The sequence below is a fragment of the Centroberyx gerrardi genome, chromosome 1 (genome assembly GCF_048128805.1).
Source record: "Centroberyx gerrardi isolate f3 chromosome 1, fCenGer3.hap1.cur.20231027, whole genome shotgun sequence".
NCBI classification, from domain to species: domain Eukaryota; kingdom Metazoa; phylum Chordata; class Actinopteri; order Beryciformes; family Berycidae; genus Centroberyx; species Centroberyx gerrardi.
This window is the reverse complement of record NC_135997.1, coordinates 1337847-1409935: the sequence shown is the minus strand read 5'-3', so window position 1 is coordinate 1409935 and position 72089 is coordinate 1337847. Positions and strand designations below refer to the sequence as shown.

General features: G+C 40.7%; 2 protein-coding genes and 2 long non-coding RNA genes across 6 annotated transcripts; 1 reads left to right on the top strand and 3 right to left on the bottom strand.

Moving 5' to 3' along the window:
* Window positions 1–29999: 29999 nt before the first annotated feature.
* On the bottom strand, window positions 30000–56800 carry LOC139930087 (uncharacterized). 2 transcript variants are annotated; one of them, XR_013504880.1, is made up of 3 exons: window positions 56736–56800; window positions 30470–30678; window positions 30000–30081 (listed from the first exon to the last, which is right to left on the bottom strand). It is a non-coding gene; the product is annotated as an uncharacterized LOC139930087 (long non-coding RNA). The 2 variants fall into 2 exon arrangements; XR_013504881.1 differs by lacking the exon at window positions 56736–56800 and adding an exon at window positions 56542–56592.
* Window positions 31517–42442, bottom strand: LOC139930089 (interferon-induced very large GTPase 1-like). Its single transcript, XM_078289707.1, has 3 exons — window positions 42415–42442; window positions 42123–42207; window positions 31517–35807 (listed from the first exon to the last, which is right to left on the bottom strand). Exons 1-3 carry the CDS (start codon window positions 42440–42442, stop codon window positions 31706–31708), a joined length of 4215 nt encoding a protein of 1404 aa, XP_078145833.1. The 3' UTR covers window positions 31517–31705.
* On the top strand, window positions 48257–49547 carry LOC144539659 (uncharacterized). Of its 2 annotated transcripts, none has more exons than XR_013505081.1 (3): window positions 48257–48403; window positions 48492–48568; window positions 49235–49547. It is a non-coding gene; the product is annotated as an uncharacterized LOC144539659 (long non-coding RNA). The 2 variants fall into 2 exon arrangements; XR_013505080.1 differs by having other exon boundaries at window positions 48489–48568.
* Window positions 56801–56962: 162 nt separating the features above from the next.
* On the bottom strand, window positions 56963–61716 carry LOC139930082 (interferon-induced very large GTPase 1-like). The gene has a single exon (XM_071923164.2). The coding sequence runs from the start codon at window positions 61570–61572 to the stop codon at window positions 57226–57228; it is 4347 nt and encodes a 1448-aa protein (XP_071779265.1). The 5' UTR covers window positions 61573–61716; the 3' UTR covers window positions 56963–57225.
* Between the last annotated feature and the right edge of the window lie 10373 nt (window positions 61717–72089).

Genomic DNA, 72089 nt, shown 5'->3' with positions numbered 1-72089 from the left:
GTCAACAGAACAGTGATGTCACCGCAAGTCATGCAGAGGCAGTAGCGGTAACAAGCCGGGGATGAACACGCAGTCAAAATCATTTGATGAGTACCTCTACTGGAGGTAATTGCAGAGGAATGCGAGGCGAAGAATAAAGCAGCCAAAGCAAGCAGAGCAGCAGCCTGTCCTTCACCTCTCTGCTCCGCTCAGGCTTCAACACCTCCAGCCGCCGCTCGCTCGCCTGGACCGGCTCCAACTGCTGCCAAGGTCAGGGGAGCACTGTCATTCACCACCAGTGTGTGTGTGTGTGTGTGTGTGTGTGTGTGTATGCACTTACATATGTACTGTAAGGTATGTATGTCTGTGTCTGACATATGTGCAGATACAGGCATGTGCCCAGGCATGTCTGTATTTGTGTTTTAGTTGCTGTGGTAACGATGTGCAACATACAGTACCCCAGCCCTGTTATAGTGTGTTGTGTGTGTGTGTGTGTGTGTGTGTAATTATCATGTCAGAGAATATCCACTGGCTCTGACAGTCCTGCTACAGATCTGGATCATCAACATGTCAAAACACCATACCAGGTGCAGCCTTTCATGAAATAAAATAAAATAAAATACTCAGAATCGTATCAGGAAAATAAAATAAAATAAATAATCATCAGTATTGCATCATCATAATGAAATAAAATAAAATGAATTAATAATCAGAATCACATCAGGCACCATGTGGTGGCAATATAAACTACTTCATATTTTCTTGTGCTACAATATTATTTCAATGCATTTTGCTTTCCGTTGCATGTGGCATCATATCCCTAAATCAGTGGTTCTCAATCCTGGTCCTCAAAACTCAGAATCCTGCTGGTTTTCTATTGGCCTTATTCACATGGCGGCCATTTTGAACACTCGGGGTGGGAAACTCTACCTGGAAGCACTAGTGCAGCCCAGATGTCCGACTGTTGTGTACCAAGATACACATCAGACAAACATTTAGCATTTCACAGATTCTCCACTGAAAAACATTCCACACTGAAGCAAATGTAACTCAAGAATCCAGAGGGAGATAAGTTCACATTAAAATATATTTGGCCCATTATTGCTATAGCAGAGTCTAGCCTAGGTAACTAGCTAGTAGCTTACGTACTAGTAAGCTAGCAAACTAACTTCCCTGCTAACTTCAGGCAGTCGTTGTTCTTCTTCCTGAGATTGCTAGCTAATTTCATAACTGTTAGGTCTACACTACCAGTCAACAGTCTGGACCCACCTGATTGAATGTTTTTCAGTCTCTTAAAGCCATTTTGATCTAAAGGCTTCTGCTTAAATGCTTGAATTGTGTTTCTTAGACAAATATAAATAATTAAGTTGACCCTATGTATGGATTTCTTTCCAAAGCCTTTGCCTTTCCATCAAGGCAAAGGGCGGCTACTTTAAAGAATCTAAAATATAAGATAGTTTTGATTTGTTTAACACTTTTTTGGTCACTGCATAATTCCATTTGTGTTATTTTATAATGTTGATGTCTTTACTGTTATTCTAAAATGTGAAAAATAGTAAAAATAAAGAACAATGTGACTGGTAGTGTATCTTCAGTCCTCCTTATGTGTTGAAGTAAATGTAGCGTATGCCAATCTTCCAGTTTACCACCTTGAGTGATCAAAATGGCCACTGTGTGAATAAGGTTAATCCTAGCTAGTTAATTGCATTCACCTTAGGCTACATCCCAGGTATAAATCAGCCCCCTGATTAGATGGTTCTAGTGTAAACCATCAGGGCTTTGGGTTTGGGACTGAGAACTGCTGCCCTAAATGTAGATTTGCAGTCTGCCAGTAGAGTCCCTCCAGTGCTGATGGTGAGCTTCCTACTGAGGAGAAGGCTGCCAAGTCAACAGCAGCTCTCTGACAGTCTCTCACGGCGTCAGCGCTCTCCTCACCGTCGCCACCGGCAGCCGTAACAACCCGCACTCCGCGTCTGAAGTGAGTGTGTGAGGAGACAGTGGTTTGGCAGTGAAGAATCATTTCTCTAGTGTCCGCCGCCCCACTCTCCCTCTCTCTAGTGATGATGCTCGAGGGTCTCCGGGTGAGGTTTAAGGAGCAGCCACCCCCCTCCTCCTCCTCCTCCTCCTCCTCCCCCCTCTTCCCTCCTCCTCTCTCCTCCTCTGATACTTCTTTTTCTGTTTTCTTCTGACTCCCTCCTCTCTCTTTAATTGCCACTCATCCATTTCCACTCCGCCGCACTGAGTGCCACTAGTCGATCGCTCCGCTGAATAGAAGGGAGTTGGTTTAGATGGAGTGTGTGTGTGTGTTTGTTTATTTGCGTGTGTGTGTGTGTGTGTGTGTGTGTGTGTGTGTGTGTGTGTGTGTGTGTGTGTGTGCCTTGCTTATTTAGTGTCCTCACATCTCCAGAGCTCCTGGTTTGCAGTGAGTAATGAAGTGTATCTAGGTTGTCCAGCCCTCCATCACTTTGCCCTTTATCCCTGTCTCAGATTTCCCCTCCAATCTGCCTGAGAAGTCTTCCTATGACCTCTCTCTCTCTCTCTCTCTCTCTCTCTCTCTCTCTCTCTCTCCTGCAGGACACATGCCCACCCCCCCTGCTGTGTTTTTTATAATCTGATTGGATAATGAGAGGAAATTAGAGTTTATCTGCTTTAGAGACAGACAGGGATAGGAAAAGAATCAGATGTCTCCAACCCGAACCGGGGAACGGAGCTTAGTTTAACCATTTCTATAGGATGCACAGGGATTACCGCTAATGAAAGAAGCTCACTTTGTGGTGAAACTCTGCTGTTTCCTTACAACTATCAAACTAAACCTTTGAAATGCTGCAAGAAACTAAATGCAAAGCAGCAATTATATTTTAAATCAGCTACTTTTTTTACTTTTAAGTAGATTTTTACACCTGTGATTTACTGCCTCTGGTAAAATTTCAGCAGAGTAACAGCACTTGTACTTGAGGAGGATATTTCGGTGCTCTTTTCACCACTGCAGAAAACACATCCACGAGAAAAATGGAAAAAAGACCTCCAAGAATCGATTAGTATTGGGAAACTTTGGTGTCAGCTATGCAATGTTGACTGTACTCCATGCTGTCTAAAAACAAAACAAGAAATGCACTTGGCAATATTCAAATGCACAAACTAATAGCAATAAAACCGGTGACTTATAAATGGGAGAAACAGAACTATTTCTGGGAGGTTGTGATGAACAGATATTTTACAGACAACCTTTTGGCTGCAAAAGTCACTACAGTACATCATCATTTATTCGATAAAATGCGTTTCCATTGCTCTTTATCACATCGTTTGTTTATGTGATAAAAAAATCATTTCCCCCTCAAGCAAATGTCAAAGCCTTTTTGTGATATTGGGGATTTTTTATTGAAATTCATGGCTTTTCATTCAGCCTCTCAAATCTGATCCATCATAACTCACACAATAGCACTTGGATGGAAACCCGGCTTGTGTTGCTTTGTTAAAGGGACCAGTAAGGGACAAATAGAATCAGAGTCACATCAGCATTGAGTGGGTGTTAAAATAATCCCTCTGCCCCTCTCATCCATCCCATAATGCCTGTAGGCGCATCATCTGTGTCCAGTTGACAGTAACCGATACCCATTAGACACCTACTTACTCTCAAAGCGGTTGGTGTTTAATAGGAAACTGGTGCTCACAGGCAGCACAGGGCCAACTTACACTAATATAATAAGTGACTGTGCTTGCATACATAACATAGGCCTAATCTAATTCTTGCCCTTACTTTGATTATTAGAATAATTCAATTTAGCTGTTTACTTTCATAGAGGAAGAATGTTCTTTTAATATTCCCAATTTCATGCAGTCTTGCATAATGCGATTATTGATTGAACGCATATGCCTCCTCCCCTATTGGCTTCAATCGACGGCCCTGCTGTCATGAAAACGCAGTTATATCGGTCCCATGGTATTTCTGTTGCTTCCATGTAACTCCCACACTATTAATCCATCGCTAAGACTTAAGGCATGGAGGCTGGATGTAAACAAAGGTAGCAGCTGAAAGAAATAACATCTGAAGGTGCGTTATAACTCCTGAAAACTGATGAGCAGGCATACTCATAGTATGATGTTCAGGTGTCCAAACAATCAGCAGATGCAGTCAATTTCGCGGTAAATTACATCTGAATTGTGAATTAATACAGTGAATGTAACAGAATTAGATGAAGGTGCTTGCATAACCCATGTCTAACCCATAACCCATGTCTTATTCACTGTATATCACATTGTATATATCTGAATTGCACATGTAAATGTAGTGTCTCAGTGATATTTGGTGTATATATGCAGGGATTTCTCCTGGGGAAGGGGTTATGAAATCAATATATGCAGTATGTAATGCCAGGGAACAGGAACATGGAGCTTCAATATTGTCAATATTTCCAGGATGATGACACCTCAGGACTGAATCTGAGGCCCACACAGTCGCACTATTCTTAACCATGCAGTGTCTCATTTCTATTTCTACTGTGTAATGCACCGAATCACAGTTGGAGACTTTTGGTTTCAACAGAGAAAAATACATTCCAATGAGTTACAATATCTAATATCAATATACTTACATATATCTACTTATATACAACATATGTTTCATATTTAGTGTTTTATATTTTCTTTAAGTAAGCAACTGAGACTGTGAGTGACATGTAACTGTACGTAACAACTGTAATTAAATCCATAAATGTTAGTAATCCATTTGTTTCCCGTACTTCCCCATCTTCCCGATCATCCCGGAAGTATATGTTTACAATTTATTCATATTCTACCTTATTGCTTTTATTGTTCAATTATTTTAGATTTTCTACTATTTTTTATTGCTTCTGTTTATATTCTAGTTATGTGCTTATATCCTATTTCCTTTTCCCCGCTGAATCCTATTAGTTTTGTTGCTGCAACAATATAACTTTCCCCACAGAGATTACAGAGGTTCCTCATAATATCTCGTTGTATCTTATCGTACCATATCGTATCATATCATATCATATCATATCATATCATATTGTATCATATCATATCGTATCATATTGTTTTGTATATCGTATTGTATCATATTGTTTTGTATCATATTGTATTGTATCGTATTGTATTACATTGTGTCATATCGTGTTGTATCGTATCATATCGAATTGAATTGTATCGTATTGAATTGTATAATATCGTATTGTATCGTATCGTATCATATCGTATTGTATCATATTGTATTGTTTTGTATCATATTGTATTATATAGTATTGTATCATATATTGTATTGTATTGTATCATATCGAATTGTATCATATTGTATCATATTGTATTGTATCATATTGTATTGTTTTGTATCATATTGTATTATATAGTATTGTATCATATATTATATTGTATTGTATCATACTGTATTGTATTGTATCATATTGAATTGTATTGTATCGTATTGCATCGTACCATATCGTATCACATCTTATCATCTATGTTTGACACAAATATACATACAAAGGAAATGTACAATAATGTATAGCAGCAAAAGTAGATAATCTTCCTGGTCTCTAATTTATTACTGATCACAGAGGAGAAACAAGGCTTCCACAGCCTGAGGCGGATTCCAGCTCACTGTCCTGTGTTGACATGACACCTGTCCAATTTGGCAGTCTGTTTCTGCATTGTTCAGAGCTCTGTTTGTATTAGCGTGCGTGTGTGTGTGTGTGTGTGTGTGTGTGTGTGTGTGTGTGTGGCTGTCCCTCCCCCTTCCTCCTCTGCTCTCCTTAATGTCATTCATTGCCTAATTTACAGTGTGAAGGGTAAACCCAACGGACTGCAGAGCGGCGCAGCACTGAATCAGCCTTAAACAATGATATCCTGTTCATCACGTCTCTGCAGCCCGGGTTGTCAACACATCACCCAGAGTGAATGGATAAATAACTCATGGGGGGGTGTGTGTGTGTGGGGGGGGGGTGTTTGCGCCGTGGGCTGAGATGTTTGGTGGTTTGGCCCTGACAAAGCCTTGGGGCACAGGAGCAAACCTAACCTGCTCTGGACTTCCCCTAATCAGCCGCTGTCCATCACAGCTCCCCCCGCGCTGCTGAGTCGGCCCATCCGGAGAACAGGTACAGTTGCCTCCCTCCTCCTCCACCAGCACCAGCAGCAAGCCGCTATCTCTAAATATACACAAATTAGCTGCGTTAGCGAGGCATGCTCCAGGGCATCATTTAATTGGCAGATACTGAATGACATCCTCCACTCCGTTCCGCCTCATCTGACAGTGTGAGAACGACATATAGATGCAGGCAGAGGCAGAGATTTTGGAAGTCACCTTTGCTCGAACCAGCGTGCTTCACCCTCCCGGTTTCCTGTGCAATACTATATATTGCTGTATGCTATTGTTCTATATTTATCATTCATGCACGTCTGTAAGATCTTCCCGGTGTCAGTCCCAAGACCGGCACAGTGCCGCCTACAGCCTCGGCCCTGTGCCGCTCCATCCCACCACGCTCCATTCAGCCTTTCTACTGGCTGTAACTACCCATAACACTGCTACACTGGATTCTTGCACTGCAGATTCTCTCCCCAATTATCTAGAGTTGCTTCATGCCACTGCCATGCTGCTAACTCTGACTTTTAATTGAATATTCTGTGCCTTGTATTGTTTAGCATGGTATGTCCTACACTGTCCAGCAATGCTTGTGAGCTCGTGTCTGTTCTGGTAACATTTGTGTTAGTTGTGTGAGCATGTAATGTAATGTAATGTCAGCTTTGTAACTTTTTGGACATGCATCCGAGCAAATTCTCTTTGTTCAACATTGTTTGTTTATGGAGACCTATTGTGTATTTTATCAATTTCTTCATTTCAATTTGCCCAAATGTATGGAAAACGTAATCTTGATATTGTGCTTTACTCTAGCAAGGTAGCTAGCTAAGTGGCTAGAGATGTGATTGGACAGTTGGATAGCAAGCTAACATTACTTGTTTAGCCTACCAGAGCTACAGTTAGCAGCTAAGTTATTTTGGTCAGTTCAGTAACAGGCAGGAAGTAACATACACTTCAGTAGGAAAACAACAATCTCCAGCTTTTTAATGTCATTGGTTCTTGCAGCAACCATTGTGCTCATTTGCATAATATTACATGTTTTCAGCTTTTCTCATCACATAGCGGGTCTGGTTTGTGTCGCCACCCGTCCTGTCATGCCGTGCGAACATGGTTATTCACTTCTCATAGACAATGAATGGAGGCAAACTGTTTGCCACGTGAAATCGGGTCTGGTCTACAACTACCGTGATTCTGATTCTGTAGTTAATACACAAACACACCAACACAACCTGTAATTTTGTATGGCTAGAGTGTAACCAACTGTCACGCCTTGATGAGCTAATTAAGAGGTAGTTAGTTGATTGTGGGAGCTACAGAGTTGAAGGGGAGCCAGATTGGGGATTGTGTGTCTCTACTATTAGCCATTAAGAGTTCACGCTGTGCTGACTCAACACAATGAGGATGGGAAGAAGCTGTCCTTTATATAGGGAGAGGAAAAGCGACATTAATGGAGGTGGAGGATTCTCATTCTCTCCCTCCTTCCATCCCTCCATCCCTCTCTCATTACCCATCCCTGGATTCCCTCATTTGTTTGACATGCTCTTCATAAGAAACAATAAACTGACCCCCTTCCCCTCACCCCGAGGTGCTTTCTTTGGGGAGACAGAGGGGCCTCTGAAAGACTGCGAGTGCAAGTGTGTGTGTGTGTGTGTGGCGCATTGTGTGTGAGTGTATTAGTGTGAGCGTCCGAGTAATTAAGTGTGTGATATTGTGTGTGTGTGTGTGTGTGTGTGTGTCTGTCTGTGTGTGTGTAATTGCCTGTACACGGGTTCACTCGCCTGTGTGCGTGCGTGCGTGCATGCGTGTGTGATCACACGTGTAAATGTGATCACAAGTGTGAGTGTGTGTGATCTGTTTCCAATTAGCCTTCTTGTGTCCCTGGTAGCCCGGAGGCATGACTAATGTCTTGGTGGGCTGGTGGGCTTAGCCCCAGCTGATGTCGCTGAAAGGCCTCCCATCTGCTGTGAGCAGACACAATGAGGAGCCGGACGGCCGCAGACAGAAGAGCGCGACGGGGACTAAAGCATCATGGGAATGACGGCTAGGGGGAATAAGCTATTAGGGACAAATTGTGCTGGGGGGCCACCTTCACAGATACATGGTGAAGAATGCCATTACCACTCTCCAGCACGCAATCGCTAGCACACAATTACAAGGGGGCACTCACACACACATACACACACACACACACACACACACACACACACACACATTCAGCCAATGTTCCAAATAATCCATGTCTTGCCTTTCCTTTCTCTCCTAAACACAGCCTACCTTGGAGCGTACTACTGTCTCAGTTTGTCAAAGGATATTTTAAGTGTTTGTGTTTTTTAAGTTAGCACCAACAGTCCTGGTTCCTCTCTGGTTCTGCACACAGTCAGCATAGTTGGAGATATCAGGACTCGTTTTCCTCCTGCAGAAGAAGACATTTGCTGCCATTCATTCTTGTCCAGGATGAAAAACAACTTCCACAGAGCGAGAGGATGTGTTGAGTGTTGAGTGTTTTCATACTTTAAGCTCTGCATCCTGTCAACCACCAGTTTGGGTAAACAGGGAGAATCTTCAGTGTCTCAATTAGAGAGGGATGGGACACTCTCCTCTGTTGCAGCTGTGTTTTTACATAAAAATGTATAGTGCGGCTTTGATGTTCATATGACATACTCCTCATTGCTGTCCTGTATGTCCAAAAAAAAATCATCTTTCTCAGGAACAAAGGAAAACAGCCTTATTTTCATGTTGCTGCCCATGTATCTTTGAAATTCTACCATCGTTCTGAAAGGCTTTCATTAGTCCTCATGTAAAGTAAAGTAGTATCAAGTAAAATAGGGAAGAAAACACTAAAACGGGAGTTTCGAGGTTTCTTCACAATTGCAGCATTTGTCAGCTCTGTCACAGTTCGGGGCATTTTCTTGTGTTTTTCCACTGCTACAATCAAAAGCGAATAAATATAAATACCTGAGAGGGTGGACTGCGCATTTTTCTCTAGGCACAGCAAGCCACTATTAATCATTTCATCATCACTATTTTTCTATGTGTGACTAATTGGTCTTCAGAGAAACATTTGTGTTTGGATCATTTTGATTTACAGAAGAAAACTTAAGATAATTTCTTCTTTTTTAAGTCAGTGCAGCGTGTACTGTTTTCACAACACCTTGTTTCCAAGCAACTATGCTGTAACTGTAGGATCAAAGATTTCAACTCGATGCTTCATCTCTCTCTCTCTCTCTCTCTCTCTCTCTCTCTTTAACACTCCATCACTCCCTGTGATTTTGGAGGATCGTGTTTGATTGCACAGAAAAAACAAAGGTTTGGTTGGCAGAGCCTGCCTGTTCCACACTGTTCATTGAGATGTACCCACAGAGTCGTGACACACACACACACACACACACACACACACACACACACAGTATAATCTAATCAGTGATCTGCTATTGTGACTGTGTTGATAGCAGAGATGAATTACTCAGAGGCTCCGGAACAGCCTTGGGCACAAGCTGAATTTAACAACCGCACGCTGTCAGAGCCAATGGCAGAGGTTAGTCTGACTAGCCTGTGGTATCAAATCCTTTGTGTCCTCAGCACAGGGAGGGGGGGGGGGGGGGGGGGGGGGGGGGGGGGGTTGGTGGAGCGTGATGGGTGGGGGGGTGAACTGCATGATCCGGGATCTATAATGGAAATTGCCAATCCATTTTTTCTGGACATCAATTAAGAAAAAAAAATCTCTCCCTGATGATGGCCCATTAGCCGAAACATGTTGGATTTTTTTACTGTTCCAAAATGGACTAGCCAGTGAATTCAAAGAAACTTTATTGGCATAGTAACATTGCCAAATCATAGAAAAGACTATTTCTTGAGCACAACAATTGAAAATTGACAATAAACAGGTCTTCTTGCATTATGATTGTGATGCAGAAATGCTCAACACAAACAAAACTAACAAAGTGATTCAGTGTCCTGAGGTTGTTACAAGCTGTTATCAATTCAGCTGCTATTACATGACATTTTGACATTTCACCAAGATGGTTGGGTAATTTTGGCTAATCTTTGGGCTAATGTTTTGTCTCAGAGAAAAGTTCCCTTGGCTGGTACCTTTCTTGAATATACATTTTCTTCTGCTTTTTTTGAGCCCACCCACTGTAGGTGCCATATGAGCTGGTTTTGCCCTCTAGGATAATATAAACAAGTGCCAGAAAAGTCAATTCTGTAAACTTTTCTGTGACTGACAAGGCAATTTACCTGACACTCCCTGTCTGACTTATCCTCCGGTAAGCCCCGCCCCTCTGCCACTCCAGCCAGATTAAAACAAAACTGAGAATTATGTGAAAGTAATATTTGATGCAGGTCTGGTGAGGACAGTCCAATTCTGACAAACCAGTTGGTCAAAAGTGTGAAGCTGTGTCACCTCATCATGACTGAGGTGTTTCACATTTTACCTAGCGGAGAAAACATACTGGCAGTGTGTGTGTGTGTGTGCGTGTGTGTGTGTGTGCGTGTCTCTGTGTGTGTGTGTGTGTGTCAGTGAGGGGGCTGGCAGCTCATTGACAGTGATAGATGGATGCCCTCCAAAGCTGCTGATTGTTAGTGATAAGGAAATGGGATCTGGTGTTGTCCTGAAACATAAATAACACACACACGCGCCCACACACACACACACACACACACACACACACATATAGACATACACAGTCCTAGATGAGATAATGAACAGCAAGAAACACTGTTTTTTGCATATTTTGGGGTATAAGTGGCAAGGGAAAGAGAGTATACGTACGCATGCATGTGTTTTGCATTCATAGCTGTAGGGCATATATGCATAAAAACGTATCTGTTCATGTATCTGTTCATCTTACCCCCCACTAGTTCATGCTCCAAAACTGTTATGACATTAAATGATAATACCAATGTTTTGTACATTTCCAACGGTCCAGCTTCCTCTCTGTTCCTGCACACAGTCAGTTTCCTCCCTTCAGAAGAAGACGTTTCCTGCCATTCATTCTTGTTTGTATTTTAATATCGACGAAAAACTAGTAAATGTTAAAAACATCTAATTACATACATTGCAAAATGTTTGGGGGAAATGTAAACAAGACGTAGACGGAAGTAAATGGGCTGTAACTCTAAATGACACCGGTATTGTTCTTTAAGTCGAGACAGAGAGAGAGAGAGAGAGAGAGAGATGAGATAAAAGAGGAGAGAGGTGGAGGAGGAGCAGAGGAATGGTAATAGAACCGGTTGGACCATGGAGACACCTCTGGCCTTGAAACTCTGCAAAGAGAGAGAGAGAGAGGGAGAGAGAGAGAGGGAAAGAGAGGGAGAGAGAGAGAGAGAGAGAGAGAGGGAGAGAGAGAGAGGGAAAGAGAGGGAGAGAGAGAGAGAGAGAGGAGCTGAGAAAGGCTGACTTTGTCTTTGCAGAGTCTTTGTGTTTGTCCTGGTGACTGGGGGCGGCAGCGCGTTCGACCGTGTGTTTGAACTGACGGCAGCTTGAATCTGCCTCCCAGGTGCCGGGCTGCAGGACAACACTGCCCATCCTCATCCTCATCCTCATCCTCGAGCTGGACGCCACTGCAGCACACCGCCTGCTGAGGAGAGAGGGAGGGAGAGAGAGAGAGAGAGAGAGAGAGAGAGAGGGGGGAAAACACACCCACAAAGCAGAGGAGAAAAGTAAGCCAGAAACGGAGAGAGAGAGGCAACCAGGAGGGAGGCAGTCAAAACACCTTTAGTGATTTTTTTTTTTTCTCTCTCTGTTCGTTTGTCCTTGTGGTTCACATGGGGCGGCTGCTTTCATTTCAACTTTCCATTGTGTTTGTGTGTGTGTGTGTGTGTGCTTGTTGTCAAGAAAACATGCTGTGCTTTGCCTTAGAGTGTGTCCTTGGGACCAAAACCTTGCACAGTCCAATACATGTAGCTTTATAGTCCTGCTCGAGGTGCCACACAGCATGCAGCGCTTTCACTGATTTCTGATTTCTTTCATCACTCACATACCTGATCAGTTGTTGGTATCAGTTGTTCGCACAAGCACAGAAAGTTGGGAAACTTCAAAGGGCCTTGAGCTGGACCATACACCTCTGACTTTCATTTACACACACACACACACACAGACGCTGCTGATAAATTCTCTACGCTTATGCAACAAACGATGAATTGTTAAAGGCATGCAGAGGAATGAATGGAGATCCCAGCTGTAAAACCAAATTTATGGTGTGGAAAAGGCTTGTGGACGCGTCTCACAGACTCTACTAAACAAGATTATGGATGGTGGTGAAACGAGGGCTATTCACTCTCTTGAGGACACAAAATGAGCTCCGATAGATGCTTTCCCCATCATGTTAGTGTGTTCACATCCTGCTGACGCACTCCTGAGAGCCTTGAAAAACAGGCAAGAAATATGTTGTTAGGGCTTTGGAGGAGTCTATATTGACAGCAATGTACTGTGAAACACATTTACGTTAGTGTAGCGTTACATTTGACTCTATCCAGCAGTGTGTGTGTGTGTGTGTGTGTGTGTGTTGAATGGTTGAGAGTCCCAAATTGAGTGCATTACTGTCTCGCTTGTGGAGGTTTATTATGTTATTATGTGTGTATTATGTTTCTGTTTGTGTATCAGTCTTGTCCTTGTACACCAAGGCCTTGACCATCATCATTATCAGTGCTATCTAGTCAATAATCAATTCTTTTAGAAACAAAACCTCATTGTTCAGGTGTATCAAGGAAAAATCCGCTCTAAAACACTTTCACACCGTAAACAGCAATTGGTGAAGTACTTTGCGTTCCAGGGTTTAGTTGTTTGGTGTATTTTTCTTCTTTGTGGATAACTGGCCAATCGTAGACGAGGTGACATCACCTCCAGATATTTCCAGCAGCTACAATGGAGTTTGATATGAGAAAATGTTTCAGGATGTAAAACATCAGCGGTAAACGTCAGGTTTTGGTGTCAGTCCCTCAGAATCAAAGAGCGAGGGCTTCTTTCTAGAGCCGCCATTTTGCACCAAGAGACGTTCAACAATCATATAGGGAGAAATCCATCGTAGAAGAGGAGAGAGACCAATTTCTCCACCACAGGAGCAGGAGAGAGACCAGAATGCAATGCAATGCAGCAGAGAGACAGGTTGGGGTTTGAGTAAGGGGGAGCAACTCACTTTTTCTCGGCTGGAAAAATTCACTATCACTCCATCGACATGTAAAACCCACAGCTGAATGCAACAAGTTCCCATTGAACATCACAGATTGATTTATAACACTTTCATGAGTATCCAAGGTTTTCTTTTATACATAGCACCATAAAATCATACTTCCTGTCTGTAAAACTTTATAAAGAATATATTGTGCGCTAAAACCTAAAGGACTCTTCTATCTGTTCACATCAGGGCCGTCCGGCTTGCAAGAGCAGCTCTCAGTGTCGAAACAAAAGTTGTTGTGCAACCCATTCCACCATGTCGAAACCCAAAGAGACAGGAGGAGAGAATCAGAGGCTTGATGAAGATAAAAGCGACAGAGGAACAGAGCAGCGAGCGCCGCTTTAAACCACAGCTTGTAGAATGTGAATATGCTTGTCAGAGATTTTCCAACGATGAAGCAATCTGCGTAAACGAGGACGGCAACAACACACACTCTCCCTTCATCAGCTCAACGCTGTCTGAATGTACTGTACTCGAGCAATAATGCACACACACACACACACACACACCCACACACACTAATGCACAAACTTACGAATGCACATGTGCACAAAGACTAATTAGAGGCTTGTCACCCACTCTGTTTACAATGTGATCGTGATGCAAACCGATGGCTCTTTAGTTTTTGCGTGCAGCAGGGTGTGCAGTTTTTAATATTTTAATGTTTTTCTGGTAAATTCGGCTCCACAGAACGGGCCAGCACGGGCCAGAACGGGCCAGCCCCCCCCCCCCCCCCCCCCCCCCCCCCTTCCCCCCTTCCCTCCCTCCCTCCCCCTGCAGTCCTCTTCCATCACCAGGAACCATCGGGCCAATTACTTGGACCCCCCACTGTGGCAGCATCTTTTATCCCTCTGAGGGGGTGTCAGGCCTGACAACATGAAATCCTCCTCCTATCAGCACTATGGAGATGTGGGATTGTTGCGGTTTCTTTGCTTTCCACTTTGTAAACTTTTGAACCTGTAAGTCCCCCTCCCCCCCCCCCGAAAACTGGAGCACTGAAAAAATATAATCTGTTCAAGTATAGTTTATTGACAAAAAAATACATTTTCAGTGAAAAGTTTGCCACAACTGAAAATCTGTACAAGACGCTGTGTAGCTGGACATTTCCAGCAATCAGCTTCATAAATCTGCCTGCTACAGTCCTCCATGGTGGATTCTTTAATTAGATGAAATTTGTACTGTATATTATATGGAACTTTTTTTTTTTTTTAATCTTACTATCTTGCTAATGGTAATATTGATCCAGGGAATTGGACACTTCCATTGTTCGTAAAGAGACAGACAGGAATACTTTCCTTCACGCTCAGAGTGACCATCATAAAAAGATGATTGCCTACATCCCTTATGGCCAATTTATCAGACTGAAGCGTATATGCAACAGAGAATTAGACTTTGAGTTAAAGGCTAAAGAGATGAAAAGGCGCTTTAGAGATAGAGGTTATAATAATAGATCTCTTGATAAAGCTGTCAATAAAACTAGAAGTCTAGAACGAGAACAACTACTGTACCCTCCTCAGAAAAGTACAGACAACAAGGTCACCTTTGTGTCAGAGTATAACAAAACCTCAGGAGAAGTCAAGAACATCATAAGAAAACACTGGAGGATTTTAGACTGTGACCCTAGCCTTCAACATCTTGCCTCTTCCTTGCCCCGTTTTTGCTACAAAAGGGGCATGAATATCAGTGACTCTAAGTGGCTAGTGGCTAGTGGCTCTCTCATGAAGTTTATGGCAACTACAGATGTGGTCGGTGTACACATTGTTCAAATACCTTTGATACAAAAGTATTCAACCATCCACATACAGGTGAAAAATATAACATCAAGGAATTTATCAATTGCATGGCTACACATGTGATTTATATGCTCAAATGCCCATGTGGTCTCATATATATAGGCCAAACCAAACGCAATCTTAAATTAAGAATTGCGGAACACAAAGCAGCAATAAGAAATGGAAATATGGATTATGCAATAGCCAGACATTATAAGGAAAGAAATCATGGTTCTGCTGCTTCACTCAAATTTATTGGCATTGAGAAAGTTTTGCCCAACCCAAGAGGAGGCAACGTCATCAACCAAGTACTGAGGAGGGAAGCATGTTGGATATACACCCTAAACACAGTAGAGCCTAATGGTCTGAATGAAATGCTTGATCTGAGTCCATTTTTATGATGTATTGACATACCTCTCTTTGTATCTGCAGGTGATTCCTTATATAGGGAGAGATGAGGCACTATAGATCTCCTCTGGCACTGACCCCTTCCCCTATAAAAAAGAGATGAGGCACCATAGATCTCCCCCGATATTGACCCCTTCCCCTCCCTAATATAAGGCATTATGTAGAGTCTTGACTGAGTAGATGACTATGTAGAGTTGTATTGTGATGATATTGTTGCCAATTTGTGGCCCTATCTGTGGAAATGGTACTTGCAGTGTGTGAAGTAGAAATAGTTTGACCATGATATTTTGATATTTTGATATTTTGACAGTTCGACCATGATGATATTTGTTATTGTTGTATTTGTTATCGTTACCTTGTGTGTTTGTCTCATCAAATACTGTAAGTAATGTAAAACTGATGTTGTGATATAGTGATGACTTCTGTTGTCACATGATCTGGAATTATAACCACCTGTTGGCACAGAAAGTCTTTGTAAACCCACACCTGATGCCAATCAAGTGAAGAGCGAACCTGAAGAAGCCCCAATATTTTATATGAATTAAACTAAAAAGTCGATTTGAACAATCCTGGTGTTACTGGATTACTTTGATCTTGAATGTTGTATTGTTCCTGCTCTAGCTGCACCCTGGATGAGTAGCACGGCTGTGCACAGGGCACCCATAGATTCTCTGGTAATATTGATCCCTCAACATCAGACACCATTGGTCTGATTTTGGCGAAACTTAAAGAGATGATGCATTTCACATTTAAAAACATTAAACTGATTGGCCTGATGGAGGCACTATAAATAAAAGTCAAAGTTTCAAACTTTGGGGGTTCAGTTGTACCTGTGATATCCTGGGTTCAAAACTGTCCTGGGACCTTTGTTGCATGTCACCCCCCTTCTCTCTTTCCTCTACTGTCCAATAAAGGCAAACATGCCAAAAAATAATCTTAAAAATAAAACATTTCAAGCTTTGAAAGGCCACAACTGCTACAACTTAGATGGAGGGATGATGCATCTTCTTACTGATTGGCCCAATAGATGCCTGCATCATTCATGGGGGACGACATGTTTACTCGATATATAAGCCTATGAGAAGAATTGCAATTAAAGCGTATCACTATTTATTTAGCGAGTATTTGTTTCTCTCAGCACAAAATACACAAATGTGAGTTCGGCTTCACTGAATCAATCATGTGATGGTCGTCAAGAGAAAGAAGGAATAGTGCAGGGAAGATGCCGATGCATGATGGGAAGGCGTGGGGGGAGGGGGGGGGGCATTGTGCATTAGATGGAGGTTTCCCTATAGTAAACAGTCACTGTCCTGTTTCTAGCTGTACATCCAGCCAGCCTCCAGATTCCTTACACTCTGTTCCTTTCCGCTGGTCTCTTTACATGCTGTATGCATTTATTTCCATGTTCTCCATGATGTATACAGATACAGATGTGAGGTGGCGTGCGTGCCGAGTATTTAGCGCCACAGTGCTCATGTTGTGTATGTGTGTGTGTGTAGTTGCCCCGGCAGCTCTCTAAACACAGATGTAGCTCTGGTAAATATGGTAGGGAGAGTCTGAAGTCATAGTCAGGTTACTGTCGGGTCAAAGATGCCAGGCGGGGTTGAGTCTGTCCTCTTAACTCTGGAACTGTGCTGACACACGGCAGCACAGGCTCAACATCTGCTGAAATGATCGCGAACTCTAACGTGAAGATTACGTTCCTCCACCATGAAAACATTCACTTTTAATTGCTATTAGTGTTGGAGTTTGCCTTTCCAAGATCCAATGAAACCATCAACTAACATGAGACTCTGAACCATAGACTGTAAAAAAAGACGGACGTAGTGAACGTGATGTCACCCACAGGTTTCTGAAGGGCCATTTTAAAACCAAAAGTTGGGGTTTACGATCGCCGCCATGTTGACATTTTTTGGAGCCAACAAAAAATGTCAACAAGGCTGCTATTGGTCCGTAAGCTAATTAGCCCGTTAGCTTTTGTGAGTAGTATTCTACAACAGCGTTTTATCCCAAGCATCTCACAGTATTGTGAGTGTTTCTGTGTACAAACAGTTTCAAACAGTGAAATAAGAAAACTTTTGCTGAAAATAAAACCTCCTCTCCCTGTTTTCTACTGGGCCCATTACCCATCCGCCCCCCAGACCTCCACACCCTTTACTTTCCACCGCGCTATTTCAGTGTCAAACTACTTCCTGTTTCTAGTGGAGTCTCCAGTCTGCTCAGAGCTACAGGAGAGAGAGAGGAGTCTTCTGTACTTAATGAACTGGATCATGTAGAGACCAAGGAATGATGGGTAAAAGACACTTAATGAGTCCGTTTACTATAAAATAACTTTTGTCATACAGTCTAGGCATATAGTATGTGTGTGTGTGTGTGTGTGGATTGGACTCTAAGCTGGTGGTTTGTGGACTTTCCGACTGTGGCCTTCTGAAGCCCAGCTGACTCTATAAATACGGAGCTTTACATAAGTGTGGTTGTCATTAATGTGGCCTGCTTTCTGGCCCACACCCCCCCCCTCCCCCCTCCCCCTCTACTGCACTAACACACACTTACTGTTACACACAAATAGCTGCATCTCAAAGTACAGCAGCTATTCCCAGGACGTGTGCAGCATCTGCTCCTCGATGGCACGATCTTCAACACTTCACTGATGTGGATTTTGGAATTGAAATGTCTTCTGCTTTCAAAATGTCCCTCTGTGTCGTTTCATAAACCCAGTTCCTGTTCAAACCAGTTCAAATTCATGCAAGAAAACAATGATATTTACCCCTTTCAATTGACAGGCTGTCGGCCTTCTCTTTGACCTGCCAAATCCATTGGCCTTTCTAGTGTTAAAGGAATAGTTCACCCCAAAATGAAAATTTGTGCATTGTCAGTGAGGAAAATATAGGAGATAATTGGGGAAATATTGGACTTTTGGACCCACAGTGCAATCGTTCGGCTATACCAAACTTTTGGATTATGCTGCATGAGCTGTTTGGAGAAACTTGATGGACAGTCTGTACTTTTTTGGAGCTGTGAAAAGACGGCTCCATTAACTTCAATAGTCTGTTAGAGGGCTGAGATGGAGCTATGGGGGCTAACTCGCTGTGTGTTTGGTTTTCCTACCAACTTCAATGGAGTTTCCACTGACATGGGGGTGAGCGGGTAATGACTGAATTTTCATTTTGGGTTGAACTATTCCCTTAAGAAATGTTATATAAAAAAGCTGTATAAGTCAAAAGTAAATGGTAGTCTACTCCCTTTCGTACGCACGTATGCATATCCGTTTCAATTTACTGTCAGATGACTTGGGTTGCAAACATTTATGATCCATTTTGCATAGGAAAAGACCAAACAGCAAAGATAATAGATAATAGGAGACTGAGCACAGCAGGCAGCTGGGAGAAAAGAGGAAGAAGAGAAGAGAGGAGAGGGAAGAAAGGGGAAACATCAAAAGAAGAAGAGGACATGATGGAGCAGGCCCAGGGGAAAAGCAATCAAACTCTCTCTCTCTCTCTCTCTCACACGCACATGCACACACAAATACACATATACGCACACACACACACACACACACACACATGGACTGCATGTCAGTCATGTGTCAGCGGCGAGGGCAAACCCCTGCTGGAGATTAATTACTCAGTGCCATTCACAGAGGGAATTTGGGGATTTTTCTCCCTTGTCCCATTTAGAGGACACACACCTCTGCCCCGGGGCCGTTCGACTCTGCGGGTGCAGCATTCCCTCCACCTGCCCCCCTCTATTCACTTCACTGTGGGGCAAACTCTCTCCGTGTCTATTTAAGTGTTAACGGGATGAGGAGAAAATAACAGGTTGCACTCTGTTGCCTTTCTCTTGTTCGCTTTGAACCTGAGCGTACGTGCCGCTGTCCACAAAGAACACTTCTTATTGTTAATGTGAGGATGCGAGCGCCGGGATGTGCTGGGAGTCTGACACACACACACACACACACACACACACACAGACACACACGCTCTACACACTCTACCAGTGTGTATACCGCTGTGTCAATACATGAGCTCTCCCTGCTGGTTTGTGATGGGAATGAGTCAACCCGAATCAAAACACCATCATGATCTCGCTTGTCAGGCAAGGGAAGAAGAAGAAGACAAGGAGAGTCGATCAAAATATAGCATAGACTGCAATATGAGCATGTTTTCATGTGTAAAACAGTCTGACAACCATGCTATATATAGTAACCAAGTGTGCTATAACATGAATAGACATGTGACTCTCAGGGTGCAGCTAACTCGCTAGCATTGCCACCAGTCTCTCTTTATGTCTGTTGCATTCTTTCACAGTCTGTTGGCAGGGGGAAAAGGCAGATATTTAAAACTCAATACAGCTGACATCATGCCAGCACAATAAAAATGCGAGGTAGATGTTTCCCTCCCCGTTTGGCTCCCCGGGAACCTAAAAATATCTGGCGTGGATATGAATCTGTGAGCAGGAGACGAGCGTGTACCCTGCTGGCGGGTTTTTCCCCACTTCGCCCTACCTCTCAGTGTGTGTCTATATATAGGTGTATGGAAAAAAAAAAAAAGAAAAGACAAAACAACTTCAAACAGTGCAGAGCAGCAGCATTTGTTCTCATTCATCACCATAGCTGCAGAACAATGGAGACGCGCTGTATCTGTTCTGATGGAAGTCTGTTTCTGTTCTGCAGGCTTTTGAAGACATTCAGCGCACTGGCTGATATGTAAAGAACTGACAGGTGTGAAGACTTAACAGGTGTGTGGAGAAGTCGTAGTCGTACACACACACACACACACACACACACACACAGACCTTTAGCACAGTGCACGTTTTGTCCCCTTCGACCACAGGTCACGTAACAGCAGAGCAACACTATATCACTGTTCATCCCTCCTCCCTCCTCTCATCTTATCTTTTGAAGTTCACACCTCCTCGCTGTACAGTAGAGAATCATTTACAGGTGGTATTAAAACTGTCATCCCATAACTCTGCACAATGGAGGTGGCTCAAGGCCAAATGTGTGTGTGTGTGTGTGTGTGTGTGTGTGTGTGTGTGTGTGTGTGCGCTAGCTTATAGGTAGCTAGCAGTGAGGATATGAGTCAGATCCAGTGGAGTACAATGGTGCTTTGTGAGAGTGTCAGTCAGGAATGTGTATGATGGGAAGGATGAGCCATCCCAGATGCCGCAGAACGCTGCTTCTCCTCTTTCCTGTCTTTTCAATTTTCTCTGCTCTCCTCCTTTTTCTACCTCTCCTTCTTTTTTCCTATTTCTTTCTCTTCTCCTCCTCATCTCTCTCTTTCTCTCTATCTCTGGTTCTCTAATGACACTCTCTCCCATCTTCACACACACACACACACACACTCCGGCTCAGTAATAGGGGGTGAATCCATTCACACGTCCTCCACCATTACGAAGGAATGCGACCTGTGGAGAGCAGAAGTGATACTTTGCAGTATGATGTTACAGTGCTGACATATATCCTCTCACAAGGGCACCCAAGGGTGGGAGGGATCTATTGTGTACAGGCTCTATGAAAGCAACTTTCATCAAAGTCAAAGAATGGTTTGAGAGGGGGTAAAAGTCGGGAGGGGGGTAAAACCTCGAAACCTCTAAACTCTGCCCTGCGTTTCACCGAACAAAGCTCTGTTCTTATATTCTTGTTTCTCATTAAAGAAAAAAATGAATCAACGAGGAAGATAATCCACAGGAATGTCCTTTTAGATTGTATTATGTTTCTGCTGGCCTCCGGGAAGCATCGGACATTATTGTGTTTGGGTATAAACACGAGAGCTCGATGAAGACAAATCGCTGAGGGAGTCAGCAGCTATCCCCTAAATGCTAACTGGCCCTTCCTTTTGAAAACACAGAGTCTGTTTTCCCGAGGGAGCCCGGCCTCCTGAATTTTTATGAAATGAGCACGTTGTGTTAAAATGTAAAGAACGAAAAGTGAGAGAAATGTGTTTCTTCACCAGGAAAGGATCAGGTGGAGGAGACATGACTAGAAACAGGGAGTAGTTTGACAATGAAATAGCGCGGTGGAAAGTCCGGGTGTGGAGGGGGGGAGGGGGGTGGGGGGGTGGGGGGGTCGGGGGGGGGGGTGGGGGGGTCGGGGGGGGGGGTGTGGGCGGAGACATTTACCTTCAACTCCGACGACCCGGGTTCAATTCCCAACTCATGACAACGAGTTTTCTGTTGGGAGGGAAAGTTTCATTTTCAGCGATAGTTTTTGTTATTTAACCAAATCTTTATCCGAGGCTTAACCAAGTTGTTTTAGTTGCCTAACCTTAACTGTTAGCTAACATTTCCACATGCCGAACGCGTGAAAATGTCGTCCAGTTCCTGCTGTTGTCATATAATCCTTTCATGGTGGAGGAACCTAATCTTCACATAATGTCGTGTCCACAACATGAAATCTGTCTTTCAGTTTGTGCTCATTTCACATAATTTCATGAGATTGTGTGTGTGTGTGTGTGTGTGTAATACATGGTGGCCACTAACGCTCATCCTTGATGGAACTCTCTTTGACTCTTGATGTGGCCTCAAATTTGAAACAGACCTGCCGTGGAAAACTACTACACTCCAGCTATTTGTTGGCTTGATTCATAACCTCCCAAAGATATTCAGAGTACTTTAGATTAGATTAGATGAAAATGTAACAATCCCTGTGGGGAAACTGGCTCGTCACAGCAGCAGAGAATAGAATATAGATAAGAATAAGACAAATTGAGAGTCCAGAAGATGATACAGATAGTGATACAGCGTATTCATTGACAGATTTACACATTTGTAAATCTGTCAGTGGATGTGCAAGTGTGTGTCGTTACCTATTCACATTATGGTGTACAAATGAGAAAACATGAAACTTTGATACCTGTATGCTAAAGCGTTAGCATGTGCACCAGACAGAGCTATCTACCAGACTCACAGAGATGATTTTGGTGCCGTCACATATTGGATAAGGAGACCAACGGGCCAAACTCCCAAAAAGTCAGAGTATTTTTGTAAGAGTCTTCTGGAGAGAGCTTCTCACAGCTCAGCTCGACGTGCCTTTAAAGGGTTTATATCTCAGGTGTCATGATGAAGGTTTGAGGTTAGGAGAGAAGGAATAGCCGTGAGTGTTTTCATTCCAGCAACACATTAGCACCCAGCAGCGGCTCATTCAGCAGACTCTCTCCCAGCAGCAAGGCCGGCCAGCACTTCAACAAGTTCTGGTTCACACCTTTATATTAGTGAACAGATATTTTGGTAACACTCTACAATACGGTACACAAAATCTTAGTAGATACCAAGGAACGAGTAAGGAACAAATCAGGAACAAACAAATAGCTAACAAGTAGTTCCTGAATAACTCTGAGTAACTATATAGTAGATAATGATAAGTTACTTAAGATCAGACTGTGCGATACCATGTTAATGAACCAGCATCTCATGATTAGTTCCTGGATATCTGTGAATCTGCATAACGACCACTTAATGAACTGTTCTGATTAACTCTGAATAAGGTGCTAAATGGCACGTGACCAATAACAAATCATTACTTCCTTATTACCTCCATATTAGTTACTATTCTGTTACTGGTAATGCATCATTACTTCATGATTACCTTTCCATGATTACCTTTTAGTTGAAAAAGGAAAGGAAAGAAAACCATGAAGTAATGATTATGCAGATTCACAGGTACTAATCATGAGATGTTGGTTCATTTACATGGCATCTAACAGTCTGATATTAAGCAACTTAACATTATCTACTGTAGTACTTGATTCAAAGTTATTTAGGAACTAACTGCTTAACTATTTGTTGACTAGCAGTTCGTTCCTGATTTGTTCCTTACTCACTACTTCGATTTTGTTCCGTATTGTAAAGTGTTACCGCTATTTTTTATGAGAATTTAACTTTTGCGGGGGGAAAGAGCACAGGGAGGCCTGGCAAATACGCAAACATATGACATGTGCCTGTATGTAAAAGTGTCAGAGATACATGCAGGTGAACACGCTTACGGCTGACTTCATACTGACCGTATTGTTTATGTGAGTGGGTTTGTGATTCCAATTCACCTCCATATTTTCATAGCTGTGTTTCAACAGAGATGTCACCTCTCATAAAACATGTGAGCGGGATGATGTCAACACGCGCCGGCCTGAGACTGTTACTTCTGAAAACACGGCCTGTTTAAGAATTTAACAGCCTTTCTGGGTAAGAACACTTGATGGCATTTAGACGACGGAGGAGTTTGATGCTTAGATAAACAGCCGACAGTGTGACAGGACTTTTCCTGTGACCTTCCCATCAGCTGGCTGTTTTACTGTCTGCTGAAGTGTCGCTCAGTGATAAAGTCTCCATCCTCCCAGCACTGTGTTATTTTAGGGTTTCTAACACCTAATGCGTTTAACACCGGCACTTTGTGAAGGCTGGGTGTGCAGAGGTATGTGATTTGCTGTTCATACATGTGTGTGCATGTAAATATCTGTGTGTGTGTGTGTGTGTGTGTGTTACCCTGTAGCTTGCTTTTAAAAGCCACCTGTGGAACAGCTCAACCGTCGGACTGTCTTGCATTTCCCTGTTTGAACTCTCTCTCTCTCTCTCTCTCTCTCTCTTTTCTTTCTCTTTTTTCAAAGGAATTAAGCTGAAGATTTATTACATTGGTGCTGTTGGAAGAATTTACAAGAAAACGCTGTCACCCCTCTGATCTATGGATTCTTCGGACTCACTGGGAGTGAGTTTTATGCCTTCCCTCCCTCCTATGCTGTAACTCCCACAGCAGCAGCTGAACTCATATATTTAGGCTGTGATTGCTCTGTATTTACATGTTAGAGACATCAGTGAACACACAGCACTGCACCACGTCTCTTCACTTGCGCTCAGTATTTGTATGTGTGGCATGCTCAATCCTAACTGAAGCGTTTTCATACTGCTATCATAATAGCGGATATTTTTTTGAGAGTTTTTCAATCAGCCAAATTTCTATTTCAATTACATCTAAACAGAGTTGTTTACCTCTGCAAAACAGGCAGAAAGTGGAATCTAGAGAATACAGATGGAAATAACACAAACAATATTATGTTGGTAGCAAAACATGGCACATTCATAGACTAGTTGATTAATACCAGCGGAAATGAGAGGAAGCGTTGGTGACCACACATTTCAGCAGACTTACCACATAGTATAAACAGAGCTGTGTTTGTTCAATGAGAAACACGCATGACTTGACTGCAGCCTTCGAGAAGCAATGCCATTGCACTGGAATGGGCACAGCAGCTGTGTGCAGCTGCCTGTGAGGCCCTGCAGTACAGATGGAGTCATTATGCAGGTGACTTGCAGGGCGGAGGGCCAGGAGGTGATATCACCTGCTGCACAAGGCAAGCACACCTAGCTGCCGAATGGAGTCAGTCAGGGGCGAGACGGGGGCGCAGACTGGAGTTTTGAACGACAATATCAGTGTGATTTGATTCTTTTGCTCTTTGTTTTTACTTTTTAAATCCCTTAAAGGGGGGGGGGGGGGGGGGGGGGTATCCTAGGATGTGGCAATTCTTAGTATTTGTGGTGATTTTGGTACTTGGAGGTATGAAGTAATCACAGTAAAGAAACTGAATCATGTTACTGTGCCATTTCCCCACAGTCACTAACTATAAGACACGCCCCCTTGTACAAGCCAGTCAGATTTTGCTCCAGTTTCTATGTAGACACTGGACTGTCTGAAATCAACCAATCAGCGCTAAGAGGAGGGCGGGCCTTCCAGAATGGCCAGCCAATCAGAGCAGTAGCTCATTAGCATAAGAAGCTGCTTATGTAAAACGACCTGTTTTCTTGTAGGTGGGAAACAAACACTGGGAAGTGAATAGCTAAAGCTATAACTAAACGATTTTTACTGAAAAAAACTTCACAGATGTATTTTATAGACACCAGGTAATTATATCAAATTGCTGAAAAAGCAAATGATACCCCTCCTTTAAATGTTAATTCCGGCTGTTTTACATGCATGCTCCACCAAGACATTTTTAAATCAGTTTTGCCAAACCATTCAGGCTCATTCAATTACAGACGGCATAGAAAACAAGGTAATCCATCACTCTGAATGAGAAGCCAACAATCGTGTTTTGCAAAGTTAAAAAACGCTAATATCAGGCTAACTTTCTAAACTTTAACTTTCTAAACTTTTACATTTTCAAAGAAGTTCCGTTCATGTTTCATGCATCTGGGAACACCTCGACAGCCGAGACAAAACAACAGGCGCGTCTTACTTTTCTTCCTTCCTTTCCTTAGTTTGCAATGTAAGATGCAAGACTCTTCCTCTAAAGTCTGTAAAATGAAACGGAGATTAGAGCTGCATTTGTTTTAAACTGTTTACTTTGAAAAACAACTAAGACAAGGGACAAATAGCTGATACTGTCTCATAATGTGATAAAAGCACTGGAAATGATCTAAAGTGATGTAAAACAGAAAGGGAACGTAGTAAATACTGCAAAAACTCACGCTGGAACTGTCCTTTAAGTTAGTGGTTCTCAACGTGGGGTCCAGGGACCACCAGGGGTCCTTGAGAAGGTTAGGGTTAGGGTTAGGGTTAACACAATTAGAGAATGTAGAAGAATGACGGTTTTGATCATAGTTTCTCTGTTATCTCTCTACCTACAATACAGATAGTCATGGAATTCTGGACAAAATCATATCGAACAATAAAAATATTCTCATGTGGGTTTGAGAGACAAAATCTCATCAAATGGGGGTCCGTGGCCGTAATGTGGACTGAATTAGGGGTCCTTGATATGAAAAAGGCTGAGAATTACTGCTTTAAGTGGCCGTCACTGAAGCTTGTCAAGTTGGAGCGGGTCAGAGAGTCTTGATTTTGTCAGCACAAAATCTGCAATGCTCTTTTAGTGTTAGACATGTAAAGACAGGTTTTGAGAACATTGAGCAGCAATAGCCAATGACAACTGGCTCAGCAGCAGTATGAACATCAAACAGTGCACAGCCTTGTTAGCCATTTTGATTGGACTTCATTATTTGGGGTTTATACTTTACTTCCAACGCTCGTTGCAGAACAGACAACCCAACCATCTCTCCTCCAAATTCCCGGTCTAGCCCTCTGTGTTGTGAGCTGCTCTTCCTTCTAAAGCTCTATTTTAGGACAATCATCACATTTTGCGTTTGTTTTTACGAAACAGGTAATGAGATCAAATCCAAATGAAGAATCTTTTAATGTATGTCCCCCCATCGGTGCGTCATTTAGTGTGCCCACGACTACAATGGCCAGACAAGAAACTACAGGAAAAACGGTTGGACTCAGGGAGCAGAGGGTCAGCTCACACTGCTGCACTGTGTTGCACCTGGTGGCAGCAACCAGGCGTCCAGCATCAAGATTTACCTAGATCCAAATCCATACGGCTGACACTATCGTTCACTCCATTTTGTGAATAGGAAAAATGAACAAGGGGACAACACATTGTTTCTATATTATTAATTAACATGTATCCTACATATGAATGTAAAAACAAACGTTCAAATTCAAATTGACTGTTTCTATATATAAATTCTAATATAAAATACATTACATGTTGCAAAGCATCTGCACTACAGAGGCCTATTAAGGACAAACTTTGAAAAGCACCGTGCATAAAGGCTAACAGCTAAGCCAAACATATCTACAGAGAAGTCTCACCGGTTACCAGTCTCTCTTTGACAGATCTTTCTCCTGCTGAAGGTCACATGTCCCACAATGACAAGTGAAGAGGCAGGTAGCAAGTTTACTGACAAGTTTACTATTTTAACAAGTTTACTCGCTCGCTTCATCGATTCCGTCATGAGAAAATTTTCAGGAAACAGGAGGGGGAGAGCGCCGCTTGAGGGAGGAGCCGAGCTAGTTAAAAAAAAAAGAAAAGCTACAGAATGGAGTGGGAGGAGCTTCGTTCAGGAGCGGAATTTGACAACAAGTTGATGAAATGAAATCTCCACATAGCACACGTTAGTTTCAGGATTGGTTATAATTAGGATTGGTTATAAATAGGATTGGTCTGATATCGCTTATTGCAGGTTTAACAATATTATTTTGGCATAATGGGTCAGGAAGATGGATCAGAAGAATATGGAGCGTCACAGCAGCACAACGCTTCCTCTGCTGTAGCTTCTCTGTTAGACTGAAGCTCAGTGAAAATGGCAAGATGTAAGAGAGGAGCTAGCTATCTAGGTAAGCTACAATAGTTAGCTAGCTGCTGACTTTCCAACATAAATCAGTGCTATTTATGTTTTCTGCTGCCATTTATATTTTGGCCAGAGTTCCTTCTTTGCCATTCAAGTTTGTCAGTTAGCTCATGGATGTTTAAAGCGATATTGAATTTTGGTACATTAGTATCTTGGGTTGTGTCTCTTCCTCCATGATATAACTGCAAAATCAGTGATTCTCTGTTATCTGTTGCTCCGGTAGAGGAGACTGGAGAATTGTGTTTTTTTCTCTCTCCATTCACTGCCATTGTATGGAGGAACAGTCTGAAAATCACACTTTTAGCACATAAACAAATGCAAAGCAGATAAAAAAAATTAAACAAATGTGAACAAAGCATATAAAACAACTAGTAATTCTACAAATGTTTCTTAAGTGAATCTCCTTTTTTATGTGTTTATAAGTGTAACACCGTAATCCGGTTGGAAAAAACATTGGTGTTATTCTAGTTCAAATGAAAGGTTTTATAAATTATTTCTGCCTTCACAGCTCTGAAGGGGCCAGGGAGAGAGAGAGAGGGAGAGAGAGAGGTAGGGCAGCAATGGGAGTGAAGCAAGGAGAGCAGGCTAGAGAGAGAGACAAATAGTGATCCAAGCAGTGAAAGGGACGAGGTAAACAGGCAGCACTGCACAGTAAGGTTATGATGTTGAGCAGACAGCTGAAACAAGGGACCAAGGGCTCCACAGGGGAACCTGAAGTCCATTCATACTCAAACTATTTGACTTATTCTCATCCTACGGGATATGACACAGAAGGGAGTTATTAATGTGGTTGTGCAGTCATTGATTTCAGTCACTCTGTGGAATTTGACCTTTTAATTCGGCGTGGGACTTGAAAAGTATTGGTGTGAAAACCTGCGACGCTGTGTAGCCTTGACACAAGCTAGACTTGACACTAGTGCCCTCAAGTGGTAGAAGGCTGAACTGCACCCTTGTCTGGAATTCACTGTTTGCTCTTGAAACAAGTGGTGAAGCAGTGCCGCAGTGTGAATTCATACTACAGCAAGCCTTTTGTGTTCTGCAACTTTTCAGAAAACATTCCCCAAGGCAACGTTTACCTTTGTCACGTCATCCCCCCCTCTCTCTGTCTTTCTCCCGAACCTTCATGTCTTTCCACTGTGAACTATCATCTAAAGACTGAATCTCCACCCACAAAAAAATCTTTAAAAACATGTCTGTATCTAATAAGATCACCTCAAACTGTTATTCCACACCGTTTGGATGTAACACTTCATTCTGATGATGATTGTGATACTCTAAGCCAAGGATAACAAACTGACCTCTTCATGCATGCATCTTTGACAGGGTGAATGCTAAGGTGGCAGGCTGCACTGCTATGCCAGATGGTGGCAGTCTATGAATAATGCATCGCTGTCTTCAGTCAGACAGGCCCAAGCTGATCTGAGGTCAGCTGAATGACACAGGTGGCTGCTGGGTGGATCATGCTGAGAGGTGGGGTGGGCCACCCAGGGGTGAGCTGCAAAGACTGGCACTTCACATACAAGATCCTCACATCTGTCTGTGTCATTTAGGCCCTGTAGATGTAACAGTATTTAGGTCTTTTAGAGTCAAATGCACACAAGAAATGTGAAAATCCAAAATCCTATTATATTCTCTTAATGGAGCATTCATTGAAATATCCCATGTGTGACTGACATATATCCAATGGCAGTTAGTGGGCATTAGGATGGACCTAATGTTGTTTAACCTGCAGTTAAGTTTATTCTTGCATGTACAAATTAAGGTATGTTAATACTCCTCTCTCTGTTGTGGCGACCACTAGGATTAGGCCTACTGTTTCAAATTTTCTGAGACAATTAGCTTAAAAAAGATAACTTTTGAAGCTTAAACATTTATTTTTTTTTTTTTTAGTATTGTCAAATACACATCAATTGCTTTTTCTTTGGAAAAGATTATCTATATTTTGCAAGTAATTATTAGACATACAATCCTATACATTATATGTATGAATAATGATGGCATATATTTGTTTCAAAATATTATCTCTTTTTCACATGCTATTTGTACATCATCATCATCATCATCATCATCATCATCGTCATCATAATTGTGCACACCACTCATTATGCACCTAGCTGTAAAGCAATTTGGATAAAGGAAAAACATTTTCAATCATCAAAAATAAACATGCAATAAGAATAACTATGATAGAGTAAATGTAAGAAGAAGAAGCCTGACATCACCAACATATTTCCAGCTTTTGAACTTGTATATGGCTTGTTCAACTCATCATCATCTGTTTAAAAAATGTAAGAAGTTCAACATTATCTACAGACCTAGTATTCATGCCATTAGCTGGTCTGGGATATCATCTGTCTAAAAAACTTAAGACAGACGTTCAACAATATCTATATTAACTGGCAGCTTGGATAAAGGAAAAACATTTTCAGTCATCAAAATAAGAACAACTGTGATATAGTAAATGTAAAAATGAAAAAGCCTGACATAACCAAACTGTTTCCAGCTTTTGAACTTGTATGTATGGTTTGTTCAACTCTTCATCATCTGTCTAAAAATGTAAGAAGTTCAACATTATCTACAGAGCTAAGAATGCCATAGTATTCACAGCCATTATCTGGACAACTTAAATAAAGGAAAAACATTTTCAATCATCAAAATAAAAATAACTGCAATATAGTAAATGTAAAGAAAAACGTAAAACGTAACCAAACTATTTCCAGCTTTTGAACTTGTATATATGGCTTGTTCACCTCATCATCATCTGTTTAAAAAAATGTAAGTAAGAAGTTCAACATTATCTATATTAGCTGGCAAACATTTTCAATCATCAAAAATAAACATGACTGTAAATGTAAAAAAACCCTGACATAACCAAACTGTTTCCAGCTTTTGAACTTGTATATGCCTTGTTCAGCTCATCATCATCTGTCTAAAAAAACATAAGTCAGAAGTTCAACATCATCAACATTAGCTGGCAACTTAGATAAAAGAAAAACATTTCCAATCTTCAAAAATAAACATGCAATAAGAATAACTGTGATATAGTAAATATAATAAAAAAAGACTGACAACCAATCTATTTCCAGCTTTTGAACTTGTATGGCTTGTTCAGCTCATCATCATCTGTTTAAAAAACGTAGCAAGTTCAACATTATCTACAGACCTAACAATGCCACATTCATTTCATTAGCTGGTCGATTAATATCATATCCTGTGTTTGCATAATGTATTCTATCTTCTTAGTTATTAATAGATTACAAAAAAAGTTCATTTCACGCATATGTTGCAAAATATTTGACCAGTACTTAATTTTGCTTAACTAGGCTTAAAGCTACACTAAGCGATTTTCTGACCACTAGAGGGTGACAGAAACTGCAGCACATTTTGTAATCACACCCAGCAAAGCTACTGGGCAACGGAAGCCCAAACCGTGCATAAAGGCTAACGGCTAAAATAAACGTACATACAGACAAGTCTCACCGGTTACCAGTCTCGCTTTGCCAGATTTTTCTCCCGCTGAACGTTACCCACAATGACAAGTGAAGTAAGTTTACTAGTTGAACAAGTTTACTCCGTTAATGTAGAACCTCCTTGGTTTACTCGCTCGCATCATCAATTCCGCTATTACCAGAATGTTTTTCAGGAATGGGAGGGGGAGAGCGCCGCTTTCAAACAGCGAGGGAGGAGATGAGCCAGTTTAAAAAAAAGGAAAAGCTACTGAATGGTTCGGGAGGAGCTTCGACTCGGGCCGAACTGGACAACAAGCTTTAGGAAAGAGGTGAAAACAACAACACAGCTGGCCCACGTGTGGCTGTTTGTTTATGTCAGTACGTCTCACGGAAATCTCCACGTGGCACACGTTAGCTTCAGGATTGGTTACAGGGTCTGAAATCGCTTACTGCAGGTTTAACACGAAAAGATCTACTTTTATGAATAAACACATTGGCTCGCCTTCAGCTGACAAAAAATTGTTTCAAACAGTATTCATCTGTCTTTAATTGAACTGAATGTCCTAATCTATTCAGGCCCCACATCCTTTTGGGCTTAACTGGAGTGTGATTTTGCAGAATCTTTGCATTTTTCACTTAAATGAACAACATTTTTCACTTTATATTGAAGGCACTCTTCAAAGCCTTGAGTGCTTGTTGCTTTGTGATGCTCCTCCAGGCCCCTGGAATATCAGCTGGCTGTAGCTCGTATGTTAGAGCAAATCTGTCATTGTATTGCACCAGGACATACTTCCAGTAGTCAGACGCCTCTATGGAGGGGTCTGGGGGAATGTGCCAGTCTGGATAGTATTCATGGTATTGTTTGTAAGGATGCCACTTCCAGTTGGTCTCCGTGTTTTCGAATCGACATTCACTGTGCACGTCAGTTGTACACAGTGATTCAGCCAGCTTTTTACTTTCTGAATGTGCGTATCCACTAAGACCTTGTGGCCGATGCACAGCTGCATGATGTTGCCTGTGGTCTTTACCTCCAGCCTCACATGGAACTTTACAAAAGGGGCATTGCTGTCCGCAGCCAAACATCCGCTTGAAGAGCTCATCCTGTGGTTTGATGGGAAGGTTATTCAGCGTCTCAGTGATGTCTTCAGAGTTTGAGAATTCCTGCTGGAGCTCTTCCCTTAAGTCACTCATTGATTTAATGAGGCTCTTGGTAAATGGATGGCATGTGCTTTGTATTTGAAACAGTACACCTTTTACAGCCTCCATTGAGATTGAGATGTCTTTAATCAAGTTTTTGCGCATGTTGTTGATGAGCTCTGTGATGCTGTCATTGTCATCTGGCAACGGAGAGTCATCCTCTCCTTTTGAGGCCTGCTTAATTGCTTCTGTTGTTTTTTTAACTATTACCTCCAGATTGATGTTTTTCAGTTTGCACAAAGTCTTGTCCTCTGACATTTTTTGCAGGATGTGCTGAAATATCCAATTCTCAACATATATTTTATATTTCAAAATGTAGTTGACAAAATCCTCGAAGTCTTCCTTTTCCAGCAACTCTTTTAGAATGCAATACTGGAAAAATGAGCGTGAACTGTCCTCTAGTGAATGGCAACTTGTTAAAATTTCATCCACAATGTTTATTCCAAGAGATCTATTGATGTACTCTTCCACAGCAGGTTTGATACAAAACTGGACAAAATCAGTTGCTTTGCGTTGGCAATGATCTTTCTCTTTGTATAAGTCGAGAAAATCTGACAAGTACTGAGTCTTGTACTTCTCCAGCTGAGTTTGGGGATCATTATCTACCAAGTATTTTCTGTGCATTTGACGGAATTCCCTTGAGGCAATGCCACATATGTGAAGTTTCAGGTCAATCTCAAATTGGGCATTTGTTTTGAGGTGCTGGTCAATTTGTTTAAGTGATTCATCTATTATTTCTAGAAGATCGTTTGTGAAAGTGTCATGGTAATCTTTGTTTGTCTTTGCAGTATCTTGCACAAACCGTGTGCAAGTCTCAATGACATCATCTGCAAAGCTCTGCAAATCTCCTTTCATGTTTTGTTTGAGGAACAGATTTTGAATCATATGTTTACTCCTGGCCTTAAATGAATCCTTTCCAATTTCATTTAAGTCTTCAATATTCTGCAATTCCTCACTGACATTCTGATTTGAGAATTTTTTTCCCAACTGCTTGAGGATACATGAAGGTATACCTTGTTCTTTCAGGCCAGACACATTTACAACAGCTCCAGTCCACATCTTCTCAAACTCATCTGTCAATTCTTCATCGGACAGCGTTGATTTTTTGCAGTTGCTCAGGAGCTTCATCACCCGTTCTTCAATCACATCTCTGTATTTCCTCTGAATGTCCTGAGCCTTTTTTGCACTTATTTTTAGCTCAAGTGCACAATCCAATTTATTATTCACAGAATGTTTGACTTCATTTTCAAGACTATTGATACTGTTCAAAAAGTCATTTCTGTGTTTCTCTATCAGATTTACATGTTTGTCTTTCCTTTTGTAGTAGGCCTGAAGTTTCTCCCTCATTTTGTTTTTTTGGAGTTCTGTCTGTTCTGATGCCTCTGATTTTTTTGATGCAACCAGTGTATTCCAACACTGGATGTCAGATTCATTGTCAGCATTGGAGATTTCCAACTCTGTTGCTGTCTGCCAGGAGAAAATCTCTTTTTTGAAATCCCATTCCCATTGACTGAACTCTTTGCAAAGGTTGTCATAGGCTTGAGCCACAAGAGTGTTTCTGAAACTAAAAATGAAATTCTCATACTTCACGGCTTTCCAGAGACTACTCATCCATTTCAGAAACTCTGGTATCTGTGAGACTTCAATGTTTGTGTCACTTTTCAGGGTCTCCAAGAGATTTTTCTTGAAATCTGCCACAGCTTCACTGTAGCCGGTGTTCACTGGTGCCATCGGAGGAGTTCCATGCCAAAGCCCTGGGATGTACCAGTTGTTTTTTTCCATGTCATAGTCCAGCACATCTGTGAATGCTTTAATAGAAGGCTGTTTCTCCATGTCAGCTGCAATCTGCGTCATTTCATTGAGCTGATCCATGACATGCTTTCTTTCTGTCATGTTCTTCGTATGAGCAGAAACTCCAGCAACATTTTGGTGCACAAAATGGCAAACTGGCTTTTTCCCAATTTCCTTCATTCTGAGGAATGCATGAGCTGCGATTTGCAGGATATCTTTAATTTCTGTTGAGTTCTCCATTGAAATGTTGATAATAGTGACATCACTTAAACCGATGACCAAGGTTGCCAGCTGGTTGTCATGCTCATAACTATCATCCAGTTGTGCCAAGTCAGGAGACTTTAGACCCTCTGTGTCAATAAGAAGTATAAAGTCACAATTCAAGTCACTTTGCATATCGTCTCCAATTCTGAGGAAGAGCATGAAAGCTCCTCTAGTGCATCTGCCACTGCTGACAGGAAACTGCACACCAAACATGGTGTTGAGCAGCATTGACTTCCCTGTACTTTGTACACCCAACACAGTCAGTACTAACAGTCTGCTCTTCCCTCCAACCTTCCTGTGAAGCTCCATCAGCACATCTGTCACCCATCTCTCTGGGATATTGGAAGTGTTTCCATCCAAGAGCTCTAAAGGATATCCATCCAACAGCATTTCAGCAGCCAACCCAGGGAGACCAGATATTTCATCAGCAGGTTTATTTGAGCAGGAAACCTCATAGATCTGTCCCATCTCTCTCATGTAATGCTCCATTCCCAAAGAGCTTTCCAGCAAAGCGTGATCCAACACTGAAATAAGTTTCATGTCTTTCTTCTGGCATTGCTCTTTGAATTTGTTACATAGTTCAGACAGTTTGCTCCGTGAATGTGCATCAAGCTTGAGTTTCATCCACTTGAGAAAAAAATCTCTTTCCTCTTTGTTAGTTGTGTCTAAGGATGCAATAAATTTCTTCATTGCTCCAGATAGTTTGTATTTGCTTTGCTCCTTCCTAATGCATACTTTCTCTGCCTGTAGCTGATATTTGTATTCTTCCTCTCCTAAGTCACCAGCTTTTTGCAATCTACATTCCTCCTTCTCTAACTGGGCTAACCTTTTCCAATTATCTCCTTGCAAAGGAAGCTGTTGCTTCTTGTATTCTGATATACTCTGAAAATCAATATCTTTCATGATCTCCTCAGCTTCTCTCTTTTGGAGGTCACTTTTGCATTCATCCACAGACAGACCAAGTTCCACAGCTTTGTCAAGCATATCTTCAATGTTCATTGTGGTTGTTACATCTGTCAGTGTTGTCTTGATGGCTGTACAAAGTTTCTTTAAAAACTCTGCAACATTTACCCTTGGATCTTTGATTTTCACACTGCTTTTTGGCAAATCTAAGGCTTCAACTGTTTTCTTGACAGACATCATGTCCTCACGAGCATTCCCCTCCCTGCGATTTAAAACTAAGAATAGTTTGGATCTCACATCTTGAAGAGAAGTCAAAATCCTGTGCTCAGTTTCTTCAATTTTGTCCAGGAATAGTAAGGTAGCTGTTGATACTTGAAAAAGAAACTTGAATTCTGCTAGTGACTCACAAACATCTCCTCTCAAATTGGCAAAGGCAATTGGCTTTGGAAATGCGTCAAGTTTTTCTGAACCACAAGGAAGGTACCAGCAAACCTCTACCAATCCATTGGCAATTGTTCTTTGAACTGCTCCCCCTTCCATGTCTCTGTGTATGAAGACATTGCTGAGCTTGGAGGCAGTGGTAATATTGCTAGCGGCAACACTGGTAACAGTTGATACTTTGATGAAAAAAATGTGTTAACAAAACTTCTATTTTCCTGTCTCTTTTGTATTTCTGCACCACTTTGGTAACTTTGGTTGAATTTTTCCCGCGGTGCAGTCGAGGGCATCACGCGGCAAATTAATGTTAGTCAGTTAGTCAGTCAGTCAGTCAGTCAGTCAGGTAACGCTTAGTGAGATGTCGCTTCGTGAGATGGCCTCTAGAGGGCGTCTCTGACTAAGAGGTGGCCCCGAGTCTCTTGAACGCACCGATACGCCGTTCCGGGAGTGAATTTGACAACGTAACGCATGCTCCAGTTCTGAAAAAAGAAATACAGACCAGTACCGGTGGTTGTACCTGTTTTAGGAGCATAAACTACTGGCTTGGTTCATTTTATGACCAAAGTTTTCCGCCTGGGCGGTGTTTGGACTGTCGGGCCAATCACAGTGCTTAAAAACGGAAAACTCAACTCAACTGGGATGCCGGGCCACTGTCGGTTGTCGATTAAACAAACGCACAATCAAATGACAAGCACAGACAGTTAATCTGAGCCGCGGAGCTGACAGGTTGTGTTGTGAAAATGTCGAGAAAGAAGAAACTGCACATTCTTTCCTATTTTCAACCCAATGTGAGTGATAAAACAATGTGTTCAAGTGAATTCAACTTGTTTCTATGAAGTAGCACCGTTATGAGCGAAGCTAGGCTACTATTTCTGCCTCTTCCACTATGCTCCAAAACAGCCCCATGGACAGAAATGTATCTGTCAATAATTCTGTCCGTTTTCTGTCGGATCAGTCAGACCCTCAAGGATTCTGTGACAGCGGAATTTACCGCGGAAAATAGGTCCACCTGCAGAATATCCGCGGAAAAAGCAGGTTTCACTCTCAAAACCATGCATTTTTCAAAATTACCACTAGATATCACTAGGGTATAGGCCCTTTTCACATTGACATGGTAACAGCTTCCGAATTGAGAAACCGGTGTATTACAACTTCCTGTTGCCAGCTCTGGCCTTCACTAAATCGCTCCACAACCTGCCCAACATTAACACTGGTGAAGTACAAAGACTGTTTTTATTGACTCCTGGATCTAAACTAGAGAAAGGCTACAAGTTCCCTCTTCGATTATGAAGGTGAGTTTTAGTTTCAGTTTCTCCTCCTCTGCTGCCATCTCTTGGCAGTCATCACCTCATTTGCATAACGTTACATTATGGGGCTCATTCATAAAACTTACTGGCAGGTTTAGGTGACCAGGGGCGGTTTTAGTGATTTGGAGGCCCCAGGCAAAGACCAATGTGTGAGGCCCTTCTCCATTTTGCTTAACGCAATCATCTAGTGAACAAAAACTATTTGGAGGCAGCTCTTTTCAGTTAACAAAGCCACAGAACTAAAGGACAGACCCAAATGAGAATTCTAACTGTTCTAACTGAAGAACTTCAAATGACCTTCAGTCACACACACACACACACACACACACACACACAGAGCTCTTCATCTGATGCACAGCACCGCGACCGCTAGGTGTGGAGAACAAGATGAGGGAAGCAGACAGGGATACTATACTACGGAACAATACATTGGCTCTTGTACATATGAGAATTGATAACTGGGCCGAGGTGCTATGAAACATGTCCTAGTGAGATATTACGAACAATGAGCCTCATGCAAGAACCACTTGTACGAACAGATTCGTTCTTAAATCACGTATACGAGCGATTTAAGAGAACTTGCTGCATTCACCAATTTAGAATTCTCTCTTAGGTACGAACAAAATCTACGAGTGGTCCAGACCTGTCGTACGAGTCAGGTACAATCAACCTGCCGTTCTCCAAAGCAAAAAAAATACTTTGTTGTTGACTAATAGATTGTATCTCTGTCACTTTGAAGAAATTTTGAGTTTGAATATATAAACGACACTGTATAATCATGTTGAGATTAACTACAGTGGTTATAGTCACAGGAAAAATAGCAATCTCATAAATATCCATACATAGTAGCCTATAAGTGCGCTCAATACAAAGACAAAACAAAAAACACTAATAATTGCCAGGTTATTTGATAAACACTCAGGTCAGACAAAGGCAAGGTTAGATTGTATTGGGGAAAATACATTATAGAGGGAGATGAATCTGATTTAGGTTATTTTATTCCAGTTGATAACGTTAATGTGGGTGAGTGCAAGTGAATCTAAATTTTAAAAAGAGAAATGGCTTTAGGTCTTACCATTAGAGTCATGCATAAGCCTATATCATCACATGCTGCAGCAGCTTGCAAGTCGCTGCCAGGGCCACATCCTCTGCTGAACACCTGACACAGCCACATCGGCAATTATGGCAGGTATAGGCCTATTCTTTCATCTGTCTGTGTAATGGAGAATTCCTCTTGCCCCCCTCCTGTTGCAGTCATGGATCGTCTTGCTTTTTGCATCTAATTTCATGTCAAGCCATTTCTTTTTTTATTTCTGTGACGGTGCCCTAACGACAAATCACTATAGTCCTATAATATTCCTATAATACTCCGATAGGGACTTAGAGTGTCTGTGATACTCACTAGTGAGTTTATAGTGACTTCTGTAGTATCACTATAATCAAGGGCGGATATTTCCTTTCACTGTTGGGGGGGACAATAAACAGAAAAATTTCTCAAGAGCAATTCCTGAAGGGGACACCAAAGGTGCCGCCAAAAGTACTGTTGTATTAAATGTATATAGAGGTCCATTATGAAACATTTCCATAAGCACTTCATTCCTTTCTTAAGAAGATTTTATCAAATTGCCTTTGATATTACTGGGGTCTTTCTTTCGGTGCACTGAAAAATGATCGGATGTCTGTTTTTCTTTTTTCTGCCATTTTAACTGACCTGGCTGGCTGGCAGTAGTAGGAGAGAAGCAACACCCATTAACTTAACTAAAGCTAATATATGCCTAATTAGATTTAGTTTTCCCGAAAAAGCAGATCTCTAATGTTTTGCTGTCAATGTGTAAAAGTCCAGAACGCTAGCCTGCCAGAAACTTACTTAATATTTTAACATAGTGTTTTGTAATTATGTCTTTTTTATGAATTAAGTCTTCTTTTATTTCCAAAATTATAAACAAAATAACATAGTGGCAGCCATTTTACATGCAGTAAGAAAAAAAGAATATACTTAGAACCTAATTACGTAGGGTAAGTTAATCTTAAATATTATATTATAGAAATATTACTGTTACCATCTACAAAAGATAATTTTGGTATGAAAACCCGCGTTTTAATTTAACCAAGTATCCTGTATCATAAATACATGTCTGGCATTTGTAACAAACCAAACCGCTTGAAAATCGGTCGAAAATTCAGTGAGTTATGAGGATTTTAATTGTGGATAGACCTCCTGCCTCCATACACATGCATTAGGAGACGCGGCTCCGTACCAACACGTTGACGCACAAGATTCAACCGCGAGGTAATGGAACAAAATGTAGTCTGGTTACAATTGTAAATGTGTTTTATTCTATTGAGTGGTAGAAGTAAAGAAAAATGTCTGACACATCCTTTGTTTTAAGTTAACCTTTGCGAAGCAGCTACTTACTGGAGGTCAGCCACCACTGACACACTTCCAGAGATCCTCCACAGACACTCGTACCGAGGGGGAGGCAGGTAGGCAGTGGACCAAACCACTGTGAGGCATGGGGGAAGGCAATCTTTCGAAACTTAAAAACGCATTGTTTTGTGTCTATAATTAGCACAAGTGCTTTCAATGCATATTATTATATTATTTAAAATTATATAGTTATGTTTACAATGATATATTGAGGGAGACAACTCTCTGTTTTTCCCGGGAAGGGGGGGTCCGGACCCCCCTGTCCCCCCCGTAATTTCCGCCCATGACTATAATATTCCTATAGGGAATTATAGATTTGTTGGGATATTTATTTAGTATTCATCTAAAATGTAGTATAGGAATACTAGGCCTATAGTTGATTTTCGTAAGGGAACGCACAACAGATGACACTGCATTAACAGCACAAGTTATTTTTTCCCATTCCTTGGCTTTAGCAGGGCCTTCGATTCCACTATTGAATTATATTAAATATTATATGCTTTGGTTGACTTATTTCTGATAGTAGGACTTCAGTCTCAGAGCTGGTAGACTTCTCCTTAGTCTTCCATGTCATTTTTATGAATGAAGCTTCCCGACATATGGGCCGGACCCCTAACCTTATATGGCATTATTGGGGCGTCAATTATGCAAATTCACAATTCTCATGAACGCGCATTCATTTAGAACAGGTGAAATTCATAAAAAAAAAATTCACGAGGCCCTTTGGCGGACGAGGCCCCAAGCAATTGCCTACCTATGCCTTATGGTAAAACCGCCTATGTAGGTGACGTTCAGGGCAGATACTGTCACGGTGTTTTCTTATTCATAAACGTCAAATATCGGGACGTTATTTGCGTTATCGTTCTCCCCGTACCTCCACCTCTTTTGATCATTTACATATTGTGAAAGCGATTCATACACCGCGCCGCAAAAAATACCACCTGTTCTAGTCAGACGGTATATTGTAGAAATGAATGTTAACTAATGAAGACAAATACGAATTAGACTATATAAAAAAAAATAGATTGTCTCGTCGGGCATTAATTATCAACGGGAAAAAAGTTTAATATGACTCACACACTGGCTTTGCAATTAGCCTATTAATTACCGCTCTTATTGCGGTTATAAACATTTCCATCTGATTTGATTCAGGTTATCATTTGAAGAGAAGATGACCATACGCAAATCCCATAAACTTTTTAGCAGCTGCTGGAGTGAAGTAGAGCTGAAGTATTTAAGAAAGAGAACACTGCACACTGCTGCCAATGCTCCCATATATTTATTTTACAATGGTTCTTTTTTTCATTCCATCTTGTTAATGTTTAGCTTACACATGTGGAGGTTCAAACCTCTTATTTTTCAAGAGTTCCAATTGAATACATGTTAGGCCTACAGTAGGAGTTTAAAAGGAGCATGTTTATTTTAGGAATTCATTACAGATCCCTTTAACTGGATTGATGAATAAATATATATTTTTCAGAATAAATGATCATTTGTGGCTGTTTTTCCTAATGTCCATGGAATATCGCAGAATGATTTCTAGCTGCAGAATTACAGCAGAATTTGGATTTTTTTTTCGCGGAATCCTGGAGGGACTAATCAGTGTGACTGCAGCTAGTGGAATTCAACACACGTGCCTCACCGCTTCTTAAAACTCAGTCAGGACTGGTGTGAGAAGTGTCCATAAGCAATTAGGAGTGAATCCGAGTCACGGTTTATGAGTAGATGCTGTTAATGTCATTTCTAGCATTAGCAGTTAGCATAGCACAAATTGAAATTCATACTGTGTTGTCGTTCTTTGGGATATCAACACCAAACTTGGTACAGTCCCTAGAGGTGTTGTCGCTAATGTACCCACCAAGTTCCAAGGTCTGAGGCCACTGTGAAGTCGACTTGTGATAGATTGAATAATGTCAGAATCTGATTGGCTAATAACTCTGCCCAATTATTTACCCAATCATTACACAAAATGCTGTTTATGTTTGGGCATGTCCATGGACCATGCATACCAAATTCAGTGTCATTTGGACTTATGGTTCAAGAGAAGATTGTCAAAGATTTCACAAAATTTCCAAGACGGCAGAAAATCTACCCAGGCGGAGCTCATAGGTCCTTGAGGCAAATGTGTTCAGCATGACAGCTATATACCAAGTTTCAAGTGTCTAGGTCAAACGGGAGGTCAACGTAATCTCACACAAATACATGAAATGAACACGATCTCTAAAACGGCAATTTACGTGCTGTGGACATGTATTAGCCTATGGGAAAATAACATTTCTCCACCACAAAATGAAGTACGTCCCCCGCAACGAGACTGCATTGCTAAACTACATTCAAGAGAAACTTGACTACTGTGGTGACCTCTTAGTGGTAGAATTGTCAGCTGTCACACAACTTGCCACTTGATCCCTCTCTTCCTTGCAGAGAGATGACAAATATGTATACAAAAGACTGAGATGACGTGAAACTGCCAAAATGCAAACTGAATAATGGGACTGGAATAAACTTGTGTAAGGAGGAGTTTTTTTGTTTTTTTTCCAACAGCACAAGATGTGTTCATCAGGAGCCAAATGAAGGTCAGTTAGTCAAACAGTGCTCTCTCTCCTCATTAAGTGATACTCGCTTGACCGGTGTTAGAGTATCAAAAAATATATTTTGCTGGTGAATATTTCCCTTACAGCTAGATTGAGCTAGCATAGTTGTGGAATTTGTGTCCAATGCTAATGAAATGGTGCTCTCTCACCTTGTATTGAGTGACGCTTGTTCGCATACAGTGAAGCAGTCCTCTTCCTGTCTTCCTGGCCCATCCTGTGTGCTGCAAGTGAACCCTACACAGTCCACAGTCCATATTGAACACATAAAAGCAACACCAAAAACCAATTTTCACAAGGATGGTCTCATTTTTCAGCCATTATACTAAGCTATCAAAATTAATTTGCGAACGATATATTGAATATTCTATCCAAAATGATTTATGCAGTCATTCCAACCAAATTGCATTTGTGTGCATATAGGTAATCTGCATGGTGGTGTACCTGCACACTCTTCTCTTTCTGTGTCCATTGCAGATGAGGTCTGTCTTTCCTCTTCATTCCCGTGTGCTTCAAACCCTAGAGGCAAAATTAAATCCCCAGAATCTCCATCTAGATCAATCTGTCAGTCAATCAATCAATCAAAAAAACTGCATGCATTGTTAATCCATCATGAACTGGATACAAATAGTTATGTGCAACTGCAATGTTGATTATGGATGATGGGTAAGTTAACACATTATATTTGGGTGCAAACTCTGATGCCACATTTCAAGTCCAGAGCAAAAGAGCAAAAGCATTCCAGCTCATTTAGCTTCACTGTGACTTACCTGACAGCAGGACGCAGGAGGCTCCAGGACTCTGAATGTAGGTAGGTCAGTGTCTGCTGCAGCGTTTACTGCATGTAGAAAGTGAAACCAACTCAAAAAGTGACCCTTGCACAATAGGTTTAGATATGGTTTGCTCTTTGGCTCACGCTTGCTTGCTTTTGTCATATCAGTAAATGTATGCCATTTGGCAAATTAGCTCCTATGTCACCCATATTTTATTGAACATACATGCAGTTTTAATTTATGATATTAAGAGGGAGAATAGTGTGTGTCATAAATACTTTACTCAAATGCTGCTAATTGAGTTACATACAAGTGATGAAACTGTTTAATTTTAGTGAGAGTTGAAATTATTTTTGAGTGAAATTTAGGTTTTAAGCATATTCCAACGACTTCCTCCCAAAGACCTAACAGATTACCCATTTTGGTGTGATCCTGGCAATTCATTTGATGTGTCATTTTCAGGTTTGAGGATGGTTCAATTTGACCTCAGGATGGTTCAATTTGACCTCATCTCAACCTAACTCCCCTGGTCAAACAGAAATGTTTGACCAGGGGAGTTAGGTTTGTTAATTAAGCATTATTATGCCACAAGGGAGAGGCCCTTTGTAGTGAGTTTGGGACACATAAATACTTCTCAACTTCACACCATATTTCTAAAGAATGACTGATAATGGGGCCCAATTGCATCCCAGCAAAAGTACTATAGATTCTTCTATTGAGCGCCAAGGAATCTGTGAAGAGACATTAAACCAGGTCTTTATGGCTGTCAATTGAAATGACCAAAAGTAAAACTTAAAGGAATAGTTCACCCAAAAACACTGTGCGATCTTTGGCTTCAGGAGACTTGGATTATGCTGCAAGAGCTGTATGGAGTCATGGATATTTTCTGTGCTTTTTCAGCTCTTTTCAGAACTCTAAAGATCGGTTCCCAACTCCTTCAATTTTTTGAGAACGCTGCTACGAAGTTGTGCTGGGAAGCTCTGTGACTGTTTTATGGACTAACAAACTTCACCAGAGTTTCAACTGGCATGAGGGTGAGTAGTTAATGACTGAATTTTCATGTTTGGGTGAACTATTCCTTTAAGGTTGGGGTAAGCAAGACCACTCTTTCATATGGGACGTTGCAGAGTTTCAAGACAAATTCTGGGGCGTTTGTTATTCAAAATAAATTCTAATGAGTTCTGGTCCTGAGGGAGCCTACCCATCTCTAAGGAGTATTCAATGGATCTCAATAAAAGAGGACCCACAGAATCCCAGAGAGCTAACAACGATTTAGGAGGGATTCCATCAAGACCAGGAGATTGGTGTTTTTACAGCAAGGAAGCGGCCTCCTTTAGATCATCCAGTGTGATTGGGCCAGCAATTCAGCATCTGCTGTGGTAAGAGTGGGGAGGTTCAATGGGGCTAAGAATGGCTCAATATAATCTGAAATGAGTAGAGACCTCAGATTTATAGTTTACTATTCAAAAAACATGTTAAAAGCCTGGATCATCTCTGATCATTTATTGACGACAACCTCTCTGAATGTTTGAGCCCAGATGGAAGTTTCTTGATGATATACACAAATATTAGTGTGAACATTTTGACAATTAATTTGCAAGACTTGACTAAAACTAGGCTCCATGAAGTTCAAACTGTCACTAGACTAAAATTATTTTTCATTTCTGTCAACAAAATGTCTGTTGATTGCTGATTTTGCTGACTAAAATAAAATTAAAAAAAATCTACACATGGATGAAATTAGTAAAATGTGACTTAAATAAGGAAACACACCTGCTTGCTTTCAGAACTGTACGTTAACTGCCCTGATACACTGTAGGCATGAAAGTTGTTCTTGCTAAAACTTGTATTTATTTGGCTGTTGGGTGGTGTAGTGGTTACAAAATGTTCTTTGAAGACCCAGAAGGTCCCAGACTTCATCCCCCATTATCCAAATGTCTGCCTTGCTGCCTCTTGCCCTTGAGCAAGACCCTGAATCCTTTCCAGAGCGTTCTTCTGCTCTCTGTCATTTCACTTGAAATAAGGAGGATTCCGGGAAATATGATGTTCTGCAATATTTGAGCGTCTTAGAGCTGCAACAAATAGTTCATCTGTCTGATTCGTCATTTTATCAACATTATTTAGATGCAGATCAAACACAGTCACGCACTGCACTGATAAAATATGTACGTACAAACAAAATATGAACAGGTTCCAAATTTCCAACCATAAAACTCATCAAGACAGCAAGTAGTATAAAAGCAATAAAAGAAAGTCAAAGTGCATTGCTTTGGTAGACTCAACTATTATGTTTGACCTACTTGTATTTGCCAGGCGGTAAGTTAAGATTGACTTAATACAGGGCATTTCAATGTATTTCAGACACCCTCCTATTTCACTGGTTCACACTTCAATCCATGAAGTGTTTGGATTTTAGAGGCTCAACTCTAAACAGCATGGGTGTCAAAGCATGCAGACCTCTATTATTTAAACTAGTAATTCTATTTAATTTGGAAAGAAATATATATTAGCCTATACCAATAACAATATTATTAGAAATCGCTGATAGACGGTATTTTGTGCCAACATTCCACACATTTATGCCAAAAAGTCAGTGTTTACACCAGGATTTTATTCTAATCAGGTGGAAAAGCCTCTGAAAAAGTATTTAGACACTAAAACTGAAACCCAGCCTAATGAAATTCTTGTAGGGTTAGCAGCTCTTTAAGGCAGGGTGACCCAACACACCTATTCAGTGGTAGGAAAACTCTGGGATACATTACTGCCTTTGAATTAAAATTTACACCCCACCCCCCCAAAAAAAAAAAAAAAAAAATTTTTTAAATTAAATGCATGAAATAAAATATGAAAATCAACATTTTTTTTCTGTAGCTGTGGTCAGGAGGAACCTCCATCATATCAGAGGTGGATGATATCTGATATTTAAAAAAAAGATCAATATCAGCCTGATATTTACCAATACATCGGTTCTAACCCTAGTATAAATCTATAATCTGTGTGATCTTTTGTGTGTGTGTGTGTGTGTGTGTGTGTGTGTGTGGGTATGACTTAAGTCACTTTCAGGGACACACACCAGACTTAAGACCAGTTGATTGGGGACAGCTTGTGCAATTGGGGACAAAAGCCGTGTCCCCAATTGGTAAAAAGCTGATTTTTGGGTCAGTGGTTAAGGTTAGGGTAAGGGTTAGGTTTAGGCAAGTAGTGGTTATGGTTAGGGTTAGGGTAAGTATCCAGGAAATGAATGTAAGTCTATGTAAATACCCCAAAAGTGACTTAAGTAAGACTGTGTGTGTGTGTGTGTTTGGAAATTTGGCTAATTTGGTGATTTGCTCAGGCAGGAAAGCAGCCAAAAAAAGAAAGGTGGATATAGGAGCTTTTTTACAAAAAGTCAAAATGTAAGTAACTCGAGGAATATATTTTCTGAATTGCTAATTTGCAGAGTCAACAATAATAGTAATAATAATAATGATGATAATAATACTCAGCCATACATTTTCTCACTCTTCATATGGCATGCATCAATGTATTATTTTGTCAGGTGACAGAAGCAGTCCAGCCAGGTAGTAGCTCAGACAGAGGAGGAGAGGCAGGTAGAGGGGCAGGGTCACAGGTGAGGCCGAATAATGACTTGGTAATATAAATATATATAAATATACATATAAATATATGTGTATATATATATATATGTATATATATATATATATATATATATATATATATATATATATATATATATATATGAATATATATATAAATTAAGGCTGTAGATGACATGAAATGGTGGTCAGAAGTCTATCGTAAATGCAAAACGCCTCAGCTTCCAGTGGGGGTTACATCCCCTCCGGACCTCCCCCATTTGTGTCCCTACCAATGTCAAAATCAAACCTATGACCTTGCATGCAGATATGCACTGATAAAATACGTATCAGTGAAGTCCAATCAAGACATTACAAACAATACGAACAGGTTCCAAATTTCCAACCATAAAACTCACAAGACAGTAATGTAACAGTAACAGTAGTGTTTGTGTGTGTGTGTGTATGTGTGTGTGTGTATATATATGCATGTGTGCCTGTGTGTGAGTGTGTTGCAGCTGGTAGGATCCTTGTTGATTCACTCTGTACCTTTGACATCAATGGAAGATGGAGGAATTCTACAGTGAGTTTCCTGTAAACATCCATGCAGGTCATGTGGCTGTAAACATTTATCTTTACTTTCTTATTGCTGACAGAAATCTTTCTCAATGTGCTGCCAACAAACTTCCTGGCACCACTAATTACAATTCTTTATTACCTAAATAAGGCACACAAGCACTTGTATATGGTCAACACTTCATAAATATAAACATAAAAAAAAACCCAAGTACAGATCCTGTACAGGCCCACGGCACTCCTTGAATTCAATTAATTTCTGGTCAATTGACACAGATTGATACGTAGTTCAGTTTTTTTTTACATCAACTTAAGTGTTTATGATACAAAATTACATGCAGAAAACATGTCTTTCCCTGCTAGAAAAACCAGCATAGACCAGCATAAATTCCCTGCTGGTCTAAGGGGCGATCACACCGAGAAGCGTCGCTAGAAACGCGTCGCCACCAGTCGCACCGCTCGTCAATGTCACACTTGGGCCAGGCAGCCGATCAAGCAAAAGGCGGGCTTTCCTTCCTGTTTTGATGCCGTTTGATGTGGTGGGAACGGTGGGACACTGGCAAACACAGATGAAAAGCTGATATTAGCGGTCTTTGACCCAGTCGCACACGCACCCCTGCTCCACAGGCGCACCAAGCTGTTTTGACCGACATGGTCTGCTTAGGCGTTTTTGAAGCGGCCGCGCCTGTAGCGACGCTCGGTGTGATCGTCCCCTAAGATGGTTTATGCTGGTCTGGTTTAGTTGGTGGACCAGCATAGAGATGCTAGTCATCAGCATCCCAGTGTCAAACCACAACATATGCTGGTCTTGCTACAGGGTGTAACGTTTAGCCCATAGGCGAGAGGCCAACTCTTAGTCAAAGACGCCCTCTAGAGGCCATCTCACGAGGCGACATCTAACAAAGCGACAGATGTCTGACTGACCTGAATTTGGCTCCTGATGCCCTCGGCTGCGCTGTGAGAAAAAGCAATAAAGAAAAAAAATAATTTTCATGGAAGTTTTCAAATAATAAATGAAATTAAATGGCCATTAGGACAAGTGCAGCATATTAAAAGTACCTGGTTATTATCTGGTTTTCTGGTTGCAAGCGCAACGAAGAATGAGGACCATTGACAGTGCAGTCGGTCTACAACAAGGCTGTAGTCTAACTACCATGGACTACTAACCCAACACTGATGTTGTATGACTGCCACTAGATGGTTAAAGACAATGCATGAGTTAATTACTTTGCAATTGATGAGAATAAAATCCTGCTTTGTGAAATAAAATCGAAATGAAACAAAATACTGACTGAGCATTGTGATGTAAGAATCATGTAGAATCTGTAGAGTCAATCACTTTTGTTCTGACTATGATGCAGTGCTGTGTGTTCAGCAGTTCGGTCTGTCTGACTCTCCTTTAAGGATATTCATCATGTCGTCTGTGAGGATCAGCAGACAGACGTTAACTCTCCTCATCCTCATCTCTCTTCTGATTGGTGGAGGCTTGTCTGCACCTGTATGGAGCAGGTATAAGAGAACACACTGGGCCTTATTTCTCCTCAACCTGGCCTTGACTTTATTTTCACCCAGTGCATGTTATGTCTTCTTCTAGCAGAGCCGAGGAGGATACAGCTGAGTTACAGCTGCTGTTTGACCCCGGCCTCCTTAAAGAGCACATCAGTCTGTTTGATGGTAAGACAGCAATACAGCAATGTCTGGTGAAGAAGAAGAAAAAAAAAAATAAAATAAAATACTAAGGCGTGTGCTTCTTCCTGAATTTCCCCAAGAGGATCAATAAAGTGCTATCTTATCTTATCTTATCAAAGTGCTGCATAACCAAGAAAAATAAAAACTGAACAAATGACATAGATCAGTAAAACAGAAAGGACAACGAAGTAAAACGATAATAAAAATGTTTAAAAGCCAAAGATTATATAAAGGCAATATGATAACGGTAAGTTTTAAAACGTTTACCTGTAACAGCTCCCACAAGTCAGAAAACTCATGCTGATTGTTTTTTAATTGTTTTGGTAGCACTCAAATGTCTCATGTGTTTGCTATGAGACTTGATGGCCTACTATTATTTTTACATTATTATTAGAACAATAATATAATAATCCGCACATTATCAGTTAAAAATGTTACACCAATTATACATAATGACGGTTAAATTGATTGTGGGATGCTATTATATTATCACAGAATTTATTAACAGCATTTATTACATTTTTGACCTAGCAGAGGGACATTTTATGACCAGATATTACATTATCAGTTTCTACAAAGTCACTGACTGGTAAGCAGAAACATCCATTGGATATTTTTCATGCATTTGCATATGTGAATGTGTTGTTCCAGATTACGGTGTGAAGCCCGTTCCTGTTCATCTGCCTCCCTACATTCAAAAACCTTATGAACCCAATCTGGAGGATGAGTACTACTAACAGAAACACCACAGATCCTGATGCAGTGAAACTAAACCGATCTCTCCAGCCTGGGATAGAAGCTCAACTTCAGCACAATGCAAAAAACAACAGCATGTCAAAATAACAGTGAGTAAAGAAACATCTGTGCCCTGTATGCTTTTTCTTTTCCTGTTTTATTTTTTTATTATTTTTTTATGTTGTGATCATGTTTTTCCCGCGGTGCAGCCGAGGGCATCAGGAGCCAAATTCAGGTCAGGCAGTCAGTCATAGATCTGTCGTTTCGTGAGATGGCCTCTAGAGGGCGTCTTTGACTAAAGGTTGGCCTCTCGGCTATGGGCTAAATGCCACATTCAGTCCCACACACTGATAAATGCCACATAGTCCCACACAGTGAGCCACACTCTCCGCCGTTAATTTACAGACATCCAGGTCTTCTGCTGCCCCACAAACTTTAACAGCAGGTAAAGTTATTGCCTGTGGTATTTAAGTTACGTTAGCCGCGGACCACGACACTGATCCATTGTGTCTCTCTTTTAACCCAAATAACGTAAAGCAGTTAGATACACTCCATGACAGTCTTTTAGACCTTCAAAACTGGATGTCAATTATAATTTCCTGCAATTAAAACTGAAAGCTAACTAGCGACGAGGCTAACGTAGCTTTATCAAACACTGTACTTCTCTCTCTAGCTCTTCTAGTCAACATTAGCATGTTAGCAATCCATGGCAGCAATGAGACAGAGAAGCTCCTTCGGTTCTTGCTGTAAAACCTCTCACCTCAATGACTTGCCATAAGTCAGTTTATACGGAAGCTAGTCCAACAGTATGCATAAAAATGGCTGCCACTCCGACCATCCTGGAACGTTGATTTGAATGGGAAAGACCATTCTATCCACTCAAGTTCTGTGGTGTATATATGTTCCCTGAGCAAAGAGAGCATTATGGAGTTGGTCTAAGTTTTATTTGGTGTAGCTTTTAGGTAGTAAGATGTGTTTCTCTCCCTGTTTGTTTGTGTGTGTTGTTGTGTCTATCCTGAGGACCAAATGATGAAAAAAAATCCTATAAAGTGAGGAGTTTTTTGCTGTTCTTCACTTCTTCAAGTGGCTAGATTAGGATTAGGTTTATAGGCTAAATGTTAAAAGGGTTAGGGTTAGGTTTGAAAAGGCTATCCCATGACTCTCCCTGCTTCATCCAATGACTGGGCAGTTGAATAGAGAGCTACCGGCAATGCACGGGCCGTATGTCACTCTAAGCGCTCCCTTCTGTCCCAAGATCTCAGTATCTACTTCTTGAGAAAACTGGCCTCCTTTGAAGTAGACCGACAACTTTTAAAACTGTTTTATAAATCATTCCTGGAGAGCATTCTAACCTTCTATATTACCTGTTGGTACGGTAACACAAATATCTCACAGAAGAAAAAGATGAGGAACATTGTGTCCACCGGGATTAAAATCACTGGGACCCAAATGGACTCTCTTACGGACATAAAATTTGATAAAATCAAAAGAATTATGGCAGACCCCAGCCACCCCCTGAACAAAGAACTTGTCTACCTGGCCTCTGGCAGGCGTCTCTGTGTCCCGGTCACAAGAAGCAACAGGGCAAAACAGTCATTTGTACCTACTGCTATTTCTTTGTTTAATGCTCAGTTAGCTCAGTAGCTGTGGGGATTGGATTTGTACAATGCCGACTGTTCTTATGACTATTACTGCATCTTGTCTTATCTCATTTTATCTTTTGTGTTTCTCTGTTTCTCTATTGTCTCACCGCATTGAATTTCCCTGTGTGGGATAATAAAGTTTATCTAAATCTAAAACTATAAGCATGGTGTGAACAGGTTAAGGTTAGGGCAAGATCGTGGTCAAGGTTGTCCAAAGCCAAGATGGTGGTTGGGTTTAGGCATGTCCTCACATTTGGGGTTAGGGGAAGATTTAGGGTTACGGTTAGGGTGCTTCCTCTGTTTTGGCTCCCAGATTATAGAACTGCCGCACAGTTATTTCTGTCGACTGTTTTAGAAAAACGCTTAAAAACCCATCTTTTTACTTTGGCTTTTAGTTTTACTTCTTAATTGTTGAGGCAGTTAAATGTTTGCTTGTACTGTTTTAAGACTTATTTTAATGTACGGGTTATCCTGTTTTTAGCGCTCCCTGTGTTCCTTTTTTTTTTTAAAGAAACAAACGGGGACTATTGAGATGGCTGAACTGACAAACTCCACATCCTTCATAAATTAATCCTTCTTTTACAGACATTCTATCTTCTGTTAAATATAGATCAAATAAAATAATTTGTTACAAATCAGTGTTAGATAATAATAAATGCTGTAGGAAGCTCCTCTTGTCAAGCCACTCAGTCAGTTACTGTGTTGTCTTTAATGGTTTTTCCACTGCAGGACTGTGCTGTATCCGTGCTGGGCCTGGGTCTGGTTTGGCACAATATGGCACACTATCAGCACCTTTTGGTTTTCCATTGCAATTTAGAACGTATGGGACCCCGTTCAGAACGCACGTGTAACCATAGCAACGGCAGTTAAAGGAATAGTTCACCCAAAAATGAAAATTCTGTCATCATCTACTCACCCTCATGCCAAATGAAACAGGTGAAATTTGTTAGTCCATATAACACACAGGGAGGTTGCCAGCACAACTTCGTAGCAGCCTTCTCCAAAACAACTGAAGTCAATGGGGACCAGTTCTTTAGAGTTCCAAAACAAAAACACTGTGAATAGAAAGACCTATACACCATTATTTGCTGCAAATCAATCAGCTGTAGTTAAGATTTGCACTAAATATACTGTAGGTCTTTTTGGAACTCTGAAGAACTGGTCCCCGCTGACTTCAGTTGTTTTGGAGAAGGCTGCTATGGAGTTGTGCTGGCAACCTCCCTGTGTGTTATATGGACAAACAACTGGCATGAGGGTGAGTAGATGATGACAGAATTTTCATTTTTGGGTGAACTATTCCTTTAAAGTGATAATCTGAAAGGTTTTTGTTGGGTGTTTTTTGGTGACACCTTTGGTGGTAAGCGGTCATTGCTTTGGTGTTTTGCACTCGGTGAATTGCGTATCATTTGCAACCGCCATTTGCTCCGTCTCAAGGACCGATTCACAAAAGATATTGCGCTAATGATATGCCAGCGCAAACATGCCCATAACCTGTTGCAACTGAGTGCAATTTGCCCCTGTTTTGCGTCTGATTGCAATTATCAATGTGGCAAAGTATAAATGTTGCCTTTGCGCCAAGAACACAGTAGGCAGGACAATGGCGAGAAAGAGAAAAATGAAAGTTTTAGACCGCGAGCTACAAGTCCTGATGGACGAGGTGCAGAGGCATTCCTCAAAACTTCAGGCAAGAAATTTAACCGGGACTGGGAGAAACCATATTTGGGATTTAATATCCCAGTCTGTCAGTGCTGTTGGTGTTTCCAAACGCACACCGTCAGACTGCAAAAGAAGATGGCATGATTTGAACACAATTGCATCCTGTGACTGCATCCTTTGTTTGTCATTGCATCTCACTGCATCCCAAAATAAACTAGAAGGGCACTCGGGGAGCGCAAACCTCCGCCAAGACCAATCTAGTCTTCCATGATATGCAAATGTGCAAGCGCAACCAATATACGGATCCGCTCCAAAATTGAATGGGTTCTTCCTTGGCCCATGCTACACCCTTCCACTAAGTTTCATGAAAATCGGGCCAGTAGTTTTTCCGTAATCCTGCTGACAGACAGACAAACAAACACACAAACAAACAAACGGCACCGAAAACATAACCTCCTTGGCGGAGGTAATAAATGAGTTTGAGCGGAGCTGTCCATGGTGCTGAATATTTAGGCCAAAATAAGGCCCACTGTGCTGACTAGTGAGATAAGTGAAAATATTTTCAGAGTGAGAAATTGAGTTGTATTGATTGTTTGGTTGTACTGATTTATTTGCTTTTGTTTGTGAAGCAATCTGTGTTAAAGTTCTATAGTAATAATAATAATAATGTCAAAATATTATTTATTGTATTTACAGACAATTTTATTTTTTAGGTCGCACAAAGGTGGAATTGTTGCAGAGACATTTGTAACCCCTATTACAGTGTAGTAACAGAGCACAGGTGAGTATCAATGATAATAACTGGACCAGGATCAGAAGAAACTAAATTTTTAAGAGCCAATACTTTTGAACATCAATAATGACACAAACAATGGTTTGAGGTTTTTTCCATTTGTTATTACACATTAACAACACAGTTGACAATGCAACAGTCTGTTGAAACAATGAACAGAAAATAATAAACCAAAATAATAAAGCCGGCAAGAAAAAGAAACCCTCTTTTCCCAAAGTTAAACTTTCTTGCGTTGGGGCCCTTATCCAGTTAATGTCAGTGTGCCAATGTTTATTATGTCCTACCACACAATCCGTGAGGGAGGGGAAATCAGGAAACCTTGCGCACTTCACACCAGTGGTTCGGTTCGGTTTGGCTCGCCACCCAGTTCACACTGGGAATCTCTGGTCTTGGAATCTGGGAATCATTCCTGGATCCGGGACTGAACTTCACACAAGCCCAGCAGGAAGTACGCCAACTTCTGGTGGGATGTGGCTTCAACCCTTTTCAAATGGTTTCACCAAGGAAAAAAAACCTGACCTATAGGTAGGCCAGACAAGATCCAAATAGCTTGTTACATTCATACACTGTCTGTATAAATCATGCTAATATTCTAATTCTCCATGAATTATTACCAATTAATAACACTTTTGTATTAATTAGTTCAAATCATGTTCTCAAAAGAGGTTTAGTTGTACAACAAAGATATATCTTAAGTTCAAGTGTCCATTTGCAGTTATGCAGCTATAACTACATTCAAAGTGCTTTTCTTTATAATCATGTTCAAGTACTCAACTTACCATAGTTACATTAGTAACAAAAACCATTTTACAAAAGTAAAATAAAAATACCACGGAGTATCCCTTTAATTTGGTCAGAATTGCATTAAATGCAGTAAACATGCATAGTAACTTAGAGGTATTAAGGCTCAACGTGCTTAATTATCTCTCGCTGCACCGGTAACAGTGAAAGAATGCACTAAATATTAACCTCTTTAATTACCATAACATGGAATAAACACAAAGAAATCAAATAGTCTTTTCAATGTCTGTAATAAACAGTTTAGAAAAGTAAACAAAATAATTAGTATCTCTGAAGTTTGCATATAACACCATATAGTCATGCCAGCTAAGTTGCTAGGCTCAAGCTAATAGGCTATTAGCACCACAACACATCAGGTAGCTAGCACCATTAGCACCTTTAACATAAATATCAGCTGCCTTACAGTCAACCTAATAGGTTTTACAGTGTTTCACTCACCGCTGAGTCAATGTATGAATGGCTCAATAGTATTTCACCTCGCCAGATGAGTGACAGTCATCCAGTCACTCACGCTGCTCTAGCGGATGATAATAGGTCTGACTGTATCGAACAGCACGCGAGACAGCCAGCGCGATTTTTTCCGTAACCAGGAAGTAGTTACAGGAAATGAACTAAGGAATCGGTCACCTGAGGTTCATGGAGTCCGCTGATTGGCTGGTTGGGAAACATGTGATTTAACCCTTTCAGTGACACAATGCTTTTAGCAAAGCGATTTTTTCCTTCCCTTTATGCACATAACTTATGCATTTTAAACAGACTTTTAACAGATGTATACTTTTACATGACTAATTATTTATTCATTTCAAATATTATATGTAAATCAACACTTTTAATAGTTTTTTAACACGTATAAATCAACTTGAATGAATTATCTATTTATTTCAAAATAAAATGAATTGTTTTAAGGAATGATTATCATACTAGGAGGTATCATTTTAGAGCCTGGGCTACACATTTGCAAGGTCAATTCAATTCAATTCTCAGTTAAATCAACAAGTGATATTCTCCTTCGAAATATCCGCTCACGAGCACGCCTGGCATTACGATGCCTTCGCCTGCTACAATCACTGCTGCCATGATCACTGGAAAGTCTGGGCGTGACACCCCTTATAAATGCACTTCAATTACCACCAACTCTCTGAAGACGCTAATAATTTCACGCTAACTGCATGTGGCAATTAGTGGCGATCTCTGTGAATTGGACTGTTTTTGCAATGAGGCTCATTTGCATAGAAAGGGGCCAATTTTGCGCCAAATGTATGCATATTACCTAATTTAAATACGTGCAAATAGCACAGGAGTACCGAGACGCTATTTGCGTGGCAGCGCAGTTAGCGGTGCATTTCACCCTTTGCTTGTGCTTTGTGAATTACAAGTTTTCTTTTTGTCTTATTTGCACAGGTTTAGCGTCAGCAAAAGCCGCGCAATCCTTGTGTGAATTCGCCCCTCAGTTCGCAAATACGAACACAGTGAGATTATTTGGATATTTTGTCTGTGTTGTCAATTTGCTGTGACCTCGTTATGTGTTACCTTAAGTAAAACGTTTCGGTCAGTGTAAAACGTGCGTGTCCTTGCATTTATTTACACCTAAGTGATTTCTCCTTGTGTTTTCAGTCAGATTATTAGGAAAGCGACGAGAATGCACTATTTTTGTGATTGTTTCTTAAAATTTTCTCCTGGGGAGCATACCACCGAATGGTTTCACTTTCACTATGCACGACTACGTTGCTACCTGCCAGTAATTTGGTGCCCCCGCTATAAGCCTCTTGTCCCCCCTGGATATTTGTTCTAGCGCCGACACTGTCAAATACACATCAGTTGCTTTTTCTTTGTAAAAGATTATCTATATTTTGCAAGTAATTATTAGAAATACAATCCTATACATTATACAGTATGTATGAATAATGATGGCATATATTTGTTACAAAATATTATCTTTTTCACATGCTGTTTGTACTACATCATCGTCATCGTCGTCATGCACTTATTATGCACCTAGCTGTAAAAAAATTTAAATAAAGGAAAAACATTTTCAATCATCAAAAATAAACATGCAGTAAGAATAACAATGATATAGTAAACATAAAAACAAAAAAAGCCTGATACAACCAAACTATTTCCAGCTTTTGAACTTGTAGTTTGTTCAACTACTCAACTCATCATCCGTTTAAAAGAAGAAGATCAAGATCATCAGAAGTTCAAGATTCTACATGAGCTGGCAACTTGGATAAAGGAAAAACAGTTTCAATCATCAAAATCAAAACATGCAATAAAAATAACTGATATAGTAAATGTAAAAAAAATAAAATAAAAAAAAAAGCCTGGCTAACCAAACTATTTCCAGCTTTTGAACTTGTATATGGCTTGTTCAGCTCATCATCATCCGTCTAAAACATGTAAGTCAGAAGTTCAATATTATTTACATTAGCTGGCAACTTGGATAAAGGAAAAATAAGCATCAAAAATGAACATGCGGTAAGAATAACTGATATAGTAAATGTAAAAAAATAAAAGCCTGGCTAACCAAACTATTTCCAGTTTTTGAACTTGTATATGGCTTGTTCAACTCATCATCATCTGTCTAAAAAATGTAAGAAGTAAGCATGAACCAAAAAGTAAACTGCATCAACATAAAATATATACAATTCAGAATAAAACATCACATCCTGTGTTTGCACAATGTATATTGTCTTCTTAGTTATTAATAGATCATGAAATAATGAAATTATAGTCCATTTGTAAGAGGTTACAAAATACTTGATAAGTACTTAATTGTGCTGAACTAGACTTAACAGGAAAAGATCTACTTTTAAGAATAAACACATTGACTCGCCTTCGGCTGACAAAAAATAGTTTCAAACACTATTCATCTGTCTTTAATTAAGGTGAATGTCATAATCTATTCAGACCCCACATCCTTTTGGTCTTAGCTGGAGTGTGATTATAGCTCCGTTTGCAGAATCCTTGCATTTTCAAATTTGGCTTAAATGAACTTTCTTAGGAATGTACATTTTTCACTTTATATTGAAGGCGTCGTTCAAACCCTTGAGTGCTTGTTGCTTTGTGATGCTCCTCCAGGCCTCTGGAACATCAGCTGGTTTGGCCTTGTATCTTTTAGCAAATCTGTCATTGTATTGCACCAGGACATACTTCCAGTAGTCAGACGCCTCTATGGAGGGGTCTGGGGGAATGTGCCAGTCTGGATAGTATTTATGGTATTGTTTGTAAGGATGCCAATCCAAGCTGGTCTCTATGTTTTGGAATCGATGTTTACTCTGCACATCAGTTGTACACAGTGATTCAGCCAGCTTCTGATTGTCTGTATATCTGTATTTACCAAGACCTTGTGGCCGATGCACAGCTGAATGATGTTGCCTGTGGTCTTTACCTCCAGCCTCACATGGAACTTTACAAAAGGGGCATTGCTGTCCGCAGCCAAACACCCGCTTGAAGAGCTCATCCTGTGGTTTGATGGGAAGTTTGTTCAGCGTCTCAGTGATGTCTTCAGAGTTTGAGAATTCCTGCTGGAGCTCTTCCCTTAAGTCACTCAATGATTTAATGAGGCTCTTGGTAAATGGATCGCATGTGCTTTGTATTTGAAACAGTACGCCTTTTACAGCCTCCATTGAGATTGAGATGTCTTTAATCAAGTATCTGCGCATGTTGTTGATGAGCTCTGTGATGCTCTCATTGGTTTCTGGCAAGGGAGAGCCATCCTCTCCTTTTGAGGCCTGCTTAATTGCTTCTGTTGTTTTTTTAACTATTACCTCCAGATTGATGTTTTTCAGTTTGCACAAAGTCTTGTCCTCTGACATTTTTTGCAGGATGTGCTGAATTATCCAATCCTTAACATATATTTCATATTTACAAATGTACTTGACAAAACTCTTGAAGTCTTCCTTTTCCAGCAACTCTTTTAGAATGCAATACTGGAAAAATGAGCGTGAACTGTACTCTAGTGAATGGCAACTTGTCAAAATTTCATCCACAATGTCTATTCCAAGAGATCTATTGATGTACTCTTCCACAGCAGGTTTGATACAAAACTGGACAAAATCAGTTGCTTTGCGTTGGCAATGATCTTTCTCTTTGTATAAGTCGAGAAAATCTGACAAGTACTGAGTCTTGTACTTCTCCAGCTGAGTTTGGGGATCATTATCTACCAAGTATTTTCTGTGCATTTGACGGAATTCCCTTGAAGCAGTGCCACATATGTGAAGTTTCAGGTCAATCTCAAATTGGGTATTTGTTTTGAGGCGCTGGTAGCTTTGTTTAAGGGATTCATCTATTTTCTTCAGAAGATCGTTTGTGAAAGTGTCATGGTAATCTCCGTTTGTCTTAGCAGTATCTTGCACAAACCGTGTGCAAGTCTCAATGACATCATCTGCAAAGCTCTGCAAATCTCCTTTCATGTTTTGTTTGAGGAACAGATTTTGAATCTTCTTCATACAGGAGTCTATATGTTCACTCCTGGCCTTAAATGAATCCTTTCCAAATTCATTTAAGTCTTCAATATGCTGCAATTCCTCATTGACATTCTGATTTGAGAAATTTTTTCTCAACTGCTTGAAGATACATTTAGATATATTTCGTTCTTTCAAGCCAGACATGTTTACAACAGCTCCAGTCCACATCTTCTCAAACTCATCTGTCAATTTTTCATCGGACAGCGTTGATTCTTTGCAGGTGCTCAGGAACTTCATCACCCGTTCTTCAATCACATCTCTGTATTTCCTCTGAATGTCCTGAGCCTTTTTTGCACTTATTTTTAGCTCAAGGGCACAATCCAATTTATTATTCACAGAATGTTTGATTTCATTTTCAAGACTATTGATACTTTTGGAAAAGTCAATTTTGTATTTCTCTATCAGATTTACACGTTTGTCTTTCCTTTTGTAGTAGGTCTGAAGTTTCTCCCTCATTTTGTTTTTTTGGAATTTTATCTTTTCTGATGCCTCTGATTTTTTTGATGCAACCAGTGTATTCCAACATTGTATGTCAGATTCATTGTCAGCATTGGAGATTTCCAACTCTGTTGCTGTCTGCCAGGAGAAAATCTCTTTTCTGAAATCCCATTCCCATTGACTGAACTCTTTGCAAAGGTTGCGATAGGCTTGAGCCACAAGAGTGTTTCTGAAACTAAAAATGAAGTTCTCGTATTTCACAGCTTTCCAGAGACTACTCATCCATTTTAGAAACTCAGGTATCTGTGAGACTTCACTGTTTGTGTCACTTTCCAGAGTTTCCAAAAGATTTTTCTTGAAATCTGCTACAGCTTCACTGTAGCCGGTGTTCACTGGTGCCATCGGAGGAGTTCCATGCCAAAGCCCTGGGATGTACCAGTTGTTTTTTTCCATGTCATAGTCCATCACATCTGTGAATGCTTTAATAGAAGGCTGTCTCTCCATGTCAGCTGCAATCTGTGTCATTTCATTGAGCTGATCCAAGAGATGCTTTCTTTCTGTCATGTTCTTCGTATGAGCAGAAACTCCAGCAACATTTTGGTGCACAAAATGACAAATTGGCTTTTTCCCAATTTCCTTCATTCTTAAGAATGCATGAGCTGCAATTTGCAGGACATCTTTCATTTCTGTTGAGTTCTCCATTGCAATGTTGATAATGGTGACATCACTTAAACCAATGACAAAGGTTGCCAGCTGGTTGTCATGCTCATAACTATCATCCAGTTGTGCCAAGTCAGGAGACTTTAGACCCTCTGTGTCAATGAGAAGTATAAAGTCACAATTCAAGTCACTTTGCATATCGTCTCCAATTCTGAGGAAGAGCATGAAAGCTCCTCTAGTGCATCTGCCACTGCTGACAGGAAACTGCACACCAAACATAGTGTTGAGCAGCGTTGACTTCCCTGTACTTTGTACACCCAACACAGTCAGTACTAACAGTCTGCTCTTCTCTCCAACCTTCCTGTGAAGCTCCATCAGCACATCTGTCACCCATCTCTCTGGGATGTTGGAAGCGTCTCCATCCAAGAGCTCTAAAGGATATCCATCCAACAGCATTTCAGCAGCCAACCCAGGGAGACCAGATATTTCATCAGCAGGTTTATTTGAGCTGGAAACCTCGTAGATCTGTCCCATCTCTCTCATGTAATGCTCTATTCCCAAAGAGCTTTCCAGCAAAGCGTGATGTAACTCTGCAATAAGCTTCATGTCTTTCTTCTGGCATTGTTCTTTGAATTTGTTGCGCAGTACAGACAGTTTTCTCCGTGAATGTGCATCAAGCTTGAGTTTCATCCACTTGAGAAAAAAATCTTTTTCCTGTTTGTCAGTTTTGGCTAAAGATGCAATAAAACTCTTCATTGCTCCAGATAGTTTGTATTTGCTTTGCTCCTTCCTAATGCATAGTTTTTCTGCCTGTAGCTGAGATTTATATTCCTCCAATCCTAAATCACCAGCTTTTTGCAATCTACATTCCTCTTTCTCTAATTGGGCTAAGTTTTTCCAATTATCTCCTTGCAAAGGAAGCTGTTGTTTCTTGTAGTCTGGTATACTCCGCACACCAATACCTTTCATGATTTCATCTGCTGCTTTCTTTTGGAGGTCACTTTTGCATTCATCCACAGACAGACCAAGTTCCACAGCTTTGTCAAGCATATCTTCAATGTTCATTGTGGTTGTTACATCTGTCAGTGTTGTCTTGATGGCTGTACAAAGTTTCCTTGAAAACTCTGCAACATTTACTCTTGGATCTTTGATTTTCACACTGTTGTTTGGCAAATGTAATGCTTCAAGTGTTCTCTTGACAGACATCATGTCCTCACGACCATTCCCCTCCTTGCGATTAACAACTAAGAAGAGTTTGGATCTCACATCTTGAAGAGAAGTCAAAATCCTGTGCTCAGGTTCTTCAATTTTGTCCAGGAATAGAAAGGTAGCTGTTGATACTTGCAAAAGAAAACTGAATTCTGCTAGTGACTCACAAACATCTCCTCTCAAATTGGCAAAGGCAATTGGCTTTGGAAATGCGTCAAGTTTTTCTGAACCACAAGGAAGGTACCAGCAAACCTCTACCAATCCATTGGCAATTGTTCTTTGAACTGCTCCTCCTTCCATATCTCTGTGTATGAAGACATTGAGATTCTGCTGGCCACTGCTGAGAACATGATTCAAAATTTGAGACTTGGATAAACTACAGTTCTTAAGCCTTACGAAGGAAAAGAGTGGTATATTTGCATGAACAATGTTGTCTTCAACAAACCCTTTTGATTCAGACATATCATGTGGACGCCACTCTTTGAGGATGTCTCTCAGCGCCCATAGCATCAGGGTAGACTGACTGTTATTGCCATGGGGTAATAGCAGAGGAACAGAAAACTGGCACATTGACATCTTGAGGGCCATTTCCTGTTGCAAGAAGCTGTCAGCACATAGGAAGAGTGCTGTGATGAGGTCGAGAGGATTAATCTCATTGTCCTTTGCGGATTCATCTGCAGTATAAAGGTCTAGCTCAAACACATCATTGTTTTTCTCATCTCTGTTTGATAGATGTGTACAGTTCCTGCATTCTGCATTGATTTTCAAGAGTTTTCTGAGAAAACACCATGGTATTGCTTCCACTGATTTAACATCTTTATCAAAGATATTGTTTTTGTTGATTTCCAGGAGTGATCGAAGAGTAAGCTTGTTGGGATAGAATTTCTCCAGTCCAAGTTTAGCGAGAAAGTCCAAAAAGCCTAAAAGAGAAAGAGAAAATACATTTTATAAATGGTTTTAGAAATGGACAACAGACAGCCCCTCCAGGATTTTACTTTCATTACTTCCGCCAACGAGTTGGACGGGAGTTAGGGAGTATGTTTTCACCCCATTCTGATGTTTGTCGTTTTTTTGTTTATTTTTCTGTTAGCAGGATAACTCCAAAAGTTCTGAACAGATTTGTACAAAACATTGCGGAAAATTTGTTCATGGGGCAAGGAAGAACCGATTAACTTTTTGCGCCGATTGGCCACAGGGGGGCGTGGCAGTGGGTGTGGCTTCTCATAAAAAGGCATGTAACTTCCAAATGAATTCATGCAAGACCATGAAAGTTTGCGGAAAGTTTGGTCGTGAACTGCTGCCTTGTGCATGCACCATCTGAAACTGCTTGTCTAGAACTGCTGCTCATTTGAAAATGTGACAAATTTAAAAGTTGAAGTTTAACACACTTGCTTTGCCAACTATACAGTAGAATCTAGGGTATAGGCCCTTTTCACATTGTCATGGTAACAGCTTCCGAATTGAGAAACCGGTGTATTACAACTTCCTGTTGCCAGCTCTGGTCTTCACTAAATCGCTCCACAACCTGCCCAACATTAACACTGATGAAGTACAAAGACTGTTTTTATTGACTCCTGGATCTAAACTAGAGAAAGGCTACAAGTTCCCTCTTCGATTATGAAGGTGAGTTTTAGTTTCAGTTTCTCCTCCTCTGCTGCCATCTCTTGGCAGTCATCACCTCATTTGCATAACGTTACATTATGGGGCTCATTCATAAAACTTACTGGCAGGTTTAGGTGATGTTCAGGGCAGATACTGTCACGGTGTTTTCTCATTCATAAACGTCAAATATCGGGACGTTATTTGCGTTATCGTTCTCCCCGTACTTCCACCTCTTTTGATCATTTACATATTGTGAAAGCGATTCATACACCGCGCCGCAAAAAATACCACCTGTTCTAGTCAGACGGTATATTGTAGAAATGAATGTTAACTAATGAAGACAAATACAAATTAGGCTATATAAAAAAGCAATAAATAAAGTCACATTGTGTCGTCGGGCATTAATTATCAACGGGAAAAAAGTTTAATATGACTCACACACTGGCCTTGCAATTGCTATTAATTACCGCTCTTATTGCTGTTGTAAACGACAGTTTCCATCTGATTTGATTGAGTTTATCATGATCAAGAGAAGATGACCATACGCAAGTCCCATAAACCAATAAAAGAGTCCCATAAATAAAAGAGAACGCTGCACACTGCTGCCAATGCTCCCATATATTTATTTTACAATGGTTCTTTTTTTCATTCCTTCTTGTTAATGTTTAGCTTACACATGTGGAGGTTCAAACCTCTTATTTTTCAAGAGTTCTAGTTGAATACATGTAGGCCTACAGTAGGAGTTTAAAAGGAGCATGTTTATTTTAGGAATTTATTACAGATCCCTTTAACTGGATTGATGAATAAATATATATTTTTCAGAATAAATGATCATTTGTGGCTGTTTTTCCTAATGTCCATGGAATATCGCAGAATAATGATTTCTAACCGCAGAATTACCGCAGAATTTGGGATTTTTTTTTCGCGGAATCCTGGAGGGACTAATCAGTGTTAGCCTGGTAAGACCATCCTGATCACGTGACCTCACATTCTGTTTCGCTCCACAGATCAGTCTGGACTTCTAGCCGCCCACATCAATTTCAGTGGGCGGGAGTACTTGCCTTGACAGACAAACTCCTTCAGCCAATCAGCGAATCCAAATACAAATCCAGTCGGAAGAACGGCGAAAACATCTTTTCCGCCAAGAAACTCCGCTTGTTCTTGTTTAATTGTTGTTATTGAGTCTATTTCTGCAATAACTGCACTTATGGCTGTGTTTACTCTACTAACGTTAACGGTACTGCTCGTTGCTTCGGGAGACGCCATTACTGTTTTGCCAGCGGCGGCCTGTATTTCACGTCATCAACTATGACGCAGTCCCTGATTGGCCCGGTTATGTCATCAACTACGACACAGTCCCTGATTGGCCCGGTTACGTCATCAACTACGACGCAGTCCCTGATTGGCCCAGTTACATTGTCATTTCAGGAAATCGTTGTGGGCGGCTAGAAGTCCAGACTGATCCGTGGAGCGAAACAGAATGTGAGGTCACGTGATCAGGATGGTCTTACCAGGCTAAATCAGTGTGGCCGCAGCTAGTGGAATTCAACACACGTGCCGTGGGCCTGTACAGGATCTGTACTTGTATATATCTCTTGTAGCAACTGGTGCAGGGGCAAGAAAAATTAAAGCTGCAAGCAGTCTCGAAAGGTGTTCACAGCACGCGACTGCCTAGTACAGTGACCGCTTCTTAAAACTCAGTCAGGACTGGTGTGAGAAGTGTCCACAAGCAATTAGGAGTGAATCCGAGTCACGGTTTATGAGTAGATGCTGTTAATGTGATTTCTAGCATTAGCAGTTAGCATAGCACAAATTGAAATTCATACTGTGTTGTCGTTCTTTGGGATATCAACACCAAACTTGGTACAGTCCCTAGAGGTGTTGTCGCTAATGTACCCACCAAGTTCCAAGGTCTGAGGCCACTGTGAAGTCGACTTGTGATAGATTGAATAATGTCAGAATCTGATTGGCTAATAACTCTGCCCAATTTTTTATCCAATCATTACACAAAATACTGTTTATGTTTGGGCATGTCCATGGACCATGCATACCAAATTCAGTGTCACTTGGACTTATGGTTCAAGAGAAGATTGTCAAAGATTTCCAAGACGGCAGAAAAACTACCCAGGCGGACCTAATGGGTCCTTGAGGCAAATGTGTTCAGCATGACAGCTATATACCAAGTTTCAAGTGTCTAAGTCAAACGGGACGGCAGGGCTGACCGTTTAAGTTTCACTGCATGTTATAGCACCCCCTGTGGCTGAAGTGCTACCAAACCGTTTGGACACCTGCTTACCGTGTTGTGCTGTGTGTGCGCCAAATTTTAAAAACACCTACCAATCAGATGCTGAGCTAGAGCCAATACCAAAGGGGGATGAATAATAAGAATCTAATAAGGTAATAGGTATTCACAATACCTATTAATAAAATAAACTTTTATCGCATTTGTGGCTTCAAGCCCACTATGAAGTCTACATGAATTGTTCTATTTTCCATTAATAAATATGACCTGTGTCATAGCATTAATGATACAGAATCTTAACTGATTCACAGTAACTATAGGTTACAAACTGTTGTTACTTGCTGAATATTGCTAAACAAGGCATACTAAACTGCTAAACTGCATTGCTTAACTGCATTGTTCAAGAGAAACTTGACTACTGTGGCGACCTCTTAGTGGTAGAATTGTCAGACACCTTGCCACTTGATCCCCCTCCTCCTTGCAGAGAGATGACAAATATGTATACAAAAGACTGAGATGACGTGAAACTGCCAAAATGCAAACTGAATAATGGGACTGGAATAAACTTGTGTAAGGAGGAGTTTTTTTTCCCACAGAACAAGATGTGCATCAGGAGCCAAATGAAGGTCAGTTAGTCAAACGGTGCTCTCTCTCCTCATATTAAGTGATGCTTGCTTGACCGGTGTTAGAGTGTCGCTACGCTTTGCAACTGCAGTGGCTAATCTATGCGTGACAAAAAATATATTTTGCTGGTGAATATTTCCTTTACAACTAGATTGAGCTAGCATAGTTGTGGAATTTATTAAGTGTCGAAATGGTGCTCTCTCACCTTGTATTGAGTGACACTCGTTCGCATGTACAGTGAAGCAGTCCTCTTCCTGTCTTCCTGGCCCATCCTGTGTGCCGTAAGTGAACCCTGCACAGTCCACGGGAAATCATACCCAGGGAGACACATAATGAACACATAAAAGCAACACATATAAAAAAACAATTTTCACAGCGATGGTCTCATTTTTCAGCCATTATACTAAGCTATCAAAATTAATTTGCAAATGATATATTGAATATTCTATCCAAAGAGATTTGTCATTCCAACCAAATTGCATTTGTGTGCATGTAGGTAATCTGCATGGTGGTGTACCTGCACACTCTTCTCTTTCTGTGTCCATTGCAGATGAGGTCTGTCTTTCCACTTCATTCCCCTGTGCTTCAAACCCTAGAGGCAAAATTAAATCCCCAGAATCTCCATCCAGATCAATCTGTCAGTCAATCAATCAATCAAAAAAACTGCATGCATTGTTAATCCATCATGAACTGGATGCAAATAGTTATGTGCAACTGCAATGTTGATTATGGATGATGGGTAAGTTAACACATTATATTTGGGTGCAAACTCTGATGCCACATTTCAAGTCCAGAGCAAAAGAGCAAAAGGATTCCAGCTCATTTAGTTTCACTGTGACTTACCTGACAGCAGGACGCAGGAGGCTCCGGGACTCTGAATGTAGGAAGGTCAGTGTCTGCTGCGGCATTTATACTGCATGCAGAAAGTGAAAGCAACTCAAAAAGTGACCCTTGCACAATAGGTTTAGATATGGTTTGTTCTTTGGCTCATGCTTGCTTGCTTTTGTCATATCAGTAAATGTATGCCATTTGGCAAATTAGCTCCTATGTCACCCATATTTTATTGAACATACATGCAGTTTTAATTTATGATATTAAGAGGGAGAATAGTGTGTGTCATAAATACTTTATTCAAATGCTGCTAATTGAGTTACATACAAGTGATGAAACTGTTTAATTTTAGTGAGAGTTGAAATTATTTTTGAGTGAAATTTAGGTTTTAAGCATATTCCAACGACTTCCTCCCAAAGACCTAACAGATTACCCATTTTGGTGTGATCCTGGCAATTCATTTGATGTGTCATTTTCAGGTTTGAGGATGGTTCAATTTGACCTCAGGATGGTTCAATTTGACCTCATCTCAACCTAACTCCCCTGGTCAAACAGAAATGTTTGACCAGGGGAGTTAGGTTTGTTAATTAAGCATTATTATGCCACAAGGGAGAGGCCCTTTGTAGTGAGTTTCGGACACATAAATACTTCTCAACTTCACACCATATTTCTAAAGAATGACTGATAATGGGGCCCAATTGCACCCCAGCAAAAGTACTATAGATTCTTCTATTGAGCGCCAAGGAATCTGTGAAGAGACATTAAACCAGGTCTTTATGGCTGTCAATTGAAATGACCAAAAGTAAAACTTAAAGGAATAGTTCACCCAAAAACACTGTGCGATCTTTGGCTTCAGGAGACTTGGATTATGCTGCAAGAGCTGTATGGAGTCATGGATATTTTCTGTGCTTTTTCAGCTCTTTTCAGAACTCTAAAGATCGGTTCCCAACTCCTTCAATTTTTTGAGAACGCTGCTACGAAGTTGTGCTGGGAAGCTCTGTGACTGTTTTATGGACTAACAAACTTCACCAGAGTTTCAACTGGCATGAGGGTGAGTAGTTAATGACTGAATTTTCATGTTTGGGTGAACTATTCCTTTAAGGTTGGGGTAAGCAAGACCACTCTTTCATATGGGACGTTGCAGAGTTTCAAGACAAATTCTGGGGCGTTTGTTATTCAAAATAAATTCTAATGAGTTCTGGTCCTGAGGGAGCCTACCCATCTCTAAGGAGTATTCAATGGAGCTCAATAAAAGATAACCCACAGAATCCCAGAGAGCTAACAACGATTTAGGAGGGATTCCATCAAGACCAGGAGATTGGTGTTTTTACAGCAAGGAAGCGGCCTCCTTTAGATCATCCAGTGTGATTGGGCCAGCAATTCAGCATCTGCTGTGGTAAGAGTGGGGAGGTTCAATGGGGCTAAGAATGGGTCTTGATGATATACACAAATATTAGTGTGAACATTTTGACAATTAATTTGCAAGACTTGACTAAAACTAGGCTCCATTAAGTTCAAACTGTCACTAAAATTATTTTTCATTTCTGTCAACAAAATGTCTCAAGATTTTGCTGACTAAAATAAAAAAAATAAAAAAATCTACACATGGATGAAATTAGTAAAATGTGACTTAAATAAGGAAACACACCTGCTTGCATATTTCAGAACTGTACGTTAACTGCCCTGATACACTGTAGGCATGGAAGTTGTTCTTGCTAAAACTTGTATTTATTTGGCTGTTGGGTGGTGTAGTGGTTACAAAATGTTCTTTGAAGACCCAGAAGGTCCCAGACTTGATCCCCCATTACCCAAATGTCTGCCTTGCTGCCTCTTGCCCTTGAGCAAGACCCTGAATCCTTTCCAGAGCGTTCTTCTGCTCTCTGTCAATTCACTTGAAATAAGGAGGATTCCGGGAAATATGATGTTCTGCAATATTTGAGCGTCTTAAAGCTGCAACAAATAGTTCATCTGACATCCTTGTCATTTTATCAACATTATTTAGATGCAGATCAAACACAGTCACGCACTGCACTGATAAAATACGTATCAGTGAAGTCCAATCAAGACATTACAAACAAAATATGAACAGGTTCCAAATTTCCAACCATAAAACTCATCAAGATAGTAAGTAGTATAAAAGCAATAAAAGAAAGTCAAAGTGCATTGCTTTGGTAGACTCAACTATTATGTTTGACCTGCTTGTATTTGCCAGGTGGTAAATTAAGATTGACTTAATACAGGGCATTTCAATGTATTTCAGACACCCTCCTATTTCACTGGTTCACACTTCAATCCATGAAGTGTTTGGATTTTAGAGGCTCAACTCTAAACAGCATGGGTGTCAAAGCACGCAGACCTCTATTATTTAAACTAGTAATTCTATTTAATTTGGAAATAAATATATATTGGCCTATACCAATAACAATATTATTAGAAATCACTGATAGATGGTATTTTGTGCCAACATTCCACACATTTATGCCAAAAAGTCAGTGTTTACACCAGGATTTTATTCTAATCAGGTGGAAAAGCCTCTGAAAAAGTATTTAGACACTAAAACTCTCCACTGAAACCCAGCCTAATGAAATTCTTATAGGGTTAGCAGCTCTTTAAGGTCAAAATGTAAGTAACTCGAGGAATATATTTTCTGAATTGCTAATTTGCAGAGTCAACAATAATAGTAATAATAATAATGATGATAATAATACTCAGCCATACATTTTCTCACTCTTCATATGGCATGCATCAATGTATTATTTTGTCAAGTGACAGAAGCAGTCCAGCCAGGTAGTAGCTCAGACAGAGGAGGAGAGGCAGGTAGAGGGGCAGGGTCACAGGTGAGGCCGAATAATGATTTGGTAATATAAATATATATAAATATACATATAAATATATGTGTATATATATATATATATATATATATATATATATATATATGAATATATATATAAATTAAGGCTCTAGATGACATGAAATGGTGGTCAGAAGTCTATCATAAATGCAAAACGCCTCAGCTTCCAGTGGGGGTTACATCCCCTCCGGACCTCCCCCATTTGTGTCCCTACCAATGTCAAAATCAAACCTACGACCTTGCATGCAGGTATGCACTGATAAAATACGTATCAGTGAAGTCCAATCAAGACATTACAAACAATATGAACAGGTTCCAAATTTCCAACCATAAAACTCATCAAGATAGTAGTATAAAAGCAATAAAAGAAAGTCAAAGTGCATTGCTTTGGTAGACTCAACTATTATGTTTGACCTTCAATCCATGAAGTGTTTGGATTTTAGAGGCTCAACTCTAAACAGCATGGGTGTCAAAGCATGCAGACCTCTATTATTTAAACTAGTAATTCTATTTAATTAGGAAATAAATATATATTGGCCTATACCAATAACAATATTATTAGAAATCGCTGATAGATGGTATTTTGTGCCAACATTCCACACATTTATGCCAAAAAGTCAGTGTTTACACCAGGATTTTATTCTAATCAGGTGGAAAAGCCTCTGAAAAAGTATTTAGACACTAAAACTCTCCACTGAAACCCAGCCTAATGAAATTCTTATAGGGTTAGCAGCTCTTTAAGGCCAAAATGTAAGTAACTCGAGGAATATATTTTCTGAATTGCTAATTTGCAGAGTCAACAATAATAGTAATAATAATAATGATGATAATAATACTCAGCCATACATTTTCTCACTCTTCATATGGCATGCATCAATGTATTATTTTGTCAGGTGACAGAAGCAGTCCAGCCAGGTAGTAGCTCAGACAGAGGAGGAGAGGCAGGTAGAGGGGCAGGGTCACAGGTGAGGCCGAATAATGACTTGGTAATATAAATATATATAAATATACATATAAATATATGTGTATATATATATATATATGAATATATATATAAATTAAGGCTCTAGATGACATGAAATGGTGGTCAGAAGTCTATCATAAATGCAAAACGCCTCAGCTTCCAGTGGGGGTTACATCCCCTCCAGACCTCCCCCATTTGTGTCCCTACCAATGTCAAAATCAAACCTACGACCTTGCATGCAGGTATGCACTGTTAAAATACGTATCAGTGAAGTCCAATCAAGACATTACAAACAATATGAACAGGTTCCAAATTTCCAACCATAAAACTCATCAAGACAGTAATGTAACAGTAACAGTAGTGTTTGTGTTTGTGTGTGCCTGTGTGTGAGTGTGTTGCAGCTGGTAGGATCCTTGTTGATTCACTCTGTACCTTTGACATCAATAGAAGATGGAGGAATTCTACAGTGAGTTTCCTGTAAACATCCATGCAGGTCATGTGGCTGTAAACATTTATCTTTACTTCTTTATTGCTGACAGAAATCTTTCTCAATGTGCTGCCAACAAACTTCCTGGCACCACTAATTACAATTCTTTATTACCTAAATAAGGCACACAAGCACTTGTATATGGTCAACACTTTCATAAATATAAACATTAAAAAAAACCCAAGTACAGATCCTGTACAGGCCCACGGCACTCCTTGAATTCAATTAATTTCTGGTCAATTGACACAGATTGATACGTAGTTCAGTTTTTTTTTTACATCAACTTAAGTGTTTATGATACAAAATTACATGCAGAAAACATGTCTTTCCCTGCTAGAAAAACCAGCATAGACCAGCATAAATTCCCTGCTGGTCTAAGGGGCGATCACACCGAGAAGCGTCGCTAGAAACGCGTCGCCACCAGTCGCACCGCTCGTCAATGTCACACTTGGGCCAGGCAGCCGATCAAGCAAAAGGCGGGCTTTCCTTCCTGTTTTGATGCCGTTTGATGTGGTGGGAACGGTGGGACACTGGCAAACACAGATGAAAAGCTGATATTAGCGGTCTTTGACCCAGTCGCACACGCACCCCTGCTCCACAGGCGCACCAAGCTGTTTTGACCGACATGGTCTGCTTAGGCGTTTTTGAAGCGGCCGCGCCTGTAGCGACGCTCGGTGTGATCGTCCCCTAAGATGGTTTATGCTGGTCTGGTTTAGTTGGTGGACCAGCATAGAGATGCTAGTCATCAGCATCCCAGTGTCAAACCACAACATATGCTGGTCTTGCTACAGGGTGTAACGTTTAGCCCATAGGCGAGAGGCCAACTCTTAGTCAAAGACGCCCTCTAGAGGCCATCTCACGAGGCGACATCTAACAAAGCGACAGATGTCTGACTGACCTGAATTTGGCTCCTGATGCCCTCAGCTGCGCTGTGAGAAAAAGCAATAAAGAAAAAAAATAATTTTCATGGAAGTTTTCAAATAATAAATGAAATTAAATGGCCATTAGGACAAGTGCAGCATATTAAAAGTACCTGGTTATTATCTGGTTTTCTGGTTGCAAGCGCAACGAAGAATGAGGACCATTGACAGTGCAGTCGGTCTACAACAAGGCTGTAGTCTAACTACCATGGACTACTAACCCAACACTGATGTTGTATGACTGCCACTAGATGGTTAAAGACAATGCATGAGTTAATTACTTTGCAATTGATGAGAATAAAATCCTGCTTTGTGAAATAAAATCGAAATGAAACAAAATACTGACTGAGCATTGTGATGTAAGAATAATGTAGAATCTGCAGAATCAATCACTTTTGTTCTGACTATGATGCAGTGCTGTGTGTTCAGCAGTTCGGTCTGTCTGACTCACCTTTAAGGATATTCATCATGTCGTCTGTGAGGATCAGCAGACAGACGTTAACTCTCCTCATCCTCATCTCTCTTCTGATTGGTGGAGGCTTGTCTGCACCTGTATGGAGCAGGTATGAGAGAACACGCTGGGC

Excerpts from the sequence above, each read along its gene's own strand:
- LOC139930082 (XM_071923164.2), bottom strand. The coding sequence starts at position 61,572 with ATGGCCCTCAAGATGTCAATGTGCCAGTTTTCTGTTCCTCTGCTATTA.
- LOC139930089 (XM_078289707.1), bottom strand. The coding sequence starts at position 42,442 with ATGGACACAGAAAGAGAAGAGTGTGCAG. Across the intron at positions 42,208-42,414 it reads AGAAAGAGAAGAGTGTGCAG|GGTTCACTTGCAGCACACAG; the intron begins GTACACCACCAT and ends TGGACTGTGTAG. Across the intron at positions 35,808-42,122 it reads CAAGCGTCACTCAATACAAG|TGTTGCCGCTAGCAATATTA; the intron begins GTGAGAGAGCAC and ends AACTGTTACCAG.